This window comes from Erigeron canadensis, chromosome 1, assembly GCF_010389155.1.
Source record: "Erigeron canadensis isolate Cc75 chromosome 1, C_canadensis_v1, whole genome shotgun sequence".
NCBI classification, from domain to species: domain Eukaryota; kingdom Viridiplantae; phylum Streptophyta; class Magnoliopsida; order Asterales; family Asteraceae; genus Erigeron; species Erigeron canadensis.
In genome coordinates, this window is record NC_057761.1 from 43,389,375 (window position 1) to 43,456,718 (window position 67,344).

General features: G+C 31.7%; 6 protein-coding genes and 1 long non-coding RNA gene across 8 annotated transcripts; 3 read left to right on the forward strand and 4 right to left on the reverse strand.

Annotated features, from left to right (window-relative positions):
* Positions 1–8,614: 8,614 nt before the first annotated feature.
* Positions 8,615–10,450, forward strand: LOC122608048 (F-box protein At1g67340-like). Its single transcript, XM_043781133.1, has 3 exons — positions 8,615–9,025; positions 9,136–9,298; positions 9,447–10,450. Exons 1-3 carry the CDS (start codon positions 8,778–8,780, stop codon positions 10,182–10,184), a joined length of 1,149 nt encoding a protein of 382 aa, XP_043637068.1. The 5' UTR covers positions 8,615–8,777; the 3' UTR covers positions 10,185–10,450.
* Positions 10,451–24,417: 13,967 nt separating this feature from the next.
* On the forward strand, positions 24,418–26,509 carry LOC122586556. The gene is made up of 3 exons (XR_006322087.1): positions 24,418–24,663; positions 25,893–25,972; positions 26,468–26,509. It is a non-coding gene; the product is annotated as an uncharacterized LOC122586556 (long non-coding RNA).
* A 3,387-nt stretch (positions 26,510–29,896) lies between these two features.
* LOC122605026 lies at positions 29,897–33,917 on the forward strand. 2 transcript variants are annotated; one of them, XM_043777905.1, is made up of 3 exons: positions 29,897–29,996; positions 31,399–31,703; positions 32,909–32,997. In XM_043777905.1, the coding sequence occupies exon 2, from the start codon at positions 31,413–31,415 to the stop codon at positions 31,698–31,700; it is 288 nt and encodes a 95-aa protein (XP_043633840.1). In that variant the 5' UTR covers positions 29,897–29,996; positions 31,399–31,412; the 3' UTR covers positions 31,701–31,703; positions 32,909–32,997. The 2 variants fall into 2 exon arrangements, with proteins under 2 accessions (XP_043633840.1, XP_043633832.1); XM_043777897.1 differs by lacking the exon at positions 32,909–32,997 and adding an exon at positions 33,679–33,917 and having other exon boundaries at positions 29,898–29,996.
* Positions 33,918–34,480: 563 nt separating this feature from the next.
* Positions 34,481–37,082, reverse strand: LOC122605018. Its single transcript, XM_043777885.1, has 3 exons — positions 36,993–37,082; positions 36,679–36,894; positions 34,481–35,822 (listed from the first exon to the last, which is right to left on the reverse strand). The coding sequence occupies exons 1-3, from the start codon at positions 37,005–37,007 to the stop codon at positions 34,590–34,592; spliced, it is 1,464 nt and encodes a 487-aa protein (XP_043633820.1). The 5' UTR covers positions 37,008–37,082; the 3' UTR covers positions 34,481–34,589.
* A 4,165-nt stretch (positions 37,083–41,247) lies between these two features.
* LOC122592959 lies at positions 41,248–44,551 on the reverse strand. Its single transcript, XM_043765296.1, has 3 exons — positions 44,424–44,551; positions 42,985–43,141; positions 41,248–42,349 (listed from the first exon to the last, which is right to left on the reverse strand). The coding sequence occupies exons 1-3, from the start codon at positions 44,549–44,551 to the stop codon at positions 41,420–41,422; spliced, it is 1,215 nt and encodes a 404-aa protein (XP_043621231.1). The 3' UTR covers positions 41,248–41,419.
* A 1,439-nt stretch (positions 44,552–45,990) lies between these two features.
* Positions 45,991–52,405, reverse strand: LOC122584910 (meiosis-specific protein ASY1). Its single transcript, XM_043756985.1, has 22 exons — positions 52,379–52,405; positions 52,210–52,266; positions 50,360–50,456; positions 50,196–50,264; positions 50,011–50,103; positions 49,661–49,784; positions 49,463–49,532; positions 49,304–49,345; positions 48,867–48,995; positions 48,686–48,778; positions 48,535–48,574; positions 48,403–48,444; positions 48,193–48,317; positions 48,081–48,093; positions 47,906–47,982; positions 47,715–47,819; positions 47,381–47,531; positions 47,226–47,302; positions 47,083–47,134; positions 46,822–46,988; positions 46,332–46,469; positions 45,991–46,239 (listed from the first exon to the last, which is right to left on the reverse strand). Exons 1-22 carry the CDS (start codon positions 52,379–52,381, stop codon positions 46,192–46,194), a joined length of 1,812 nt encoding a protein of 603 aa, XP_043612920.1. The 5' UTR covers positions 52,382–52,405; the 3' UTR covers positions 45,991–46,191.
* A 5,468-nt stretch (positions 52,406–57,873) lies between these two features.
* LOC122592970 lies at positions 57,874–59,251 on the reverse strand. Its single transcript, XM_043765307.1, has 3 exons — positions 59,149–59,251; positions 58,626–58,942; positions 57,874–58,464 (listed from the first exon to the last, which is right to left on the reverse strand). The coding sequence occupies exons 1-3, from the start codon at positions 59,249–59,251 to the stop codon at positions 57,874–57,876; spliced, it is 1,011 nt and encodes a 336-aa protein (XP_043621242.1).
* Between the last annotated feature and the right edge of the window lie 8,093 nt (positions 59,252–67,344).

Here is a 67,344-nt window from a genome sequence, read left to right on the forward strand (position 1 = left end):
ATACATTATTCTCTTGTCAAGAACTAACGAAATTTGTGTAGCAGTCATTTAAACAATGATTGTTCAGACAACTTTTAGTCTAACCACTACTATGAACAAGGCAATTTGCGACCAAAGCATATGTGTGGAAAAACATCATTAGCTACCTATTCATCTGAAGTTAACAAAGTTATGGGAAACTCACAGATTTTCTCACTGGCAAAAGGCTGTTTTTTTTTTTTTTTTTTTTTTTAATGTTTTGAGAAGCATAGATTCGATCGTATAAATATTTTGTACTGAATTTCCCCGGGTAAAATTAACGATTTGATATTTACTTCATATTAAAAAGAGTAATATATAACCTTGTATATATTGTCATTGACATTCTTCTATAAATAATTATAATGATAATATATAGTAAAGATAACAACAATTCAGGAATATTCAGAAACATGGTATGAAAATAATGGACGGCTCTAAGTCATCAGGGGAATATGAATATAAGCCGTGGGTAGAATTAAGATAACATAAACTTTGTTAATTGGATTACGTTTAATAAAAAAGGTAATATCATTATTTTTATCTTACTATTTTATCAAAGTTTAATTTGAGGGCCCAAAGTGCAACATATATAGATCTACACGTACGTATAGTCGAATAGTAGTCTTCCGCTAGAGAGATGCCACAACAAATATAATAGTTCACTACTATTTCTATTTTCTACGTCATTTCATAATGAAATCTACCTCATCCTTCTAGTTGTTAGTACTTGTTTGGCACCTTTTCAAGATTCAGGATGCTAAGACCATCATATCATAACGCCGGCGTTTAAACGTCTTTTACATATCTAGTTTCTTGCACGCCCCGTTAAGACAATATTAAGCAGCGTGATATAGCTATCTGCTATCGTAATGACGTGACATCTTTTTCTGTCTGATAATATAATATGAGCCATTGAGAATAATAATGCTCTAACACGACTAATTGGTGTGCCTAAAGTTGTGTCTAATTGTAGGATAATGACATGTGGAAAAATCAGGGGCAATATTAGGAAGGAGAATCAGTGCATTCCACATGTCAAATTCTAAGGTTTTAGGCATATCTTTAGGCACACCAATTAGGTTGATTAATCATTTTCCTTCAAATTAATATATATCCCTACATTATATAAATCTCACTTCAAAATTTGTTAGTTATTGTCTATGTGGCATGCTTAAAAATGCAAGAAAGCCCAAAAATCATCTAAATATTGCTCCTTGGAAGGTCTACGGATTAGTTATTTTATAAGAAGTTCAAATTTTTGAAAACGGATTAGTTATGCTTTATACAAGTTCAAATTTTCGAAAATTTGAATATGTAACCGTTCGTGTATTACTTGTGGCGGTTACTTCCTTGGAAGGTCTACGGATTAACTACTTTTATAAGAAGTTCAAATTTTCGAAAATATATTAGTTATGCTTTCAAGAAGTTCAAATTTTGAAAAATTTGAATATGTAACCGTTCGTGTATTGCTTGTGGCGGTTACTTCCTTGCATGTCTATGTCTATATAAGGCCACTTCCATTCAGTTTTAAGGCATTTTAAAACGTAAACACATAACAGATCAATTTTAGCATGGCTTCACTAAACCATGTTTCAATTAGAAATTTGCGTCCAAATAATAAGCCATGTACGATAACGGTTAGAATTTGCGGCTATGGAAGCAACCTCTATACGGAGATGTTAATAACATAGGTAGTATTGAGATGATCCTGATGGACGAACATGTAAGTATTCATTGTTTGTGAATTTTTCTTTTTGATTAGATTACTTTTTAACATAACTTTCTTTCGAATTTATAACTAGCTTTTTAACATTCTAATGTATAAACATTTTCATTTTGACAGTTTGATAAAGTGGTTGTTGTTGCAACAATCGGTTTTATTCCAACCGACCAATTATGGTATTCAATGGAATGTGTGAACTGTTCTCAAGAAGTTAAGTTGACCGATCTCTACATGGATGCAGTCGACATTATTGATGCTTTAAGGGACAACAAAATGTGGATTTGTTGTTCATGTAACAAGGAAGGAGTTCTTATCAATCCTAGGTATATATTTATATTTCATATTAAAACTCTATAATCATTAAATTGTGTGGTAAAATTGTGTCTCTTTTTTATTTGGTAGGTTTAATGTGCAAGTTAGGATTGTAGATGCCACTGGTGCTATTGGAGTTGAAATGAATGATCAACAAATTTCAAATCTTATACAAAGAACAGCCTATCAAATTTGTGATGAAAATTATGAGGTATATATGGTTTATTTTAGTGCTAAATAAGACTTTTCTATGCATTTTAAGTCATTAATTTTTTTTAAAATGGTCATTAGTTGTAATAGGAGTACATTTACTTCGCTACATGCATACTTGAACTGGTGTTAAAGAAATTATTTAAGGTTATAGTGCATCCACGTGGGTCTATATATCAAAGTGGGGGAAAATTCATAATACCTATCACATCCAGGTAACCAACATAATCCTTCTTATATGCACCTACTATGGGCAATCCATTTTATAATTTCTCTCCAGCGTGCAATGTACGCGTTTTAAGCCCTCGTGTATCATTAATAAATCCCAGGGTATATCTAGCATTCTTCTTCTTTAAATTAATCAACTCATAAGAATATTTTTATTATGTCCAACTCAGTTATATTTATTCATTGATACAATCTTAAAATAAAGTTTAAGAAAAATTATTTAGGGTTGTCCGTGCATCGCACGGGGTCTAAACACTAGTATATATATATATATATTAATTTGCTCACACATAATTCTTCTTGTCATAGTTTTCGAATAACTACCGATCTACTTTCATTCAATAAAATCAAAAAGATATATATACATACTATAATTCAAAAAACAATTGGAATATCACATTTTAATCTTAAATACGACTACTTATAAAAGTTGTATTATTGATACTGATCGAAGTTTATTGGCAAAATTAGTTTTCAATTAAAAAAAATGAAGATAAAATGAAAGGTAATCAATTAACCCATCATCACATTTATTGAAAAAAAGATGACAACTTGTGTAAATTCGTTTTTACATATCTGATTCGAGTAACTGTCATAGAGTTAGGATTGTGTGTTTTAGTTGGAGATTCACGAGATAACAGTTTACTACCTATATCAATGGACACGTTCATGCATATCAACTTTGTGATCCCAAAAAAATAACCTTTGTGATCAAAATTATTGTGATAGTCAAATACTACTAATATTATAATTAGTTAATGAAAATACAGATATTATAGTTTTTAGGTGAGAGTGTTTTTGCTTTATATCCAAAATACATTTGATCATCTTCTATAAATATATATAAAATATAAACTTTAATTCATAAAAAGTATGGATCATTAGATAAAGTTTAATTTTTAAATAGAGTCATTAAATCAAATGATGATGCCATATACCTTATTTACTTTTTTTAGATTTAGTTTTATTTTAAAATTTTAAATTATTATTATTTCCTTATTTAAATTTGTAGACATTAACAATTAATGTTTTTATTAATATAATTATGGAAACTAATATTTTTATATCTTACATCATTGTTTATCTTTATAATTATTTTTTAATTTTTTACAATAATTTTTTTTTTTTTAATGGAATATGTTTTTATTAAATTATATTTATATATATGATTATTATCATATAACGAATAAAATTTGGTTATAAGATTTTTGTATAAAATTTTTATTATATAACGTTTTTATTATACCAATGTTTTGAAAACCGAAATAGATGTCAAACTAACCTTTTAATTAAAAAAAAATAAAGAAAAAATATGGAGTTAATATTAAGCTATCACAATTATATATCTAAAAAATAATTGTATAAAATTGCAATGTTATTATGCATAATTTTAGGTTAGATTGACACAACATGTGATATATAGATTGATAATTAAATTGCTTAGTAATTTTAGGTTATAACTAAATTATTCAAGCAAAACATTAAAGCACAAGTACAATGACAATGCAAACATATTCGCATGAATGAAAGACATCCAAATAAATGAAAACTTTACTTAGCGAGACTTCTAATAGATGATTTATCCATTTTTCAACTATCTGGCCACTATCAAACGGAATCTAAATGACCACTATTGTAACTTCATGTTTTTTAGTGACTTAATTCTTACCTGGATAAATATTTGTCAACTTATGATATTATAAAAATTTAAAAATCCCATTAATTATGTATGTTTCCCGCATATTACACGGGTAATAATCTATATAGTAAAAATTTGTGACAAAAATATATATTCAATTAAAAATATAATGGGATTATGACTTCTGAGTGTAACTAACTATGACAAAATGTTTATGTTATGTAACGATCTCGTAAATTGTTTATTTTATGTAATTAACTACTAAAATTGTCCGAACAATGTAATGAGTGACTTGCTAAAAAGGTTACAGGTAACCATTTAATTTTTATTAATTTTAAAAATCAAACATAGCTCTCACTTATTCATATAATCTTACATGGAGCATTGACTCACTTATTTGTAATGAATTATTTTCTATAATGGAATAGATACAAATTTTTATGTATCATCATTTCCACTACTAGAAAACTTGTTCTCCGGCAACCGACTGCCGGAAATTGAGTTCACCAGAATATTGCGATAGTGGTGGCCGACGGGTTTTAGGGGGCCGGTGGTGAGATGGTGCGATGTAGTTTAACTCCCTGGAAAACAATAAAAGGCCATTTTACGCTTGTTTCAACTTCCTGCGATCCTACTGACACTTCTGACCACCAAATCAATTTGTATGATGAAAATGATTTCAGATCCAAAAAATAGATAAGGTTATCAACGTATGGAACTATTGTTTCTCGTTTGGGTAATAAAAGTGAAAAAGCTACGAACATCTCATCTTCAGTTCAATCTATTTTGTTGTTGGCTTTGTCGAAGATCCTGAAAATCTCGTCAGAAATGTGAATGCCGTCAACGTAGATGAGTCACCAGGGTCACATAAGTAATTTTTTCCAAATCAGCAGCCTGTTTGATTAAATGGGTGACTCGGCGGTGCCACATAAGCATTATGACCTTTTTAGCCGGTAACTTACATTACTTAGACATATTTTATAGGTTGATTACATTGCATAAACATTTTACGAGATCCTTACATAACATAAACATTTGGTCATAGTTAGTTGCATTCACAGGTAATAATCTCAAATAGTTAGTTGCATTCACAGGTAATAATCTCAAATATAATAGATGCTCCAAAATGACTAGATATTACTCGTACCTAGCTTGTAAGTGACTTATTTCTTTTAAGAGAGAAGTATTGAGCATAACAAACACAAAAACAAAAACAAAAATAGAAACATAAATAATTGATATCGGTGTCTGAAGGAAGTACTGAAAAGGACAAATCCAAACCACATGCGAATTTGTTAGCATTTTCTGGGCTTTAGCTTGAAAGTTATTAGGATTTAATACATGGAATTGTAGTTCTTGGTTGCCTAATTGGTGTTTTAATTAGTTAATTTGTTAACATATATTTGATACTATAAATATCGGCATGTGCTTTCGATTCTCCATTTCCAAATTAATTATTATTGTAAGTGATATAAACGCTTTAAGTCGTTGTAAAATGAAAACATGTCGATATAAACAAGTTTGATAACGGCTAAATTGATTTTATGTATATCGTGAACTGGCCGGGTTCATTCACCCTACAAACACGTTTGATTCAATCTAGAATTCTATTAAAATTGAGAGACAGGAGAGTTTCGTTTTACTCATCGGGTCATTTAGATAAAAAACAACCACTATGAACAAATATATTTGCTCAAATTTTGGACTACTTATCATTAAGTTCAATCATATAGAATGAGATTCCCCTCTACTACATATTAATATATATTGTATATGGTCAATGGAATTTAGAAGTGGCAAGCACCATTGTTGTTGTCCAGCAATGTTGTCAAATGTGCCGCTCTATCTTTAGATACCATTCAACCTTATATAAATCAAGAAGTTAAGTATTTGGTTGAATTGTTTTTAGCCTCTTAAGCCTCAAAACAACATGGGGAATATGACAATAATAATCAAATTTGACTTGCTTTTATATTATTTTTTGTTTGATTATTTATGTATTTATTACTATATATTGTGTATAGCCAATAACATGTTCTTTTTGTGAAGATCATAACCATAGACTTTTCCTTATATTTTCTCCATTTTTTTATTTTGTGAACAAAATAGACTTTTCGTTCTTACTCTATACACTTCTAGAGATGTTACGTTTTATTATCACTGTTGAAAGTTTCTCTTTTTGACCTTTGGTAATGAGCATTAAATGAGGCTATTCGCTTAATTCACAATCGTCGTTTCGTCCACTCAAATCGCCCATAACACATGTATAGATGATATGGTGGCTCTTTATGAATAAAAAGTCTATGTAGAAGATGAATTGCATGTGTGAAACTCTGTTTCTCCCACGTAAAAGTGTAGATTGCTTTGTCAATGTTTTTTTCTATTAAGATTTTATTATACCATTACTACTGGAGCCACTTTAAGTATCCCTGTTGTTACATACCGGCTAAATGTTTAAAAAGAAAAAAAAAAATCTTTGTAAATAATTAACTTGCATCGTACAACTTGAATTATTGCAATAATTATTTTACAAAAATTATCTTTTACTATTAACATATTCAACCAGTCAAAGATTTTGGAGTTTTATCGCCAGACAACGTTATAAGCATAGTTGTCGATTCGTAAATCTTGACTCGACTCGAAATCTGATTTTTCGACTCATGACTCAAAACGTGACTCGAATCGTAGAGTCAGGATATCTGAAAATGTATATTTTTATAATTATGTACAAGTATTTATTGTAGAAATATTGTAACTTATTAATATATCAAGCTAAAAATAGAAGTAACTATTAAAATAAAATCAAATTTAAAAGCATATAAAAGAGTTATGTTTATAAAAAAAATTTTAAAAAAAAACTTTAAAAATTATTGTGACTCGTGACTCGGAACATGATTCGGACCGACTCACACCATAAAACACGAGTCATGTTATGAGTCTGGAGTAAATCGAGTCGCCACGTTTTCCCTTTGTTTTGACTCGACTCGTATGACTTTTACAAATTACAACTATGGTTATAAGGTCGAGGAAAAAATTACTTTACAAGATTAGGAGGCTTTTAAGCATTTACCCTTTTTTATTAGAACTGACACATTTAAATGCGTGTATTTTTGTAATAACACGTCTCACATTATAGGAACAGTTTGCCTTATGAGGAAACATATTTTTATAGACAATATATTGTTCCTTTTTAAAAATCATTTGACGTTATTAAAGTGAATGAGTAATATACATTTATTCATATTCTTAAAATACTTTTTGAAAAATCTGTCAATTTAAACGCAATATGTTAAAAAAAAAACCATTAAAGAAGCACTAGAGGCCAAGACAAAAGTAGAAAGTACAATTACAAAGCCTAAAAAGACATCATGCAATAACAATCTAAACTCTTCTTAGGATTTGAAGTGATTGTAAAAAAAAAAAAGTCGTGTCAATTACCAAACGAGACCGGGGGAAAATTCTTACTCACAAAAGCCGAACCACCGATTTTTACTCAACCATGTGTTTTTAATACAAACTCATATAAATCCCAAGGCACACGCATCAATAAACAACAAGCTCCATAGACGCGATTATAAGAAAAGAAGAGGGTTTTGGAACCACTCATTCCGCGACACACACATATCATGACACCTGCTTGTGACCCACAAGAATGAATGAGAGACAATGAGATCGAACAAGACATATATTCTTTGAGAACCCGAAGAGAAGACCCGTTCATTTTTTATGTTTTCAAATCGTCCAAAACATAGAAAAGATGATAGCCTTGATACACATTGTCTAGGAATCAATATTTACACGGATTTTAAATACGAATCTGGACAAACGTCCTTTTTTTTAATAACAACAATTGTTAAATAGCCATGAATCTCCTCACATTATATTTAGAAAACCGTCGGTGTATCGGTTGTGAACCATTTGGTACAAATATTCTTTTACATCTACACCTTAAGCAAAACTTGAAAACAAAAGTTACGTTTTCAAGATTACAAAATGAAAATTATAATAAGAGTGTGAAACGGTTTGTAGTCACATGGACATTAAACAAAATAAACTTTTAGGATTCTTACCAAAAAAATAATCGTTTATAGCCAAACTTGTACGTATAAAAAGACAAAGCGTACAATACATAAGGACGACGGACAAACGGATCTAGTCAGCGCTGTTTGACCATCTTTTTAACTTATAATTCACCTTTCTTTGTACAAACAGATAAGGACAAACAATAACAAACCATGGTAGTAAAGCAGTTCAAAAAGGTAAATAACCATGCCAGTAAAAACTAAAGGGCAATATGGTAAAACTACAGTTGTTTTTTTTTGTACAAACAAATACGTTAGTATATTTTAATCTTCAAAATCTTTTATAAAATAATGTTCGGCGGCGTCGTTTTTGTTGTTGTGTTTCATTGCATCTCGATAAGGTCTCTCTCTCTAGCTTGCTATGCTATATATATAAGGCCTAAGTTTTTTCATTTTCTTTCATTCATTATTCTCTAAGAAACTATACATACAAACATTTCTGAATCTATATATGTCTATTTAATTAGTCATTAACTTATAACCCACTTATATATATAACCAACCCACACACACACATATTTCATTTCATTTCATTTAGAGAGAGATAAAGAGAAAAAAGGAAATGAGAACAAGAAGCATGATGTGCTGTGATAAAAGAAGAAGAGGAGAAAGAGAGAGTAATTTTGTAAGTGAGAGAATGTCACACAGCCGGAAAAGAGCAAAGTCATCGGCCGGAACGCCGGTGACAACCACCGTTTCCGGCCAGTGTGATTTCCTTGACAGACTCCCAGACGACATCGTTTTGTTCATTCTTTCCAAACTTTGCTCCACTGCCTCTTGTCCTTCAGATTTCATCAGCGTTTTGTCAACGTAATAATTCAACCATCCATCCATTTTGAAACTAACTAACTTTTTTTTTTATATATATAATTTTTTTTCCAAAAGATCTTGTAACTGATGGATGATATGTATTGTAACAGATGCAAGAGATTAAACGTGTTAGGCGTGCACTCCCTCGTGTTAGCAAAAGCATCTCCCAAAACCTTCTCTGTAAAGGCCAAAAACTGGTCGGAATCTTCTCACCGGTTTTTAAAACAGTGCTCCGATGCCGGAAATGTTGAGGCCTGTTACACTCTTGGCATGGTCAGTTTAATTAATCTCCCTGTACTCCTCTTTTTCTTCTTTCTCAAACATATACATACATAAATATATATATATACATATATATTTAATTTATATATAGCTCTGTAAGCAGTCTTTAATTTTGATTTTTTTTTAAATCAAATTACAGATTCGGTTTTACTGTCTGGAAAACCGAGGCAGCGGAGCGTCACTGATGGCAAAAGCAGCGATTAACTCACACGCGCCGGCTTTGTACTCACTAGCGGTGATTCAGTTCAACGGAAGTGGAGGTACAAAGAATGACAAGGACTTGAGAGCCGGTGTCGCGTTATGTGCACGCTCTTCATTCTTAGGCCATATCGACGCGCTCCGTGAGCTAGGACATTGTCTCCAAGACGGATACGGAGTCCGACAAAACATAACGGAAGGACGACGGTTTTTAGTACAAGCAAACGCGCGTGAGCTAGCTGCAGTGTTGTCGACAACACCGTCGTCTTTGATATCCGGAAACTGGCTGACGTGGAATCCGTTACCACACTTACGTCATGGCAACGTGGTGGGCCCTGGATGTCCTTTGTTGAGTGATTTTGGGTGTAATGTTCCGTCGCCGGAACCACATCCGGCGAACCGGTTTTTATCTGATTGGTTTGCTGGAAAGGAGCTTGGACCGGGTTTAAGGCTGTGTTCACATGCCGGGTGTGGTAGACCGGAAACCAGACAGCATGAATTTAGGAGATGTTCGGTTTGTGGGAATGTGAATTATTGTTCTCGCGCGTGTCAAGCACTCGACTGGAAGATGCGTCATAAGATGGAATGTACACAGGCTGAAAGATGGGTGGATGATGGTGAAGGTGAACATAACGGAGGAAATGTTAATGAAGATAACGGAATGATTGTTGAGAGTTAAAAAGATCAACGTTAGTAACGTCAACGGTGTGGACTGAAGAAGCAAATTTTTGTTTGTTTGGGGGTAGAAATGGAATTTCCAAAAATTATGCTTTCTTTTGACGTTGGCCGGAATATGAAGCTAGTAGTAGTAAGGAAAAGTTAATTAATCCACTTTCTTTTTTTTTTTTCTTTTTTCTAAGGGTAGCAAATTTTGTACAATATATCTATGGCTGCCTCTTAAAAAAATTAAATGAAATATTCATTAAGTAGTTTTAAAGAGTAAAATACTAATTCGAATTAACGTTATAATTATTTGAATTTATGAAGGTCAACATGATAAGTCTGTTATTAATTACCGTCTTAAGCGAGTGAAATTAATCCTTTATCATTTTCTTTACTTCTCTGATCTCTCACACAATATTACCTATTCAAATTACTTAGCTCCTAACAACATTTCCTTTTTATTTTTCCTAAATTACTAAAAATATTTAAACTGGAAAGGCCAAATGAGAAATTTTAGATTGACGGACAACTCTTAAGCCATTGTATTTTTAACCCAAGTAATCAGTCTGGATCAATCTCGAGTAATCATCAAGCTAGTGGAATTACGAACCGATTGGAACCGATCTATTTTTGGCAAAAGTCATCTTTTAGGTTTATCGGGGGGAAAAGAAATTACGGTTAGGGAATTATTACTATTGTAACCTTGTGAAGTAAAATATGTTTTTGCTAGAATCATCATTATCACGATGTTTTTTAATCTAAAATGTCTAAGAATGACACTAGAATTATCATTCTGCAATGTTTATTTATCATAAACAAGTGAAATTAGGCTATGGGAAGTGATAAATTTACAACAATGATTAGTAATCTATAACAAATGTACATAAAGGTTTACAACTGCGTAAAACATATATTATTGTTTATGATAATAATTGTTGTGGATATATCATTCCCGTCTAAAAAGTTGCAAAAGCAAATCACATCACTTTCTCCATATATATATATATATAGGTTTTAGGTAAAATAAAACAAGTATTAATGTAAAACAAATAAAACAATAGGTCTTTCTACAGTGATAATCACCGTGCATCATAAAAATCATAGTACATCAATTGTTTCGTGAATCTTCGTGCATCAATTTAACCATGATCTAAGGGTCAAGATCTTGTCCTATTTATTTTACTTTAATACTTGTTTTACAATATCCAACCTATATATATATATATATTAATCTAGTTTATGTTGTAACACAAAACAGATGTGTGAAAATGTAACCATTTTGGATGAATTTTTGGTGAGTTTCCACGTGATTGACCTATTTGATTAGCGGTTGAGTTATTTGTTTTACATGATTGGCATGTTGTTGATCAAAATTAAAATCCGATTGAGTCTTTTTGTATGTGGGTTGAAATTGGTGTATGAAAGCGTTTGTTTTTATAGATAAAGGATATCTATGGGGACAACTAATAAAAACCAAAAAAGGACGACTAATTAGTTAGTCTAATTCATAAATAGTGGTGGATTTGTGACTAATTTGGTACAAAAGCGCATTGCTTAATGAAATACGTAAGCAAATATATAAATTTGGGGTTTTGCTAACTTACTAGTAGTTAAATGACATAAAAGTATGTAATTTATTTTATATCTCAATGCGTTATATATTATTGACAATTCCAAGTATTGAGTGTTTGTTTTCTTACATTAAATACTGAGCAGAAAAAACGAGTAATGGTATTTACAATTACTATTGTATTGATTAAGTTAATGCAATCGATTTTTTTGTTAAATTGAAAACAAATATTTGTAATTGATAAGTTAATTAAGTTTTTTTCCTATAAATTTATAAACAAATAGGATATAAGTTATGTTTGGTTGATATCTTTTTCTTTTATTAAAGTAACGTAACTACTTTAAATTAGTACGGAGTATATATCTATATAAAAATTTATACTTTATATATCAATAGTTCGTTCCCTTCTAAATTATATTGTAAAAATGCAACTAATTTATACACGTTAATGATAGTTTTTGGTATCGGCATTAGCAATACCCATGTACCAAGTTAATTTATACATCTTGAAGGATACCATAATCATGTACTCATCTTCTTATGTTTTTTCTGATTATTACATATAATAAAACTCAATTGAATGTTGAAGCTAATGTCAAAAACCTTAATTAATCGTGGCCCTAGTGAAAGCTAGTATAACCTAAATATCAAATTTAGGCAACACTCTTTTTAGTTATACATTAGTTTGATGTTTTAAAGTTAAGTAGAGTGTCATCCAATCTTTCTTGGATTTAATTCGAGAAGAGTCTTTATCGGGCCAAATCAATTGTCTTGCTCAGTCTTGCATTAGGTATTGTACCTTATACCTAAAAAACTTGTACCACGATTAATGAGATGGGGAATACATTGTGATAAAGAAGAGGAAATCCATGCCCCCCAATAATAAATAGATATACGAATTGTGGGTCGTGGTTTGTTTCTCTTCTCTTGTTATATATAATATCATCATCGGTTGGTCAAGAGAACATATGCCATTAAATTTCATGATTACTTTTGTCATCGGTTCCCATTTTCTGTTGTGTTCGATGTGACAAATATGTTGTCTCCTTCCAACTCCAATTATATTTTGAGCTGAGTTCATAATTTACAATTAGACCAAGTATTATTGTTATACTAGTTATTATCAAGAAATAGTCACTACCGTTAAGTAAAAATATATACTCGTACTATTTACATCTTATATCTCATAATCACTTATTACAAGAGTAAGTGTGACTCTTGCTTTCATTATAGTTATTATGCGTTCCTTCAGAAATAAATAGAAGACTTGTTGCACAGCAACACAAAGGGGATGTTAGTGTGTAAAATTGATTTTTAAATTAAAGTATGAAAATCATTTTTGTAGACTTCCATATGCGTACAATGAATATATTCGATATAAGAGGTATTTAATTAGTATCAGACATTTGGTTTGTTGATTGTAGAAAAAGAGATTTAATAAAGCAAATATCAATGACATTTTATGGAAAAAAATCATATATGATTAATAACTTATAGCATCTTTGTTTTTATCACCAAGAGGTAATCCTTTTCTGATCACAAAACCAGCAATTTGTTTGCTTGTGTTTTTGTTTTTTTTTCTTGCTTTAAGGCTTACAGAATACAGACCCTATACCCGAACAGCTATCTAATTATTAATCTAATGTACCGTATACAAAAACGGATTAGTGTATTACGGAAAATAACAAAAGTAGATAATTTGATATTTGTACGAACAATTTTAAAATATTTGATATTGAAAGAATTAATGTATTAATATCAGCACTACAACAAAAATATCATTTATTCACACTTACTTTAAAGAAGTGTGGAAAAATTTCTTAATTTGTTCACACTTAAAAATGTTTAAAAAGTATTCATATTTAAAAGTGTGAAAAAATTTGAAAAATCATAAATTTTTTACATTTATATATGTGAGGAAAAAAAATTCACACTTTCAAGTATGTAAAACTATATCAATTGTTCACACCTAAAAGTGTAAGGAATAATTTGTAACACCAAATTTTTTCACACAATGAAAGTGTGGAGAAATTAGGTGTTACAATTTCACTTTCACACTTTTAAGTGTGAATATATTTGACATTTGTTCACACTTTTAGGTGTGAATTTTTTCTTTCCACATATATAGGTGTGAAAAAATTATAATTTTTCAAAAATTTTCACACTTTTATGTGTGTATTTTTTAAATATTTTTAAGCATTAATAAATTAAGAAATTTCTTCACACTTCCTCTAGTAAGTGTGAATAAATGAAATTTTTTTTGTAGTGCAGATTTTTAGACGGAATTAATTAATCATCTATTTCATTAATTCTAAATAAAACTACACCTTAATTAGAGTAAGTCACGAAAATGAAGAGCTGATATACTGTATGTATATTCCCGGTTGCCCAAAGTCGAAGCTGGTGATAACTTTAAACCTATTTGGGAAATCGAAAACAGATCAAACTAACTTCTTGTTTAATAAAACACATTTAAACTGAATTTGCTAATTTGGATGAAGTAACATGCCGCAATCATATGCTTATTGACTTTGAAATATCTTCGAGCTAGACAAAAAGTTTGAACTTGTGTCATATATGTCACTTTCATATCCGATATGAAATCTAAGGTTGATACTTCTAAACTCATATACATGAACAAGTGTTAATAAATCTATCTTTACATACAAGTTTTATCATGATTAAACTTTGAAACTCTACATGTAGTCCATCTTCAACTTGTGGATGGAAATTTGTTAATAAAATGGATGTTGTAAATAAAACAAAGATTATTTAGTTGTAAGGCAACTTCTTTTTTGGTTCTTTTTATGTGTGTGAAAAGTAAAGGAGGGTGGTTATGGGTAGTAAAAGGAATCCTAGGTCATTGATTTATCATTACCACCATTCTATCACTTCATTCCATGATACACATCTCTTTTTCTCCTTGTTTTGGCTTTTTTAAGTTGGTCATAAAGGCTAACCATTAAGGATTTGACCAACACATCAAGCATGGACAACCAAACCACACCATTATAGGTTGTCATTTACCAATATAATAACTTGTAAAATGATGATTAAAACAGAATCAAATCTCTCTCTATACCTCTAGCTCTAACCATGGTTGTGATTGTATATTTGTTCTCAAAAAATGTTTGGAGTTAGATAAAATCTAACATGTGAAGAATATTGATCAAAAACACAAACTTGTGAAATTTGGTAAATTTGTCAAATTTATTCATTTAACTTAAAATTCTAAAAACACATCCAAAAGTTATCGTAATTTCAAAAAGAAATATGATATCAGAAACAAATTGAAAAGAAGGAAATCACAAGTGATGGTGGGATATTGATGAGCAAATGCTTCTTTATTTTCACTTTATTACCAATTTGAAAAAGAAAAAAAATATATAGTTAGTGGAGGAGAATTTTGTTGTTGCTATAGTTGTATGTGCTTTATGCTCCAAGGGAACCCATTAGAGAATTTCTTTTTGGGAAAAACGATGGTGAGATAATCCCACATCAAAAGGCATCCATCCATGGGTAAAAGATTACCTTTTCTTCAAAAGCCCGAAAAATGGATACTCAAATTGATTGCGATTTTTGTTACTTGTTTACTAGCATAATTTTGTAATTCAATATTTACTAATGATATATAACGTGTAAAAGTTATATATTCATTGTTAAGAATACCTAAACTATTGTCAATAAAATTTGTGTGATTAATTTAAAGTTAGCACACATAAGTGTTATCTATCTTTAATTTATATATATACGTGCATAGAAAAACAATTACATAAATCCATACATGTTTGCCGAGTGTTTATGACAAAGACTAAAACTAACAACACATAAGTTGATGGAAAATCATACGTATTACAAAGCCCACACCCTTGGATACATATCGTCTATCTAGTAACATGTTACAATATACAATTATTAGATTTAGGTAAAAAATATAAGAGTGATTTATACATCTTTAAGGTAGAGAAGAAACGAAATAGGTGATGAAATGGTCCAACACCATTTCAATTAAAGGCAAATTAAATTCTTTGTGTTGTGCATATGCTATTCCATCCACTATGGTAGAAAATGTAAGGCACCACCAATAAGTCCACTATTCACACAAAACACACACATTATTTCGTGTCTCAAAGCATAATGGTTTTTTTGTTTTTTTTTTCCTAGGAAATGTCATTTCGTTGTAGAGGAATCATGTCTAGCTATTTAGGTTGCCAAATATGGATTCTAAAGTTTCAATGCAAAAAAAACTTGGTTCTTAGATCATATCTCACGTAAGTATGTGATCAGATCAATGTATTGTGCTCAGAATTAAGATCGTTGCTCCCATCGCTTTTTCACCTTTTTTTTTACTATATTTTATAGGTATTTTTATTATTATTTTAATTCATTTATAACATATTTTTTCCCATCTTTTATAAACATCAAATTTAACAAATCTTACTAGAAAGATGATGAAAAATGGATGCATATAGCTAAGAAAAACATGATAACGATCAGAGGCAGTACTAGAAAAAAAATTCAGAGAGGACAAAATTAAAAAATCCGTGAAATATAAATATAAAAGGGGTCAAAATGTTAAAACCCTATAAGAAATTTTTTAAAATCGATTAAAAATTTAAAAATACATTACAAAATCTAAATTTTAAAGGGGACAATTGCCCCCTTTGCCCCCACGTGATACCGCCCATGAAAACGATGATTATTGCGCGCATTGATTTGTACCCAAAACAAAGGGTATAAAAGTAGGAGCTAAGACACAACAATACATGTTGTAAAAAACATAAGTTAATTTGTGGTTTTAAAAGACTAACAAGTTCTAAGTTCGATCAAGGGTCGGGTACCATGTGTGTGTAAAATATTTTGAAAATCCATTGAGTATTTGAGTTTATAGGTCAGTAAAAAAGATACACAATATACACAAACTATAAAATACAAGACGTTTAAAGCCTTCAATCCTAGTTGTAATCTTAAACATCGTGAATATAATCAACCATTCAAAAAAATTATAATAAAAAGAAAAAAGAAGGTTGTGTAAGTTTGGGCATATGAAGAATTCTAGCTTTGAAAGATAAAAGTCATATAACTTATTTGTCATCTAGGATTGGCTAGAAGATGCTAGGGAATTTGTGAAAGATAAAATCCTTTAATTAATCACATGATGTTATAGAATCTAGTAGTAGATGTTAGTTATATGTCCCTCAATCTTGACCTTTTTCACCAATATTGTCAATATAATCAATAACTCAACAGTAATAAACAATAATATTCACATAACTTACACAGTCGATATATGATAGCTAAACTGTTTTACCCTATATATGTACGGCATTACTACTACATTTAGCTTATACTAATATTGCTACTGTACATTTAGCTTTTAATTACTAAATATCACTACTACATTTAGCTTTTATTAAATATTCCTTAATGAGAATTTTAAGTAGATGGTCAATTACCAACAAAAAAATGGTATATTATTTTTCAAGATAAAAATGAAAATCAAACATTTTAAATTAATGAAATAAATATCTTCAGCAACGCAACAATTATACAGGTCTTGGGTTCAACAATGATATATATAGATCTAAAACTAAACTTAATCGTCTATGTACACATTGAAATTTTTTTGGTTTATCTACATCTTTGATTTCTATACATGACCTAATCAAATTTCTGTAGCAAATTAAACTGATTCACTAACGATTATGTTTACTTGATTGTGAAATTTGTTTTCCGCATCAAAACATCCAATCACCAATCACCATTATTGATATGGGCATTCCACCCGCACACATAATAGGTCTCGATTCATGCATCTTTCTCTATGTCGATGTATATGAAATTAATTAGTATTAGTTAATTTAACATTGATGTGATTATCGTTTCCCTTTAAATCAAACGATGACTTAATCTAGACTTTCGATCTATCTCCTAAAAAAACCTCCTTAAACACACAAATAATTAAATCCAGTAATTTAATTGTAAAGAAAAAACAAGCAATCCACATTGAGTATGGTGACTTCTAGTTCTCTTTTGTTTGACTATTAACAATTGTATGATATGAAATCCCATGTATTATAATACTTTTTGGATCAAAGTGAATATATTTTCTCCGAAATTTTAACTATTCAGCACATATCTGTTGAGATTTTATGACTAGTAACGTTGTTCTATATATGTTTTCTACCGATGTTAGCTATTTTATGTTTTTTATATAAATATTATTAATTGTTAATGACAAGTCAGTATAGACTATTGATATTCTAGATCTTTTGCCCTTAATTTGTTTGTATGAAAATCGTTTTAGTACATGTACGGGATCATGTGATACGATTTTTTTTCAATTTTATATATAATAAGTGAAACTTAGAACAAAATAAAAAACAATTTATAAACTATCAAGTATACTAGACAAAAATGATACCACTAAACCGTTGTTTCATATCTATTTGTCTGACTTTTAAGACATGAAATAAATTAATTATTATATGTAAATTCGTTTATGCATTTGTAGTTCATCGATAACAAACCTTCTTCACCATGAATTACTTATTCTATATAATATTTGAGTTATAATAACAATATCAACAATGATGATGATAGTAATAACAAGAAAAATAAGACTAATTTTAACAATAAGCAATATTTAATGGAGATTAGGATGGTAAGGAAAAAAAGCACAATATAAGGTATAATGTTTATAAGTAATAAAATTAATATAACAATTAAAATGATTTTTATCTGGTAATAAATTTATAACGTAACAATTTATTGATAATTATAAAGTGATCTCATTAATATGATTTGCAAGATATGTTAGATGTCAAGAATTGTATGTGATAGTCAATGCATTAAAAATTATATCTAATGAAATATTTATAGGTGATCATATATATTAGACATGATCCAATTTCTTCTCGTTTATGTTAACTTACGATCATTGACATATAAATACGACGATGGCAAGGAATGCTAAGCTATCATCAATCAACCTAGACCAACAAGCACATCACCCATAAACATTAAACAAGCATGTGATGTGTTTACAAAATCGTTTCGCATTAAATATAATGCTTTTTCCGTGCAGCACGTTTTCGACGAGACCTTTCAAAGTTTTGAGATTATGACACTAAAAATGTGACAACCGAAACACATGCAAATGTATAACCTATTATAGATGATATCATTGCTAAGGTATGTACTGATGGAGTCAGGACAACATGAATTGGAGCAAGGAATGACGTGGGCCAATTAATGGATATGTTTGAGAAGTAGTCCTTGTATAAGTGGGCTATATAATCCATTTTGGGCCAAATTACAAGATTTAAACAATCTCATGAAAAAAGTTTTTTTCTTTTTTCTTTTTCATTGTTCCATAAACTTTTTAAAACGTGATATTTAAAACTCAGAAGACTCAAAATTTCCAAAACCCATTTTGACCCAAAATTCTAATAGCCCAGACATAAATTTAACAGTCAGTCTTACTAAAAAGTTCATATCACCGTACGTGTTCGGTAATGAATGGTGTTGCTCATGAATTATTTTACTTTTCGGCTCGTTTAATTTATAGAGTCAAGGTTATTAAATGGTTGAACGAGATGAATTATTTTTTTAAAAGATCACAAATAATCTAACATATATATTAAAAAAGAAACCTTAATTTAGAAATAAAAAAATCTAGACCTTTGGATGAAATTCAATATTTAATTAAAATCCTTAGATCAAATTGCTTATGTCATTTGCCTTTTATAAATTTAATTTAATTTAATTCAATATATTTACTTAGATATAAAAAAAAAAAAACCGAATGTAACAATTATAAAAAAGGAGTAGAATCTTTTATTGTTTAGGTGCATATTTTATATATTTTTTTCTAATCATATTATTTATTTATTAAACAATTATTTTTAATTTTATTTTTGATTTCATATTTGTTTTTCTTCTAAATCTTCTTATAGATTAATACTATTAATAAAAATACGCTTTCTTGATTTATTAACAAATAATGATTGTTTCAAAAAACTATGTCGATCCATCTTATAACTTTTTTAATATTTGATTTTCTAATAAGTATTAGTAATTATATTTCCAGTTGCTTAATTTGTGTCAAGTAATTCTTACAAATAATTAATAACAAAGTAGTTTTGTATTGGATTATGGTTTAAATTAACCTTATGTTACGAAGTATAACTATACACTTGATGATATATGATTAAGGTTGAAAAACAGGGTTGTTATTGTTTAGAGCTAAGTGCGCCGAAATAGCTCATAGGAGATATTGTGACAAAAAGTCTTTATCGTGATATGAAAAATGTATGAATATTATACATCAACTACACATTAGCATAATAAAGATTACATATTTGCTTCCATATCACTATATACAATATCATGGCAGATCAACTTGTATTCGATAATGGCTGACATCGATGCCTTCAAGGAATCTTAGAATATTTGGGTTAAAATTGTCTTGGCTTCAATGAAGAAGATTACATGCTCGTGGATCATAGGCATAAAATCAGTTTCTACAAAACCACTACTATTTGCATATCTAACTATTTTATGGATATCGTGAATCCTTATAAGTTTTAAACTATACGTAGTTAACTACCTCCATGCATTTGACCAACTGTTTTAGCTTTCAATTCACTATATGTTATAATCTTTAAAAATATAATCATTTGTAATATTACATAAAACTAAAAAACACTTGTCAGGTGGATGAGAAATCGTTGTCAAACTTTAGTCTTTAAAATTATATTTATACTATGGTTGATTTATGAATAAACAACCAGTTTATTTCATTGTTCTTATTTTATTTATTAATTGTCATTTCTAAATAGTTTTTAAGTATTTATTATAGCATTTTGCTAGTTTTTTACACGTATAAATGTAATTTTTTATACGTTTTTCCGCGTTTCATGCGGGTTATAATCTAGTTAAATTATATAATGAAAACTATCGACTATATAATTATTAGAGGGTTGACAACCCACTTTTCATTTCCTTTTTCACCACTCACTTTTAACCAATCACAACATGTCACCTCAACTACACCACTCACTCATCACTCATTCAAATTTTGTTGGCATCCGACCACTCACTTCACCACTCATTTTACAATTTTCATTTTATTTAAACATTGAATTCTCATTAAATTAAAAATATTACATAATAAATAAAATTAAAACATACATAATACTTAAAAACCATTACGAAAACATTACATAATTAATAAAAACATAACTAACATAATAATTTTAACATACATAAATACTAACACTCGGAATAGTCCGAGTCCACAGTACTATCGTCGTCGTTATGATGAATGTAGCGGTATGTTTCAGGTGACCCGGCAACGTCGCTAGGTGGAGGAGATAAGTACTCCACCCCCGGGTCAGAGTAGTAAGGTACATCCTCACCATCACCGACACTGCCTTGCCAGAACACCCCGTGGTCAAGCATGGTGGTCAAAGTCGTAGAGGCGGTGGTAAGCTGAAAAATAACTTGATTAAACAAATCCATCTTCTCATGAAAATACACGAGATATTGACTTTCGTTGCGGTTAAGAACCCTATTGGGAGCCGCCAATCGGTCGATCTGGGCTTGGTAAGCCGCCTTGTTTTCAGACACGCTCTAAATGACGTTATTTACTCCAGTGCGGTGGTTGGAGACTTGGATCGCCATTTTAACATCACGAAGATTCATTGGACTGTTAGCCATGAAGAAAGTAGATTGTGGTAAAATGAGATTTGTATTTAGGAGAAAGTATTTAAAATTAGAGAGTTGTGTGTGTAAATATGTAGTATGTAGTATATATAGAAAAGGTGAAAAGGTAAAAAAAAAAAAACAAAACCCCCGGCTAAAACATTCAAAATCCAACCGTTGGGACACACAAATACATGCATCATTTGAGTGGTCAAGTGCGTGGTCACACCATGCAGTTTCATGCCACGACGCGTGGTCGTGTATTGGCGGCGGTGTTGAGTGGTGGTGTCATGCCCATAATCCATCCACCATCCATCCGTTGCCATCCCTTTGGTAACCTAAAATGAAATGTTGAATCGGTAGGAAAGGTTAAGGATAAAAAGAATATTAGTGGTCCAAAAACTTTGGACTTTATAGAGAGGCTAAATTTATATACATAAACAATATATATAAACAAACAGTCAAATAGTTAAGTACGTGTATATAACTTTAGCATTACTGAAAATAAATTCTTTTGCACATATCACTAGCTTAACCACCATTAATTTATATCACATCTGCACAATAACTTCTTGCATCATGTTTGACAAATTTATTGCCTAATCTATCTATATCTATGTATATATCTATAAACTTCTATAAAGTATATTGGTTTTTATCTTTGAAAATTAATCACTTTAAGCATTTTTTTTTCTTCCTAAAATACCCATAGCTATTTAAACATAAAACCATTTTATATCCTCCTTTCTCCGTTCTCTCTAATCATAACACTTTCATCGACCTTCTATCACCTCAACCGTCGCTCTCCTTCTCCACCGGCTCCCTCGATCTCCACCACTGTCCTTCATCCACCGCCGCCTCAACGCGCGTGTTATATGCTCGTTTTTCATAAACGATATTGATTTTCATTAAATCCAACAACGATATATTTAAACTTTCTATTTCTATTTCTATATATTTCTCCTAAAACTTCTCCATTCTCTACACACAATCTTTGCTCCTTAAATTTCATAGGACCGTTTGTTTGATTATTAAGTATATTCTATCTATTGTGTGATATATCAAAATTTTCAATCATTATGGTGTTATTATTTTTATTTTTGCATTTGATACTTTTATTAGACAAACATATGAGTATTGTTTCACAAATTTATCTATCTTGCATGCATTTTAAATATTTATTTATTTTTATGTTGGATTAATGAACTTTTTTGGCTACCTAGTGGACATAGTTGTCAAACTCGTACGAGTCACGAGTCGAGTCAAAATCAAGTGAAAACGAGGCGACTCGGTGGATGACTCCTTTTGCTCCAGAATAGTAGCATGACTCGTGTTTTGTTTTACGAGTCGGTACGAGTCATACTCCGAGTCACGAGTCGAGACACGAGTCACAAAAATATTTTTTTTTATTTTTAGTTTTTTTTTTAAATTTTTTTTTAACATAAATCATTTATATGCTTTTAAGTTTGATTTTATTTTAATAATGTTTATTATTTTTAACATAATATATCAATAAAGTACTATATTTCTACAATAAAAACCTATATATAATCGTAAAATTATATATTATCAAATATTATAACTCTTACGATTCGAGTCATGTTTCGATTCACGAGTTGAAAAATCAAATTTCGAGTCGAGTTAAAAATACCGAGTCGATAACTATGGTAGTGGATATCATCTCATTTCGTGTCTATTTTTGATCCCGCAATATCTCTACTGAACGTGGGTACGAAAACTTAATGATAACATTAAATATTTTCTTTCATATAACGTATGTAATTGGAAACAAACTATCTCCACATGCGAGATATATATTGACTTTTGTGGCATGAATTGAAATTTATGTACTTTATTTTATGATGTAATAAAGCCGTAAGAGAAATGTGTAACTATATTTAAACTAGAGTAAATTACAAAAAACGTCCTCGTGGTTTGATCAATTTATTGTTAACCATCACTCGTCGAAAGTTTTTTCGCTAACCATCTCTACAGTGCTAGAGATGTTATGAATACAATCCCGTCTCAAGCTAAAATGACAAAGTATGCCCCTCTAAATTAATTTTACTTTAGTTTAAGACTAAATAGTACTTTTATTACTTAATTATGAGTTTTAATATGGGGGGAAAAAAACTACGATCATTTCTCCTCAAGCTAAAATCACAATTATGCCCTTCTAAAAAACCTACCATCATTTTATTGCAAAACATTTCTCGTCGGAAGTTTTTTGTGGCATTTTGTTTACTTAGAAATCTATACATTGAAAAGTTTTAGATGAATGTTTGAATCGATTAAAGAACACTCTAAAAATAATCACATAAATACCCGGTAGAAATTGAAATGACTCGCTATCATTGAATAACTCAAATAGAAAAAACATTATATATTTTTTTTAACGCATAAAGTAAGGAGCTTCAGATAATCGGCTTTACTCATGAATACCGTACATTGATTTATATTTGGCTATTATTGACATTATAGAAATCAAAATTTTGATTTTGATTTTAACATTTTACAATACCACTCATAAATATGATGTAACATTCGTGATTTTTGACTTGTAAAGTAAAGTGACTAAACGAGATTATATGTAATTTGAATTCGCAATTTAGTGAAATTTAGCTAAATTGACCCGTTGACGTGGCGTGTGCTTGATTTAATTTATTCTTAATTGATTAAATGACTTAAATGCATTTGACGATCTTATGACGTGTATTATACTACACGAGAATTTATTACGGCACTAAGTCGATATATTACGTAACATGACGTTTAAATCAACTAGAAGTGTAATTGGGTGATCCATGGGTCGACCCATGACCCGTCGAGTTTTATAGATTCCGATAGAGTCACCGCTCGCTTTTGCTTTTGACAAGATGCCCTAGTCCTTTTGGACTAAAACCCGGAATTTAGGTATTTGAGATCCCCGAAGTTTCCAAACCACCCATTTGACCCACCCTCATTCAACCACCAATCCAACCCTTCCACTTTTCATCCATTCATTCACTCCTACATCTCTCTCTCACTAAATGCACCAACATCTCATCTCTCTATCTCTCTAAATTCTTGAGTTAATTTAATGATATCCCAACTAAATTTGAAATAAATTCATCATCTTTATCACCATTTGATCATCATATCCAAAGATCATAAGTCAAAATGCAAGAAATCATATTTAAAGCTTAAATTTTGGATTTAAGGCTTCTTGAAGGTTTTGGTAAGTTAAGTTGGCTCAATACTATCATTTCATGTTTATAAACTTATTTTTAATAATATACAAGCATTGTTGAGCCAAAAATCGAGTCAAAATATTAAATGGGTCGAATTAGGGTTTTTATGGGCAAAGTGGGTCAAAAACCGGGTTTTAGCTCATTAGACGTTATGAATCGAATTTATAGAGTGGGTTATGTCTAAAATTGTGTTTTTAAGCTAAAACAACCCATCTCTGGTCAGATTTCGGGTTAAAAACCCACGAAGCCCGAATTAGGGTTTTTATGAATAATATTTAGGTCAAATGAAATTAAATGCAAATTCTTGATCTTGAATCGAATTGTAAAAAGGGAGTTATGTTTGTTCTGGTTCACCTCGACTGTCAACACATAAAACATGCTTTAATTCCGTCCCAAGTCGATCCCTTAGCTTGAATTTGGAGTCTGTAGCAAGAAAGTCAAGTTTGACTTAAAAGTCAAACATTTGTTCTTCATGAATTTTGCCCAGAAAATATGCTCCCCTTTGAACCAGCGTATCTTACGCCCTACACACCGTAATCTACGCCCTAGATGCCCTGTTGGGCGTAACCTACGTCCATCTTGCCGTAGCTTACGGCTGTCCCCAAGTGCCATTTGGAGCTTACGCCCCAAACCCACTGTCTACGCCCCATTTACGCCTCCCAGACGGCAAAACATCGACTTATAGGGCACCGTACCTTACGCCTGTTGACTGTCTTCCCCGCCGTAGCCTACGCTACCACCACCGTATCTTACGGTGGTGTGTATCTCTTGAATTCCAGTTTTGTTGAATCTGCTTCTTGGACTCATGAATCTGTTTGGACTTTTACTTAAACCTTCTTGTAAATCTGTTACATGTCGAGTAGGAGTGCCAATCATACTTGGAGGTTGGAGTCGACTGAAATGTATTTTTGGAGGTTGACTTATGAGATGGTGATGTGAATATATAGATATACATAAATTAATGTGGTCTGATGAAGCATTCTTCTCGACCTCCCACGTGTATTATGCAAGTCTATTAGTGTGTACAAGTTGTGATGTCAAAACCAAGTTTTTATTTAATAAATATAAATGTGAAAGCAATCAGATTTATAAACAAATATATATAAATAACATATAGATATATATAAATAATAATGACTATGTATTGTTTTCAGGGAGTATGTGAATAAATATACACACTTATATTAACACGTGTATTATATAAATGTAATGATAGGTCGTTGACTTTGAAGGTTCGTGACATAGTAACTCGACGAGTACTTACAACTTAATTATAACTTGACGATATAAGGCAAGGTGAGTTTCGTAACCCTTACGTTTACATTATTTGGGGTGAAAAGTGTACTTGGTCGTTTAAACGTTTGTCGGTTGATGTACTTTGTTATGATATGAAACGAGACGTTAGCTATCCACTTGTTTATGTGTGATACGTGTTAATGGACGTTTATGTGTGATGAAGGTCGTTATTGTATATTATGTAAGACGTTATATAATATATATATATATATATATGGACGTGGACGTGGACGGTGGATTGACGAATCCACACCCGGTATAGTCATTACCGTGGATACGGGTTGTTTAACCTAGATATGGACGATTATTGGACTATGACATGGACTTGTGTTGACTTGTGATAATGTGGGACCCTTTTAGGGTATTACTTGGACGTGAATAGGTATTCTAATCCTTGTATATCGTTAATGGTCGTTATCCCGACACACTTGATTTTTATTAATTAAACCTACGAACTCACCAACGTATGTTGACCCGTTTTAGTACACTTTTCAGGTGAACAGGTGAATCAAAGACGTGTTGGATGATGATTGATTGTTTGCATGCTAGTATTGGACTTGGACTTTATCATGGATCCGTGATTTATAGTTCCCGCTTATGGGTTATGCTTAGGATCATAGGCCATCTTTTGTGCTATCTTTTGTAAACGTTTGATGGTCATGCTCCTTATGCATTTTTGTATGATCTCGGGATTGTAATTGAATGATTGTATGGATTTCCAATCCTATTAAATGCATCTAGACTTGCTCTACTTAATTTCCATGTCGTGTTGTGCTTAGTACGTAACCCTCATGATTCCGCTTTGTTGGGGTGTTACATATGACACATAATCCTCGTTGAAAATAATACTCGTATAAAATAATACATCAATTCATTCTTACACTAGTATTCATTAATTGTCACCCATTTAACGTGACCAGATGAAAGTTCAAACGTCCATTTAATATAACGAGAGTTGGTGTCCGTGCTTTAGAGCGGTTTAACATTGATTATAATACAAAACAGTGGAAGAGGAAATGATAGACTGTGTGTTAAATCTTGGTAGGGTGTTTTTCTGATTATGTTTAGAGATATAAAATTAGAGGTAATGTGTGAATTAGGTGCAATATAGAGATATTAAAAAGATTGCTGAAGGAGTTCTATATTGTTTTATAAAGGATTATATATATACGAGAGCAAGTACCCGCGCGTTGCGGAGGTGAGATGATGGGGGTGATAGGTCATAGAGCGTGATAGCCAAATGCCTTAGCCGTACGGGCTCCGCCCTCGGATTTAAAAATTCGTCGAATGACATCTCTAATGAAAGAGCATGAAATTTTAAGAACACCCATATAATTTTTATAATTTATCGATGTACGATTTTTGAGATAAAATATTTTGAATGAATTGGATGAATAAATGATTTATGGAGGAGAGAGAAAACAAATGATTGGTTGAGATTTGAGGAGAGAGAAAGGGTGTTAGGTAAATATAGAACTGAAATATGGGCATTTTGGGAAAGTAAATGTTGAAACTTAAAATGTAAACAGGGGAGATCTGCTTTATAATATACGAAAGCAAGTACCCGCGCGTTGCGGCGATAAAATGATGAGGGTGATAGGTCATAAAAGGTTATATGTCATAGAGTGTCATAGTTAAATGCCTTAGTCGTATGTGCTCCACACTCGGATTTAAAAATTCATCGAAAGTATATTGAATGACATCTCTAATGAAAGAGCATGAAATTTTAAGAACACCCATATAATTTTTATAATTTATCGATGTACGGTTTTTGAGATAAAAGATTTTGAAAGAATTGGATGAATAAAATGATTTATGAAGGAGAGAGAAAGTTGTATGCATTGATGTATGGTACATTATGCGTTAATATGTGTATATTGTTGAATTGAATGTTGAAAGTTGAAAAGTGAATTTGCTTTATAATATAATATAGATATAGATATAATATATATATATACTAGATATTTTACCCCGCGCGATGCGCGGCTAGTTAAAAAGGTTATTTTATGCATTAATAAATAACTATTCTATAGGTTTATTATGTTGAAATTGATTATGTTGTAGTTAATGGTTAATTCCTGGATTACTTTGGTCATCTTTTATCTTTTCGGACATGTCAATATCACATTCACTAAACTTACTATAGTGATTACATACCAACATTTAACCTAAGATATTTTGATATCATCAACAAATCAAACGTAAATCAATAATGTAGCATGATATCTATATATTCATCAAACGAAATAATGGAGAAAAAACTAAACATGACAAAAATTTAGTCATATAAAATACACATAAATACAATACGAATAAGTAAAAAACTAATAAGATAAATAAAAGAAAATCATTATAGTTTTTGTTTTCAGTTTTGCTGAAAAAATGGAAAAAACCTTATGTAGTGACGGGAAAAAATAATCCTAAACACAATTAGGAAATAAAGTATTTTATCTCCAACAATCAAGAAATTCATTCGTAAAACTCAAAATAACTACTATTATCATTATAAAATAGACATTTTTTTGTGGCTAGAATAACCAATTTTGGTTAAGGTTTCGGCCAAGAGAACGAAGGAGAAACAACAAAATTGTTTGGTTGTGTATGACCTAATAATATTTTTAAATAAATTTTAAAATTTGATATAGTCTTCAAAGTTGTATATATTTTAATAAATAATATCATTTATGTCAAATATCATTGCCAAATTAATAGATGTATTGGACGTCTTCTTATATCTTAATATGGGTTTTGAGTTTTTTTTTTAATTTTGTGTATATAGTTTTGATTTAATATTTTATGTTATATTTAATAAAATAAATTACATTGGTTTGAGAATAAATAGAGGTTATAAGATAAATATTGTAAAAAAAGTATGGAGATGCCACGTAGGATACAATCCTATGTTGCAATGTTTAAAGCTAGCTTTAGGTTGAAAGAGGGGTTTAAAAGGCTAGGATTTTTACTGTTTTAATATATATATATATATATATATATATATATATATATATTATATAGATTGGTATACGGCAGAAGAATAACTTTATAAACTAAAAACCAATTGATAAATACTTCATGATTATGATAAATTAACAACGAAGAAAACTGTGAAAAATAATATATGTATAGATAAATTATTAAGAATAACTTTATAAATTAAAAACTAATTGAAAAATACTTCATGATTATGATAAATTAATAACGAAGAAAACTGTGAAACATAATATATGTATAGATAGATTATTATAAAGGGCTATGTAATTTGAGGTGTACGTGTTGAACGTAATATATATAGTTTGATTATGAAGTGTATATAGTAAATAGAAAATGTAAAAAAAAAAAAAAAAAAGGTAATAAAATATCATGGATTATGAGTCATGAATTATGAAGTGTTTATAGTTAAATTAAAAAAGTTAAAAAATGTCATGCAATTTTAGTCGTGATTTTTTATATATGTTTGATTTATATAAATATAAATTATATATATATATATGCTTTTTCTATATGCCATATTTAAAATATATGTATAATTATATTATATTATTTAATGAATATCTATTAGTGTGAAAAAAATATGCAGGTGTCACGTAGGATAAATCTTATGTGGCACGTTTAGAAATAATTTTAATTTGAGATGAATGACTTTAAAAAGTCAGGATAACTATTGTTTTATTATGTATGTATATATATATATATATATAGATAGATATAGATATTTAATAAAATTAATTGATTTTTAACTAGCGGTCGTTAACTACTTTCAAAGCAACATGTATTTTTGAAATAAATGAAAAAGAAAGAATTATTTACCTCAAAAAAAAAAAAAAAAAAAAGTCACAAATGGGCTGAATAAGAAAAAAAAAAAAAGTTGGCCAGTTTAATAACCCAAATCCATCGACCCATTCACGGCCCAAAAATAAATAAGAGTAGTAGTAGCTTTTTTCAACAAAAATCAAGTAACTGTAACGGAGGGTCCAAAATACAACATATCTTCACTTGCCGAAATTCTCGCTGTATTTCCGATCAGGTATCATATAGTATAATATATAAAATTATGTATTTGATTAATGTTTTTAAATTTTTTTTTTTCTTTTAAGTAGTGTGTGCGTATTATGTGAAAACTGATAAGGTATTGATTTAATGATTTATAAAGCCTAGGGTTTGAATATTTGAGCTATTGATATTAATTTTTTCTTCGATTAATTGAATTGATTGATTTCTGATTAGTGTGTGTGTGTGTGTGTATGCATATATCATAGATGTGTTGTAGATTAAAATTGTGTTTGATGATCGCTGTTAATATTGAAACTAGATGTGAACTCCCGGGTTAAAATGCAGCGTAACTTCTTTTTTAGTCGGCGGTCTAGATCGCAGAGAATTAGAGATAATGAAAATGTGTGTGTGTGTGGTGAAAGTGAAAATGTGAAATTTGGGTGATTAAAAATGAAAGGCGAGAATAAAAAACGTTGAATCACGGAGTATTAGTTTAGGGGATGTTTTGCTTATTTATGTGCTTTAAAAAAAGGTGCTTACTTTTCCACTAAAGTAAGCAAATAAGCAGTTTATGATTAAGCGTTTGTTATTGCTTATCTGTTTAAAAAGCTACAATTGCATATGTGATCATAGAACCTGTAGCCAAAGGTGATCAGTTAAACAATAAATAGATAAGCAGAAAAATAAGCAATGTCAAACACTTGAAAAATGGATGGTGGAACTTGTTTGAGAAAATGAAGGGTGGAGATTAGTTTGGGCAAAACATATCAGATATAGTCAAACGTTAAAAAATGACGAGCCTTGTAACTAATAGATAGTATATAGATGTATATGATTTCATCTTATATCAGTATGCAGACGTTTGGATCTAATACAGTTTTGCTACTATTTGCTGCCTTGTGAGAATCTCACTGTATAACATCTTACAATCTGTATATTTGTATTACTTGGAATTCATTTCATATCAAATGGCTTCATGTCATATTTCTCTCTATGATGTCCATTTCAGTTGCTGAAACTTTGTCCTTTTGTGTTTTGGAAGAATTGTTGTTTAATGTCTAGTTGTATCATTTGCTAAATGAGATTTTGAGAATGTTGTGCTGCCGGTGTGTTTTTTAAGATGCCATTTTTTTATTTCACTTTAAAACATATAGTTTCTGGTTTTAGGACACTTATTGGCCATTGTACACAAGTTTTAGTTAGTGCATGTACTTGTGTTTATGCTCATGACATCATATTATTGCTCATATGATGTTATGTGAATTCGCATGTTTTTTTTGTTTTATGTTGGAGGTTTGTGGAACCATAAAGATAGATACTTTTTCTGTGAAATGTGGTGCTATCTCTGATCTATGTAGATTGTTTAACACTGCATCGACTTCCAAAGATGGCATTTTTATGATACGTTCCACATTTGTGTATATCTTTTTTTGTAGTCAAGAGCATAGAGATGTCTTTCATTATGGAGTTTGCTGAGAATTTAATCTTGAGAATGATGGAGGATCCGGCTGAAAGGGATCGTAAATTCAGAGAGCATACATATCATATGAAGGAACGTTGTGCAAAAACAAAGGAGATGTGGAGTTACCCAATTCGTCCTTATGGTTTCTGGACATTTGACCGCCACAATGCTCAGATTTTCTGGGATGCTCAGATTAGCCAAGTTGAAGGTCGTAGGGATCCTTATGATGATCTTCTTCAGGAACACCACACCAACTCATCCTCTTCCTCCAAATAAATCGTAAGTTTCTTTTCCACATGCTATTTAATGAAACTGTTAGCTGTAACGTTATGTGTTTTGTGCTACACTGAATCTGTAATGGTTTGTTGCTTAAATCTTCGACTTTAGACTTCCACGTGTACTTTTCTAACTTTTCGATTTGTCAGTTATGTCATACTTGAATACTCTAATTGTATGAAACATGAAGATGTAAATATGATCTAGATGTGTAGATGGAAATGGGGTGTGTTTTTCATGAAATGACTTCTCTAGTCTATCTTAACTAATAGTTTTTTTAAAATGGAGTAGATCCTCTTCTAAGTTTGCATAAGATTACTTTAATCTATTATGTGGAGAAAGTGCGATTCAGCTGAGGTGAGACGAGAGGCGACTTTGAGAACGCCTCTTATACATGGAGGTGAGGCATTTACAGAAAGCGAGTATGAGGCGTCGCCTCAGGGCGCTTTTCATGGAGGTGAGAACTGAGGAGGTGATGCCTTTAGTTGTTTTACATATTGGTTTCGTTTTGTGAGCCTAAATCAGGTTTATATATTTATAAGCCCACATCACCTTTTAATAGCTCATTCATTTTCTATCACTAAAAAGCCCAAACCTTTTCACCCCAAAATCAACACCCACCCTCAGCCGCTTTCCCTAACAAAAAAGAAAGAACTGTTGGTTTTTTTTCCTGTTTCTTTTCTGATTTCCTCCATGGTTGTCAATCTTTTCTTCTCTCTTCTACATGGCTGATTTCCTCCATCAGTCCATCTACGCTTCTGTTTTTTCAAAACATCTCAGCTTCGGTTTTTGGTATTGAATTGTTAGATGTTAAGTAGTAATGTGTTTGCATAAAAGGGCGTCTCTTATATGTGAGGCGGTCGCCTCCACCTAGTCTACAGGGACCTTGTTGCCTCCAGGCACATCATACATATTTAAACAAGAGAGAAATTGTTATTCGGTATCACTAGAAAATAGACAGTGTGGCCTTTACTCTAGATACAGGCGTATAGAATATTGGGAGAAAATTTAGGACTCAGGGATGGCTTTAAGAGAAGGAAAGAGAGGGACCGGACCACATTAGGAACAGCTTAGTGGGACTAAGTCTGTTGCAAGTTGAGATGCCACTGTTTAAAGCTAACTTACTTGAATTACATGTTTCTTGTTGATGTTGATTGCAAGCTGCAACATTATTTATCCTATATTAATATATTGTCATGATTTTTCAGATGGTATTTTGAACACATTATCTTTTCGATAGTGTTAACTGTTGTCTGTCATCATATCTCTTCATTTCAAACAGTTGGATAATGTAACATTTTTATCATGGTATGTATCAGTTAAACCTCAAAAATTTGTGGGTGGCGTGCTTGGATGTTTGTGGAGTCATATAAATCTGCAAATGGGTGGGTTACAACAAACAGTTTATGAAATTTTATCTGTGGTCTAGGGACAAACTAAATTCTGTTTGGGTGTTTTAAGCTATTTAAATCAAACAGGCTGAAAATCTTAGGTTGTTTTAAATGCTTTTAACATGTTAAGTCACTCGGGTAGAAAAAGTGTTAGTATATTAATATTATCATACTACTGTATTGATGCTAAATGCTTACAATTAAGATGGCCCAGCCCATTTCTATTAAAAGTATATGTTTGAGTGTTTGACCCATTACCAACCTACCTGACCTACCCATTGCTACTTCTAGTTTGAGGTTTTGAGTTCAGTATTGACTTTTCAACCAGTCTTATAACAGAATCTCTTGCCATTGTCCTGGATCAAAGTTCTATCCTAATAGTTTCAAACTGAAAACAAGATTCTAATAGACCCATAGTTATATATATATGGTTGATTGTCAATTGTCTAAAAGCTCTCGTAAACACTTAAATATGTATGAAAATCAATATTTTGCAAATGATTGCCGCAAGTAGGCTGTTTACATCATTAAATATCATTATAATGGAAACTAACTCCTTGAATTGCGTCTAAACGTGTTTTACACAGGGCGGCTTTGCTGTATTTGGCTACAACTAGAGTTGAAGCAGCATCTGTTATTGAAACTTTAGGAGTGTGAAGCCTTGATGTGAAGGTTGTTTCTTATGGAATTTAAACGAACACTTTTGTTAAATACACCTCTCTTTGTTGTTTCTCAGTTGTATCAAAGACCATTTTGAGCTAAGTCGAACTCTGTAAATGTGATGTCATTGTGTGTCGTATTAAATAAAGAAAGTATTCTGTATCAAGTGATTCTGGAAGAAAAATCATCTGTATCATCTCAACCGTTCTTAGAACTGATGAAAAATAACTCTTCTCATCAGTTTGAACTGAGTTCTTACCTCAGCATTCCAAAGGACACTATCTCTGCATCACTGTAGTATTGAAATGTGAAACCTTCAAAATCTTGATATTTAAGAGACTTGTATTGGGGTAATGCTTTGTATTGATGTTTGTGTTGACGCCAAAAGTTGGACTATGATGCATGATGCACATACACCATACACTGCTACACGACATAAAAACAATACTCAACTAAGCAATTTTGATTTGATGTTCAACTAGGACAAGAAGCCTGAGATTACATATTACATTGCTCAAAAACCTTGATAAAAATATGATTCTAGTTCTTATGAGCTCAAGCTCAGCAGGTTTGCGGCTCCAGTAGACTAGTACAACCCAAAGCATTACTGGAAATTTTTTTTTTTTTTTTTTTTTTTTCTAGTTTTAGGCTATACAGGAATACAGAGTAGAAATAGAATCATATTAGTACGGGTATAATATAAGCTTTAGCTGTATAAATAGGCAAGTATGAACTATATAGGTTTATTATGTTATTATATTTAGGAAATTAAAATTTCAATGTTACACGCTTACATATAAGTTCTACAAACATACGAGTCCGAGTTCGCTGTTATTGTTCATCCTAGTACATTACCAAGTCCAACAGTTGACAAAACATCTTGTCTAGTCTTCACTAACGTGTATGCAGTCTTCATTTCTTGAATTGGAATTGTTGGCAAATAACCCGATATACCATAACCATTTTTATCCAAGTATGCAACCAAATTATTGTACATCTGACAAAGCTTCTCGGCCACTGGGAGAATATATTTTGATAATTTGCTTATCAGCGGGTATGTGTTGAGTTTATACCAAAGTTCGGCTATTACTGGTATGCCCGCAGTCTTAAATGTCAAGTAAGCGGATTGTAACTTTGCCTTTGCAGCTGCTTCTTGAGCTGCAGGTGGCAAAGTATCCATTGCACTCTTCACCAAGTTGTATGAAGTCTTTGTTTCCTCGATTGGAATCACTGGCAAATAGCCAGCTATACTATAATCGTTTGTATCCATGTACGTAAGCAACTTATTGTACAGCTGACAAAGCTTCTCAAGCAATGGGAGCAAAGCTTGTGATACTACATGTAACAGTGGGTATGTGTTGACTTTATACCAAAACTCAACTATTATTGGTATGGCCACAAGCTTAAATGTCATGTAAGCAGACTGTATAGTTGCTTTTGTAGCTGTTTCTTGAGATGATTGTATATAGCTTTGGGCTGTTGAGTTTACTGCATCTAGTATAACGTTTCTGCTTTGTATAGAAGAAGGGGTTTGAACCATTCGATTGGCAAAGAGTGTTGAGCCGGGGATTAGTGATTGTGCTGCATTGCCCACTAATGGGATACCTCCTATAACAGACTTTGTTGCGTCTAGTGCTTCATTGGCCACGTCTGAACCCTTTTCTAAGACCGGGTTCTGGAGTAAGGATGTGCTGGCGTCGAGAGTATTTTGGAGTATGGATGTGGTGGTGTCTAGAGTGTTTTGGAGTGCAGATTGGGCTGCATCAACTAGAGGTGCGGACGGGGGGGATGATACTGATTGGCTGCTGGCAGGTTCCTTTTCATCAAGGAGTGCTGATTTTATGGCGGAGACGATTTTTTGGAGACATTTGGTGGCTTCTAGAACCTTTTGGAGGAGATATATGGTGATTTCTAAAACTTTTTGTTGGATAAAAATGGTGACGGTGATAGGAGGTGTCACGATGGACAGCACGGTGACCAGGAAGTTCTGGACTATCGGTGTATATTTATTGATGAGAGACTCTATATCTTCGACAAAGGTTATGGCAGATTCTGGCGCATACTTGTCAAACTGTTGCAATGAAAATGCATGAGTGTTGCACAACCAAAAAGTCATGGGCCAACTTGACCCAACCCGTTATTTAGTTCAACTCTTATTCCTTACATATTGTTACCTATAGATATATATAGATGTAGTTTAACAATTACCATTCTAGTAGTAAAAATTTATAAGTTGTTGGAAGGATTGTGCAAGTAAATCATAAGTTGGTTAAGTGTTGATCAAGTCCTAAACCCAATAAACAAGACAATCAGATAAAAGTGTCGCAACTATATATCTTGTTTCATTTTTAGGATCTACCACTGCATATATAAAGTAGTGATGTTCATACAACAAAAATTAGTCATTCATCTACAACAAATATATGAGCTTTAGTGTATAGTGTACAAATATATAATGCAGATGTTGTTGTAGATGACTAACTAGTATTGTAGCAATATAATTCAATCACTTAGAAAAAAATTATTCAATAAGTCATTTATAAACGGTTGTATGCCTTTTCTTTGTTTAAAGTTTAAACATGTTTATAGCCTTATATTTAGTACGAGTATATGTTTTACGTAACCCTATTGGTTTAACAGCTATAATTAAAGAAGTACTATTAACCAGAGGCGATACCAGAAAAAAAATTCCAAAAGGGGCAAACTTAGAAAACTTATGAAAAATAAATCAAAAATGGGGCAAAATTTTAAAAACTTATAAATTTTTTTAAAAAATTTATGAAAAATTTAAAAATACATGACAAAATTTTAATTTGGAAGGCGGCATTGAGCCCCCTTTAGTGCTTCCCCTGCTATCAACTACAAGTATTAACTTTCATATTACTCAAGGGAACCTTGGTATACATGTGTAACATAACTGCATGTACCTTGTCATCAACAAACACAAAAATCTCTTCGAGCATGTCCTTGAGTATCTCATATACCGGTTTCACGACTAAGCCAACTACATTTTCAACAGATTCAATCGTTGTTTTTGGGATGCAAGAGTTTTCTTTTGCGAAATCATACACATTCGACAATAAAACCACAAGTTTCACCACAATATCCTTCAAAAAGCCAAAGTGTTTCAGCTTCGTGTTGCTCTGCATCATGAAAATCGTAAGTATTTTTAACTAATATTAGCGTAAACTTCGACAATAAAGCAACAGAGATTAGATCGTCACTGACATAATATACTGACCTCATTTGAAGCCATTGTTTGGAGAGAGTTAGTAAATGAGCTAGAAAGTAGAAACCAAAATGAAATGAATGGAAATTAACTAAATAATACACATGATATATATGATTTAGCTCTACTGTCATATGTATATATACTTTTGTCTCATTGGGAGACCACCAAGGTAGCGTTGTGGTTACATTATCTTTTAACTCGCCCCATTGAAACATCATATTAGCAATATATTAAATCACTTTTACCATTAAATCTCATATTAAATATTTAGTTCATTGGTATCGCATTATTATTTATTATTAAATATATAAAACAACATTACATTAAGTTAAAAAACACATTTCATCAACAGTAAAATATAAATAATATATAATGATAAATTTATACATACTATAAAGGTAATTTGCAACTTATATCTAAATAACTTAGAACTTTATGGCTAAAAATGAAAACTAAAGTATGTAATACAACTTATTATGTCAATTATCAAATATATAAATTCAAAATTAAACAAAAACAAAATATGTAGCAATAATAAAAATAATTTATAAGTTATATATAAAAACAAAGAACAAAATAATAACTGTATTAATGCAAATCTCTGATGAGGGTGAAGCAATATAGTGTCTTGCTTTAAATGTTATATGAACGTAAGACATAACGATGATGAAAATTATTACATATTAATGAAGATAATTGTATTAATGCAAATAAGGACACTTTGATTGTTTTATTTGTTTTACTTTAATAGTTATTTTATTTTAACCTAAACCATATTTTAAGCCGACCTAAATACCTAATATATATAGACCTAAATACCTAATATATATATATATGTTATGGTAAATTATATTTTGTTATAAAATAGATAAAGACAAGGTTTAGACAGTTGCATGAATCATGTTAAAGATCTACAATTACATTGAATTAACGGCATTTGCATAATGACAAAAAATAAAGGCTACAATCGCTAATCTATACTATTTAATAAAATAAGCTATTTTTTTTTTCCTTTAAACTTTCTGTAATTGAAAAATCAAAAATATTTTTCTCATTTACTCATTTAAACATCTCCATATAATATAAATATAATATATTTAATGAAATAATTTACAGTATAGATTCTCCAACACTTCAAAAAAACTACAATACCACCTTTAACATCAATTACTTTTACATTCACCACCATTGTCGCCCCCATCATCGTCCCCAATGCCATCCCCACTGCCGCCCCCACCACCGTCTCCGCATCACTACCCCACCGCCGCCGCATTGTGCGGACATAAGTTTAATATTATTTGATGTAGTGATAAATTTCTTACTTGTAATTAAGTTGATCAAGATTCAATACATATTCTCACCAATAGTTGATGGTTCCGTGCAATAATCATGTGTAGTCCAAGCGCATTAGGATTTTAATGTGGTGTTAATTTTTGGTGGTGATTTTCTCTGGAGTTGGAGTTGGAAATGGGGGCTTAGGCTACCTAGCCTACTTGTAACTAGTGGAGTAGGGGGTATGAGTATAGTTCATTGTGGCATAATTCGATGGTGGTAAAAAAAAAAAATAATTATGAAACTTCCATTGCTTTTATTTATTAGAGTTAAATGCATTTTTGGTCCCCGTGGTTTGTATGTTTTTGCAGGTTCAGGACCTTTTCAGGTTTCATTGCATTTTTGGTCCCTATTTCGGAAACTTTTTGCAAATTTGGTACAACTTAACGGTGGTTGTTAAATGAAGCTGTTAAGTGCCGTTATAATTAAAAATGGTGTTTAATTGTAAATTTCTAAAAGTGTAACGGGTATTGGTGTTAATACATGTGATTGTTTTGTAAAAATTTATAAAAATTCACGAGCTCTATAAATGAATGTTTTGTAATTTAACTCGCTAAATGTAAGAAACAATAGCAGCCAGAATGTTCAACAGTTCGCCAGAAAATTCAAAACGCGCCGGAGAAACGAAATTCACGATTTATCCCTTCTTTCTTCGAGTAAAAACTCGAAATTGATATCAATCCACTCAGAATTCCACCGCGCACAAACCCAGACCAAAATGGACTTTAGAAACCGTCGTTAGAAAATATGGCAATTTGTCGAGAAAACTTAAATTTGCGATTTTTCCTTTGTTTTTACGAATTAAAACACGAAACCGGTACCAAAATGCTCAGGTTTGCATTCCGCACAAACCCTAGCCTATTATTCGGTCAAAAAACTTTGCCGAAAAATTCACCAGAAAGGTAACTGTCAACGAATCTCTTTGAATCGGAAAACTTAAAATATGAATATGGCCGGAATCGAATCGCGAACAAAACCTGATGTTTTTCAGATCAATTTGGCAAATCGCGAAAACGGAATCATAGAGGAAAGTTTGCAGGAAAAAAAAAAATTTCATTTTTTTTAATAAAAGAAATAGATATAAAAGCAATAAAAGGAATAAATTGTGTTAAATAGGACAAACTTTTTGATTAACACTATTGACAAAAATACCCCTTACACTTTTAAAAATTTACAGTTAAACACCATTTTTAATTTTAATAACACTTAACGGTTTCATTTAACAACCACCATTAATTTATACCAATTTTGCAAAATGTTTTCGAAATAGGGACCAAAAATGCAATGACACTTGAAAAAGTCTTGAACCTGCCAAACCATAAGGACCAAAAATGCAATGACACTTGAAAAAGTCTTGAACCTGCCAAACCATAAGGACCAAAAATGCAATTAACTCTATTTATTAAAAAATTTTGTTTCATTTTAAATTTAAATCTTTTAAATTGTAATTCCTTTAACATATTTTAATTCCTTGGGAAAATAAACCATATTCAGAACTCGCGGATTTGTAGAAATTTTATTTAGGAATCAAGATTTTGGTGTCCAAGAATATAAGTGCCTTTCTATGACTTATAGAACTCTGCACAAATTGACTTCGGGCCCTTGTTTCTTTTTGGTTGTTCAGCCCACCGTAAGAGAAATTATGTAAAAGAATTTTCATTGGCATATCTATAAACATGGATAATTAATTAACACACACGAAATAGAGGCCCTTGCCCTTTGAATTTTGAGACCTGTATATAAGTGTATAGTGTACCTTAGCACATCCTAATCTCCGGGCCTGCTTTAACTCAAATAGAATAGTTGATATTTTTTTTTTTTAACCACATGCTATTCAAAAGAGAAAAACAACCATGAACCAAAAGGAGTTGCTACTTATAATAATATTCAAAAGTATATTATTCTCTACCATTATTATATCTGAAACTCTTAAAGACGATTAACTAGTCTCCTTTTTATAAACTTGATTCAAAAATGATGTCATCTGTGAATTCAAGCAAACTATTTACTAATTAAACATATAGATTACTTGATTCAAAAATGATGTCATCTGGTGAATTCAAGCAAAAAGGTCATTTCCTAGTTATCATTATCATTATTTATCCCTAACATGTGACACAAACATCCAAATGTTGGATATTTTAGTGTAATTGGATTAACATGACATTTTAGTCATAATAGTACGTCATATAAGTTTGGTGGTGCGGAGTGCATGCTTATACAAATTTATTATGATCTTAGGGGAGAACGGGGTCCGGGGGAAGCGCCCCCGGAAGCGGGGTCCAAGAGGCGGCAGCCCCTGGCTGGGGACTGGGGTCGAGCTGAGAGACTGATTTTACTCAAACACAAAAACAAACAAAAACTTCTTAATCACTTATTGTATCCGGTTGAATAATTTGGGGTGAACCACCGAATTGATTCAATCTGAAAGACCAGAAGCTACGCGAAAATTTTCATTGGATCTCAGTTGTTCTTAACAGCGATGGCTATTCATTTAAGCGTATCGTGCCTTCGGTGATTGTTTAATATCCGTTTTATTCGCTATTGACCGCATATCCCCAACATTGTAGCCTTAACCAACTTCTCCTTCTTATGATGAATTGAAAGTTTCATTTGTCTCATCAGTTTGAATCCAGTCCTGAATGTTCTCAACCATCCCAGGAACATATATTGATCATGCCGGTTGTCAGTATATAGCATATACATTTCAAATCATGAAACCCCTCAATGTTTTGACATAATCAATAGACTTTTTACTAGCCTGGTTTACTTCTTATATTACTCATAAAGCCCGATAAGAATGCCAGTCAAGTCTTATGAGCTGCTAAAACTCGGCTCATTAGTTTTTCTAGTACAAGCCAAACCATAACTAGAAATTCGATTTTTTGTACACTTTCAAACTACTCGTATTATATATAGTACCGATTGAGCGGAAACAAGTTTATCAGTACTATACATTTAAGCTATGGATGTATAATTAACTAATTAGGCAAGTATGAATGAGATAGGTTGTCTAGGTTATTAAAGCACAATTTGATAAATTTAACTTAAATATTGTCACATACATATGTATATGATAATGCACATAAGTAGCCTAGTTACTGTTATGTATCATTCATTCCTGGTAAGTTACCAGCAGCTGACAAACCATCCATTGTAGTCTTCACCACCTTGTATGCGGCTTTCATTTCATCGATTGGCACTGATGGTAAATAACCAGATAAGCTATAGCCCTTTCTGTCCATGTATGTGAGCAACTTATTGTACCACTTAGAAAAACACTCGGCCACTGGGAGAAAAAGTTCGGATAATATATGTAACAATGGGTATGCGTTGACTTTATACCAAAACTCAGCTATTACTGGTATGCCCACCAGCTTAAATGAAATGTAAGCAGATTGTAATGCTGCTTTCATACCTGAAACTTGAGTTATCTTTATTAAGCTTTGGGCTGTTGAGTTAACAGCTCTGAGTACAGGGCTCTTGTTGACTAAAGCATTTGTTTTGTTGACTATTTGATTGGTCAAAACTTTTGGATTTGTGATTGCAGATTGTGCTACATTGCCCACTAAAGGGATACCTCCTAGTATAGACTTGGTTGAGTCTAGTGTTTTTTTTGCCAAGTCTGGACCTTTCTGGAAGTAGGAGTCATGGAGTACGGATTTTGTGGTATCGAGACTGTTTTGGAGGAAGGATTGGGCTGTGTTAACTAATGGTGCAGATTGGAGGGCTGATTGAGCGGTGGTGAAACCGTTTTGAAGGAGAGCTTGGGATTTGTTGAGTACGGGTGGTGACGCTTTGATGGTAGTAAGGAGTATTTGGAGGAGATATATGGTGGTTGCTAGTATCTTTTGGAAGAGATATCTGGTGCTTTTTAGAACTTTTTGGAAGAGAGAAACTGCGGCGGTGACAAGAGGTGTAATAATGGATTGTGCAGTAGTAAGGAGTTTGTGGGCTAATGGTGTAGCTTTATCGATAAGAGACTCAAATTCCGCGACAAGAACTATGAAGAATGTTGGCGTGTACTTGTCAAACTGTTGTAATAAAAATGCATTAGTTTCACAAATAAAAAGTTATGGGCCAAAAGACAGAATTACTGGTTTTGACCAGTTATTCAGTTCGATTCGCATGTCTGTACATTCTGTCACCTACAGATGTGGTTTTATCAAATACTGTTTTAGTGTCGAGTCTATAGCTGAAACTATTGTGTTAAGTAATCAGTTGGTTTGTTTTGATCAAATCCCAATCAAGGAACAAAACAGCAAGATAAATGGTTGCGACTATCTGCTTCAACTTCTAAATTTGCTGCTGGACAAATAAGGTGAAAACAGCCACTTTATAGATCAATCATTCACTTCACTTGGATCAATTGAGACACCAACTAAAGAACCTTTACATTCCACTAGTAATGAAACATAAATAGCTTTCAAATCTTGATATAAGACAGAACTGCGAGAATGGGCCAACTTGTTGTGTTTACTTTAAACCAATCAAATGTGTCTAAAATCATTCAAAATCATATATCTATTCTTAGTTTGATGAGGTTTTGTATTTTGGTTTAAAAGCTCAACTATTGAGTTTAAAAAATGATTTTTTATACTTATACTACTTACATACATAGGTCATTCTAATGCTTGTATTTTTAGTATTAGCATTTATATGCATGTACCTTGTTATCAACAAACACAAGAATGCGTTTGAGTGAGTCCATAAGCTTCTCATACACCGGTGTCACGGCTACAACAACTGTGTTTTCAGCTGAAACAATCCTTGTTTTGAGGATGCCAGAGTTTTGTTTTGCAAAATCATATAAATTTCTCAATAAAACAATCAATTTCACCACAATTTCTTTTAAAAACCCGAAGTATTTCAGCTTCGTCATGCTTTGCTACAAAATCTGTGTCTTCAACAGATGGAACTTACCGAGTATGATTTAAGATGATATATAGTTGTACGGGTAGTAAACTTCAATAGCGAACCAAGTGAGATTATTTCATCACTGAGATAATATACTGACCTCCTTTGAATCCATTGTTTAAAGAGAATTTGTGAATGAGCTAGAAAAATGGAAATTGTGGAAAATTGTGGATCAGAAAAATTAAGTACATATGATAATATGATATGGTATATGGTTTAGCTCTACTATCATATTTACAAACATTAGTCTCAACGAGACAAAAACCCGCCATAAACTATAATTTGTAAGGTTCATTTAAATATTGCTAGGTTAAATATCATTCAAGTGTCTAACATATTGATTTATCTACTAATCTACTATAATTAGATATTACTCGTAGAATCTTAACTTAATACATATATGGGCTATTAAGTTTTTAATTAGTGTTGGATATTGAAAATTGTACCTTCTAAAATGATTTATCCTTCTTTAAAATTTAGCCTAAACATCTTCCTAATAACTTTAGATGGTGACATGTGGATATCATTAATTTTCTTTCTTAATCTCACCTCTAATTTTTTTCACATGTCCTCGTCTAAAGTTAAGAGGATTTTTAGGTTATTATATTGAGGGTATTAATAATTTCCCACTTCTATTATATCAAATGTCTACCATTGTATTTTATTAATAAAATATCATTATTTAATACTTAATTGAGTTAGCATTTGAACAAAAATGAATAAATATATTTGAGGGCAGTTAGTTCAAAGGAATACAACTTTTCCACTTATCCAAAAGAAACCATACTTTATAATTGTCAAGCTTTTTTATTTTTTAAATGACACATAGACACAAGTGTCTTAACCATGCATCGGCTACCATAGAATAACATCTCTAATTATAAGTAAAAAGTTAAATTGGGGGCTATATATGTAGTTAGGCCGGAGGAAGTGGTCACCAAATTGATGATCTTCCTCAATTTGCCACATCACCTTTATCTAATAGTAATAACTTTTCAAACTCAAAATTCTCGAATTTTTTCCAAACTTCACCAATTTGATGCCAATTGGGTTACCAAATTTGAACTTTGTCAATTTTCTTCGCCCAATAGATAAAGATTCACCTCTTTCTCACCCCTCTCTCTCTCTCGGGTAAACTTTGCCAATTTCCTTCACCTATTTCCTTCACCAAATGGCTGGCAACGGTGTTACTTGACTTCACCGATTAGCGCCGAGTCTTTGCCGACCGCCATTCCCTTCGCCTCTACTTCTGTTTCTTGAATTGTACTCCGTATATAGTCATTTTCTTGGACAGCATTTGTGTAAGAAATAGAGTCCATTCAAAATAAATGTAGGATATATCATTCTTATATGCACAAGGCGCTTGCAAATATAGATTTGTCAATTCATAACCTTAGGGGTGAGCAAAGAAACCGTTGACCCGTGCCCGACCCCGAACCGACCCGCCCGAAGCCCAAACAGGCAGGGTCACGGGTCACGCATTTGTGGTTTTCGCGGGTCACGGGTCACACGGGTCGGTCCGGGCCGAGTCGGGTGAAGGCAAAAACCGAAAAAAGTAAAGGAAACCCGTGACCCGCTCGTACCCGACCCGACCCGACCCGGACCTTCACGGGCCGGGTCACGGTTTCGATTTTCATGCATTCGCGGGTCGCGGGTCAGGCCATTTGCACATCCCTACATAACCTTCCCAAAGAGAAAGATGGCACTGTCCTGCATATATCATTATCAATTTACCATATCAGAAAGTGTAAATATTTTGGATCGCATAATAATATATGCATCCTCTTGCATATTATATATATGGCTCAGGTTTGCAGATGCTATATATTAGGGGTGAGTATGGATCGGTTTGGTTCGGTTTTTGCCTAAAACCGAAACCAAAACCGATCCATTCGGTTTTTAGAAAACCAAAATCATTGGATTCAGTTTTTGTTCGGTTCGGTTTCTCGGTTTTCCGGTTCGGTTTGGATCGGTTTCGGGTTTTTTTTGGTTTTTTTAATAAATTTTGTTTTTTAAGTTTTTTTAAATATTATGTTATAAATTTAACTTTCAATTGTTAAGAAAAAAATATGATATAAAAATTCAAATACAGAGAAGCTTTTTATTAAGTAATTATATTTTTTAGGTGTTAAAATTTGTATAACTTTTATAAAACGAATTGTTTTTACTGCACGTTTTTATTAAAAATATACAATTTGTATAGATTTGTACAATAAAAAGATTAAATTATTAATATATTTATAAAATATAAGTAATAAATATAAATGTAATATGATATAAAAATAAAATAAATTAAAATATATTTAGTTCGGTTCGGTTCGGTTTTGATCGGTTTTTTGGCATATGAAACCGAAAACCGAACCGATCCGTTCGGTTTTTAGAAAACGAAAACCAAACCAATGGATTTCGTTCGGTTTTTGGTTTTTTCGGTTTGGTTTTGTCGGTTTTTTTCGGTTTTTGGTTTTGCGGTTCGGTTTTTGCTCTCCCCTACTATATATATCTCCACAAATATTACTAAAAAATCTACATAACTTATTATTAAGACAGGCATTATATTATATTGATTTCTTAATTAACTCTACTATTATATATGAGAGATTATTAACCAAAGGGAATATATAACGAAAAGGCATCCTCTTAAAATCAAACTTTATTATGAAATGATGTCATCTCTCCACTCAAGCAAATTTTTTGACATTTGAGATCTATTGGTGTTTTATGTTAACCATCTCGTAATACATCCAAAATGAACACATAATAACAAATGAAACGACTGTCATAATAAACCTTTATATGCGAATATGTAATATATCCATTACATCGATCAAGCTTAACTAAAGTAAAATAAGTAAAGGCTATGCTCACTTATACATCTCTCTAGTATATTCCAATAAATTGACAAAGTGGAAAAGACAACTAATAATCTCACGATGTCATCATATATTTTCACTCTAACACTTCACTGAGATCTCTGGCGTTTCATGTACTGGAGAATAGGCTCCTTCACCTGAAAATAAGAAATTGTTTGTTTTCAAATAAGGCAGTAAGATCAGAATTGTAGATTGTCGTACTGATGACTAACAGGATAAATGTATATACCGTGCTAGTTTTGCGGCAACGTTTGTCAACGCTGGACCGGCCACTACAAACAATAGTATCCATTATATCATCCTGATTGACATTTCCAGCCCTACCCTTCTCATCCCATACTGCGTGGCTCTCAATCGAAGCTATTGGCTGCAAAACATATATTTCAACAAACATAGGAAAATTCATTACAGACATATAGCATTGCAGAATGCACGGATTGGGTAATGGGTCAAATGAGTTTGAGTTGGGACATGTCATCTTTAGCATGGGCCAAAACAGGCTGAATTGGGTAGGGTTTACCCACCTACACTTCCTTTCATTTTTATGTCTTAATGAATAAGTAATGCATTAACTATGGATAAAAACCAAATTCTTATAGTACTAAAATATTTGACCCGTTCACTTTGCTGAGCCAAATATAAAATACAGATCAAATCAACCCATTGATAAATGTATTGAAATCAAACTCTACTGACTCTATAAGAGAAGTAACATGAACCTGATTGCTTGTTGGGGTGCTGTGTCCATTCTCTCTTAACTTGGACATTGTAGCCTCGCTACTGTTGGAACCATTTTGATGCAAATCAGATTTACCCTTAGTGCGTGTGAGATCTGATCCAATGGAATGGACTGCACCGCATGTGGATGTGTCCCTACGGTTGGTCCCTGGTCAAGTTTTCCAATAAGCCAGGTCATTACAATTTTACAAAGTATACTGGTAACAAAAGATAATGTGATTATAGCTTCTTATTTTGTGCACCTGTTTGGTTCTCCAGATAGTTGGATTTATTATTTGTTTCATTTGTGTCCACCTAATCAAATTGAAAACAAATGTATAAGCAGAATAGACTTGAAAAGTCGATAGAGAATAGCTAAAAGACAAAAAGGTTATTTGTAAAGTACCATAGGATCCATGTCCAAGACTTTCCGCACTTCAGCAAGTTTCTTCTTGGTTGCATCAGAATGAACCACACGCTTTCCTGTATACTTATACATGTTACCAGAATGATATTACAGTGAACGGTATCCAAATCTGAAGATTTAATATGGAAATTTACCTAGCTTACGGTTGCTCGTTGATTCAATATATCCCTCTTTGGTCATTTTGTCCATTAACTTGCGCACAGTAGTTTGGTTGGCCTCTCCACCAAGCTTGCTTTGAAGTGTAGAAGCAGTGATGTAGTTTAACGGAAGAGCATGATAAAGTGCCTGAAATTATATGAGTTACATATCAGTGACATCCTTGTTGAGCATTACAGTTTTATTGAATCAGTTAAACAGTATAGAAACATTGCATCTACTGATTCAAACAGGAAATGGTACAAAGAATAAAAAAGTCAGATATCTTGACAAGAAAAGTCAACTAAAAATAGATGTTAAAGAAGAGCTCACCTTCATGTACATATGACCGTCGAGATAGGCAGATGGACTTTTCTTGTTGACTACAAACCGGCCATCAGTTTCTTCTTTCACAGCATCAAATTCATATTCCATCTTCTATAACATTGAAAGTTAGAGATCTAGCATATTCAGATTATGATCAGAAGGGTTTTAAAAATTGATGTATAAGTATAAAAGATGACCTTCAGCCTACTGATGTTGAAATTGTCCTTTCCATCTTTTGTGAGAATGCCTTCACCAACAAGCTTGTCCATAATTTCTGAAAACCCAATTATGAAATATAGAATGTCAAACTCATTTTTATATGTAAGATTTTTAACTTAGCTTTGTGATTGGCTTATCAATTTCTCTGGTTACCTTCAATCAAAACCTGCAGTTATAATAGAGAACATTATCTGATTGTTGCAAAACTGAAAAGAATGAAGAAAAAAACATTTGCATTTAATATTGTCAATTAAAGAAAAAGTACCACTGAGATGTCAGGGAAATTTGAGAGGGCATCAGTGACATCAACACTTTCTAGATGATATCCATTGATCCAATCCCTCACACGGTTTAGTTGCTGTTCATCTTCAGCAGGATCCTGAGTATCTTCTGTGTATTTGACATGACATAATCAAATCATACAGCAAATTTCTCTGTATAGATAGTGTATAACAAGATTGAGTTTAGTTAGCACCTTCATCAACCATGGCTTCGTCTTGTTTCTCTTTTTGCTTATCTGAAAACAATGATGTGATTATCTACAGTCTTCAATTCTAAAGAAGTTGAAATAAGTAGCATCAACAAAAAAATATCAGCATTTATTTACCTGCTGGTGCCACTATGTAGTCATCATCAGACATGCTATCCTGAAATCGATCGTAAAAGTTACCATACAGTATAAAGCTTCTAAAATGATATATATATATATATACAATACTGATACTCGAGATGAAATAACACTAAATGGGGTAATATACCTCGCTATCAGCTTCACTGTCCTCATCTCTATGCATTGAATCTGCTTCCAAACTCACGTTATCGTCCTCACAAGGATCAAGCACACTTTTAACCTGTAATGATCAAGGGAATTACAAATTAATTAAAAGTGAACCATAAAATCTAGTTTGTCATTGCACTTGTCAAATCGTCATTTCTTACTTTCAGAGATAACACAAAATGCTTGCTGTTGACATTGCCAACCTCCATTCTCAAAGGATTTTTGGTCCAAGCAGTGTGAGATTCTTCATCTGTGCAGCCTCTGAAGAATGGGGGCTCGTAATCAGCAGGCTACAAGGTAGAAACATATATTGCATATTATTATAACTTTATTATATCAAGACAAGAGGTAAAAGATACACTTAACATCATATGATAAAAGTTCCATACTTTTTCCAGTGAAGGATAACAATAACGATTGATGTCTGAAGTATTAGCTACATGTGAGTGGATATTAACAGAAGTTTAAGAGATAGGTTACTCCATTTTTATGGACAAATGAACACATTAGAGCATTTACAAAAAAATTCAACAGTTCATACAAAATTTATGGTAATTTGTTGTTTCTGAAAAGAATATGCACGTTATCAAAATCATACCGTGACATCATCATAGTAGAGGAGTTTCATCAAAATGGTGCGCTGTAACAATAGACAAAAGAGAAGTTTTAAAAAGAAACTATGTACAAGATATAATTGGAAACTTAGAGTAACTGGCTCATTGCATCAAAAAAAATGCCTCAACCATAAGGACATTACCTCTTCAGGCATCTTATCTAGAGTTCTCATCAGTTGAATCAGTGTACGGACCATTTTGCAAGCAGAACTCCTGAAGTACAAAGTTGTAAGTAGAGACAGTGCTAGAAATTTATCTTTAGTGTTAGGAATCAAATTAGTGAATTACAGGCCCAAAAACCATATACAAAGCTAAAATAATTCATATGGGAATAGTAGTACTTCATCTGAGTTGGGGTAATCTCTGTCATGGAGTTACACTTAAATGTTTCCCCTTGCTTTTTGTTTCCAATTCGATTGATATTCATAGAAACCTCTTGACTGTCAGAAGAGTAGCTGAAAGAAACTGCAGGAAAAAATATTTCTTAGTAAAGAAAAGTGGTACCAAGAGAAATTTCAAAAAAGATGTGTGCATCGTCACTTCTATGTAGAATATAGGATCTTTCTTATCTTTCTACTAACAGGAATTTGTATAACAGACAACAAATTCCTATCCAGCAAGAAGACTAAAATAGTGACAAAAATTCCTATCACCTAAATCAGAAAAACAGAAATGGTGTTCGGAATCTTACAGGTGTATTCTTCGATCATTGGCCCTTCTACTGTCTCGCACACGCAGAACATTAGTGTCTTGAGATATTTCTTCTGCAAAGCATCATACACACCTGCCAGAAAACAAAATTCTGCTTATTACAAACAGAAATGATTAACAAAGAGGTTAAACTCAAAAGCACATAAGAATATTAGATCATATTGCCTTTCTCCATCCAGTCAATTAGTCTTCTAGACTCTGCATCCATTGGCATAAGCTTTTTGATCTTCATCTCTATTTGATGACACAATAAAAGCAAACCCATTCGATTAGGTCAAGCCTGTCAGCTACAGAAAAAGATTTTCACCAAAAAGACCATTGGAATCTACCTAAGGCTGGCACACCCTTGTCACTAAAGTAGTTATCTGGAAAGAGGCCTCTGATATAACTGATATTGAATATTGCTATGCGTAGCAGGTTCCTTGTCTATATTTAAGATAAAACATCGTGAGATACCAAAATTCATACACTGAATATATCAGCAGTAAATTAAGAGTTCCACATCAAGCCTTAAAGGCTTCAGCAATAATATGCAATCAAATTATTACACATATACTCTAACATCATTACTGACTTCTTTGATGGTGTAATTAACATATTGTTTAACTCAACCACAATACTTAAGCTGTAAAAACTAGTTACAATTACCATCACTTATTTCAATTTTGTCACAGATAATGTAGCATCATGTACTACTCGAAGCTTAACCATCTAAACTTTCGAACGTTCACTTGATCTTAAAACTCAAAATATATCTCTTATAAATAACTACAGGCTCCTGCTGATTACATGGAGCACCAGATTACATACTATATATATTTGAATGTAATCATCTGAAATAAGAGATGCATATAACATCTGCATTTACACTGCTACATCTGCCACAATTATAGTAACGAAAGAGAAAATCAAGTAAAAGTACAAATTATCTTAATCTGCTCTCAAGTACAAATCACATACTCTGCATCATGTAAGTTTCTAGTTACTAAATCTTATTAGATTAGGATATAGATGCTTACAGTATCCGTTTCTATACACTACTACGTTCCACGAACTTGACAAGCTAACTTAGAACAGTAATATGTGTAAAAAATCCTACTCGGCACTCAAATACTAATCACATACTCTGCATCATGAAATTGCTAATGATTAGTGTTAGCAGATTGGACTAAAGAAGCTTATAAGTTATAATGTCTGTATATATGCTCCTACATTGCACAGTTTTGCCCATGAATGTACTTATATACCTACCTTATCAATAACAGTAATGAGTGAAAATACAAAGAGTTAAACTGAATCTCATGCAGCAACTACAACTTGAGCTAAAAACGAAACTAACTCCTTGTAAATCTGACAGAAGGTTATCTTATATCTATTTCACTTTTTAGTTACCGATTTAATAACTATAACTACAACAAGTATCCTAACTTCGGTGACTACGATTTATTTTCATATCATAAGGCAGAGCATGCAGATTTCAACAACCTAGAATAGATATATCCGCCATGTAATATCAAATCTGATGTCAGTAAGTACAAGTTGAGCAATAAACTGGCACAAATCAGCCGTAACTGATCGTAAATCCAATAAGAGCTTACTTTGAATCTATTCCATAATCAGCATCCGATTTAACAAAATTATAAGTACAACGAGTATCAGATATTCAGAAATTCATCGACTAGAATTCATTTCAACATCATAAGGAAGAACAAGCAAATTTAATTTTATAGAAATAAAATTCAATATAGAACGGATATAGTCATATATTCACATGTAATATCAAATCTCATTTTAGTACAAGTTGAGCTAAATAGTGGCTCTAAATCATCAATAACTGATCGCAAATCCAATAACAGCTTATTTTCAACCTATTTCACTATTCGGAATCAGATCTGATAATAATTTCATGAAATTTATTTCTCATAGCATAAGGATGAACATGCGGTTTAATTAATAGAACAAAATTGGATAAACAATAGATATATTCAATATAATTAAAACTAAATCAAAAACATGCGTTTAAGCTTAATTTCAGTAGCGATAGGTATGAGATGCTAGAAATAATTATAAACATGAGTTTTTGATAACATAAATCAAAATATATATCAAAAAAAATGTATCTATAGAAACTGAATCACATCGAGTTAATATATACGCATAATAAGGAGTATATTATTACCAGAAGAAGAGAATCCTGTTCGGTGACCTCCGTTTCCTTCAATTTCTGAGCGACCACCTGAAAATAGAGATTAAAAAACTATCAAATTGTAGATAATTGAGTTATATATATATATATATATATATATATTTGTGTGTGTGTGTGTGTGAAATTATAAGTACGGATTTACCATTTTTTTTTAGAATTTGAGTAGAGGGAATTTGAAAATTTTGGTGAGTGAGAGAGAGAGAAATGAATGAAATGGCGGGGTGAAGACGACGTTGGGGTATTTATAATGTGATGGAATAGACTTAACCGTGGTTAGATGAAGGTTTAGTTGGGGTCAATGAAATTCATGCGGGAGATGTGGTTATTGAAACTTTGAAAACCTTGGAATAAGAGATGTGGTTATTGAAACTTTGAAAGCCTTAGGGTAGAACTCACAAATAAAAAAGAAGTTAAAAATTATTCTAGATCATATATTTTTTTCTCTTTTTTTTCTCTCTTCAATTAAATAATAAAATTCACCTAAATCATTCAAATGTTTTATCTCAGTAAATCGTTAGACGAAACAAAAAGCATGGGTAGTCTTAAAATTTCGTCTTCTTTCATTATAGATCCAATTCGATATACTTTTGACGACTTTTTAATTTTTATTTTTTTTCCTCTTGTACTTGTATACCTACACATGTGTAGGATCATTGTTTTCACATATAAATTAGTAAATGAACATATGTACATAACAATGAAGGTTAAGGGCGGAGCCCGTCAGTCCATGGCGGAGCCCGTCAGGTAGATCACCCATCACAGGTCACCCCCTATGACCAATCACCCTCTATGACCATATGACCTATCACCCTCAATGACCTATCACCCCCACTAGCTTTGGTTTATGAATTTCCTTAAGGGCGAAGCCCGTTCCGAATCATAATTTTTGTTAAACCTACACATGTGTAAGTTCAACCTACATGTGTAAGTTCAACCTACATGTGTGTAAGTTCAACCTACACATGTGTAAACTATGTGTAAGAACCAAAAATAAAACGAAAATTAAAGAGTCATCAAAAGTATATCGAATTAGATCTCTAATGAAAGAGGACAAAATTTTAAGAGTAACCATGTTTTTTGTTTCGTCTAACGATTTAAGGTTTATAAGATAAAACATTTTGCATGATTGGGTTAATTTTATTATTTTATTGAGGAAAGAGAAAAGTGGGAAAAATGAATGATCCAGATTTGTTATCGTATTCTTTTTTATTTGCAAGTTCTCAAAATAACTTACCCCACCAAACTATTTATTATTATTTTTATAAAGTAATTTTGATAATTAATGACTAATAAGTATTTTTATCTGGGCGTTGCACCGAGAGAAAAACAAATCTCTGTTGACAAAAATTTAAAAAAATTAAGCCAAAAAATAGAAACTGCGTGACAAAAGTTAGTTATGGTCAAAAGGAAAATAATTAAACTTTGGTAATAAAGTTTAGAAATCAAAAGTTATGTCGTAAAAGCAAATAAAAGAAAACTTTCGGAGCAGACTTAAAAAAACAAAGTTATGTGGAAAAAAGTACAAAAGTTAAGAAACTTATAATTGAAAACAAAGTTTGTCTGGCGAAAGGCGAAAGTTTAAAAAGTAAAAGTTATGTAGTAAAACTAAAAAAAAAAAAAATAAAGTTTTGATGGGAAAAATTTTATGTGACTAACCCATAAGTTTTTGATGGAAAAGTTTAAAAAGTAAAAGTTATGTAGTAAAACTTATATTTGTTTTACCTTAATACTTGTTTTATAATAACTAACCCATATATATATATATATAATATAATTGGAGATCAGTGTCAAGGATAATAAGTTCTTATATATAAAAAATGATTTTTGCTAAATACAGTTTTTTGGATTTTGTTTATGAACAATAAGACATCTCTTGTATAAATAAAACAAAATTGTTTCTAGAAGTTTTTTTCATATGTGTCATGCCAACATTTTTTCTTAAACTATTTTTTAAACATATATGATGTCATAATCATTTTTTATTTTGTTTTAATATATTTTTTATTAGGCCTTATGTCATCTTTTTTTTCCATTTTATTTGTCTAACCTTATTTTTTTTTAATTAATATGAAAAATGATCGACTTTATCTTAACTCTTTATTTTTAAATCTATATCTACTATTGATTTATCGTAGTTCTTTTATTTTTTTCATCACCTTAATCGGGTTTTATATATTAATGTTCATCTTTACAAGTATCTTGTTATCTCAATATCAAATTATAATGTATCAACAACAAATTACATACATATTTCTATATACTTCTTGGTTTTAACTTTTTAATTAAGTGGCCCGGGTTAACCCCGGGTTAATTAGCTAGTTGTATATAAAAATAACCATTGTTTGAAATTAATTTTTTTAATAGATAACAATCGAAATTCCTAACTATGTTACGCTAGAATGCTTCCTCACCCAATACCTTAGTAAGAAAAAAACCACAAATAGTTCGTTCAAAGACACGATAACATATTAAAAAAACATTGTCTTCTTAGACTCGAACTTGGTCTCTTCACATCCAGCCCCTAACTAAGGTACTTCTTTACCGTAGAGCTTTTAACCCGTCGATATTAATTTTAATCATGATATATACAGTAATACTTTACAATATTTTAATCTATATTTCCTTAGTTTCCTGCAGCATATTCATAGTTCCCGTATTATATATAACAACCAAATACATGCTCATGAGAAATTAAATGCCTTATTTTAATTACCGTTGATATTTTTAAATGTTTTTGTACATTGTTCAAATGCCTTATTTTAATTACCGTCAATTAAAGCATAAATCGTTTTTTATATATCCAATTAGATCAAGATTGGCTCAAGGTTTTTGATGAACGGGACTAAATTTTGAGGTTTCTTAAATTAAACCGTCAGAAAATAAAATTGTTTCTGAGGGAGGTTTTTCAAACGGACCATTTTTGGAAATCCTACAAATTTCTAACAAACTTTGTCGTCACTGAAACTCAACTTCTGGTAGTGAAAAGTTTCTAACAAAAGTTATATTTTTTTATTCGATTAGCAAAAATAAATTAAAAAAAGTCATAAATGACGGGTTAAAATTTTTTTATTCTGAATGACCAAATTAAACAACGAAACTTAGCAATATACTAGATATTAGATCCGTGTCTTATACATGTGACTTATAAAAGCTTATAAGTTCAAAATTGAAAATATAAGTAGATATAAGTGTTCAATTCAAATGCCAAGAATGGTAGGCCAATAGAAAGAAAACTAATGTAATAAAAAAACATTGGAAGTATATACCCTCTTTCATCAATTGAAAGACTTCTTTATAAAATGTATTTTATATTCTCATTTTTGTCACATAGTAATACCTTAAAGCCCCCTCTCGACTTGACTCGAGGACTGCAATGTACAATTGTTCGTGTGTGAAAAAGTCGGACTTTATAGATAGAAACCAATTTTAATAACATTGTAAAAAATAATTTTAGTTATTTGTTTTTTATTAAATAAATAAAAATATGTAAAAAACTAAACGATGACATCATCGAGAGTTAATTTGATGGAATCGAGCGATATGATTGATTAATAAGTTATAAGTTCAACTATCTTTTAGTATCTATTAATATAATATCTATTAATAATTAATAATAATAAAATACAATATAATATTAAAATAGTACAATTATTATTAAAATCTTAATATATTTACATTAAATTTAGTTTACTGTAAATTAATTAATTATTATATATATAGAGAGGTTGGTTATTGTAAAACAAGTATTAAAGTAAAACAAATAAGACAAGATCTTGACCTTTAGATCATGGTAAATTTGATGCACGAATATTCATGAAACACAAATGTATATTAATGCAAGATGATTTTAATGATGCACAGTAAAGAGAAACTTAATGTTTTATTTGTTTTACTTTAATAGTTGTTTTATTTTACCTAAAACTTATATATATATGTATATATATTTATGTTAGAACATATTATTGGATATATATTAGTTATTATTTTATTGGATAAATATTAGTTATTATTATTTTTATTTATATATTATATTAAAATTATTGGGTAAAAAATGTATATTTGTGATGGAAAACAAAAATGTATAAATTAAAGTCAAAATTGAAAACAAAAGTCAACATTAGGAAATCGAGAGTTGTGATTGATCGATAAATTATTAGAGCAACTGTGCTTTAGTATAATAAAAGAAAAGATATATAAAAAGAAAAATTAAATAACATAAAACACAATACAAATCAATTATTAGAATAAGTAGAAGATGAACCTCACGAACCTTATCATAAATATGGATTTGTAGTGCCCCACTTTTATTATTAATCCTAGTCCAATAGATAAAATTGGAGGCCTCAAGGGCTTTAGACAATTGTCTAGCCCAACAATATTATAGAGTTGACCTTTAACTAGAATATGTCATGCGTTAACATAATGAGTATCTTTAAACTCTGTTTTAAACTTAAAACGCATAATAAAGAGATAATGATTATTAGGCTTCTGCCAACCCTGTAGCTCTTTTTGCCTCTTCTTCAATGTTACATCAATTTTTTTCTCTTCTTAATCACCTATTCCTACTCACTATCAACCCTATCTCTTCTTTACATTTTCCTCATCTCTTCCTTCACTTTTATTTATCTATATTTTGATTAAAAAGTAGTTTTTTTGTTTACGATAGGCCGGGACCACCACCACCTCTTCCTCACCTGGCGAAGATGAAGATGGTGCTAACGCGGAAAGAGAAGAGGCGATGTCACGCCGAGCGTGGACACCGGCCTTAGTCAATTAGTTGTACTTTAAAAAAAAAAATTAAAAATATCTCATTTATGATAATTTAATATATGAAAGAAATATATCGTAAACAAATAAATTTAATATTTATAGAAAAGTTTTTAAAAAAAATGAAAGTTCTTTTGTTTATGTATGATAATAAGTTAATAACATCTCTTTCATTCTATGTAGTAACATTTTAATATAATGACCACGTAAAATTAAATATAGATAACACATGTTTTTTCCATGTAATAATAATAAAAATCTCAATAAACATATATCTTCTTATTATTACTAAATTAAATACGAGTATTAAATTACAAACTTTAAACTACAGTTAATATGTGTCAATCTAATAACGAACACTACATTCGGAATGAGGTTTATATCATAGTCAATTCCCATCTGTTTACCATAATTGTTTGTAATAAAAAGGACATACGGTTATAAAGTTATATTATCATCAAAATTCAAAAACATCTAAATTCGATTACCATTTTACCATTAAATCTTGCAGACTTTTAATATATATTGTGTGACAAATGTATTAGAGGTATTAGGGGGGAGAAGTGGTTACCATTCTTCCACCACCACTAACCACTAAAATTTTGCCACCTCATTTTACTCCAATCTTCCCCCATCTTCTCCAAATCACTGGCGACACTTTCCCCTCTCTTCCCCCATCTCCACCTCATCATTTATTTTTCATTTATTTTTAATAATATTTTATTTATTTTTCATTTATTTTTAATACTATATAAATTTAAAAACTATATAATAACAACATTAAACTTTCATTAAAAAGTAAAACAAATAACATTAAAATAGAAAAACACACATTTCCTACAAATTAAAAAAAAACGAAAAAAAAAACAACTAAAAGTTACATTTCCATCCGTACTTTTCGGCGATTTCACGTTTCTCTTGAAGAATGAGTTCGAGTTGATACGGATCGGTGATGTGGGCATGAGAGTCGGTAAAAAACTTCAAATTCCTTTGTCGAGACTTCGACTTCGAGGCATCGATTTGTGTAGCCCAGAAATCTTTCGCCAATTGATCCTTTTTGCGCTTAAGCACCAAATAATCACGCTTTTCGTGCGTGTAGGCGCTAATATCATGGGCTACAATATCATGAGAGGAGGAAGTCGTGGTTTGCTTTTTTCTTGACTTGGAGGAAGAAACAAAGGGAGGAGATGGGTCTTCGTTCATGTCGGAAAGGATGTTCTCATTGCTAGCCGAATCATACTCCGTCGACTTTCTTTTTGAAGAAGAACTAGCCGCCTTATTTATGATTCCCGCGGTCGCCAAAATATCGGCAAAACACTCTTGATCTTTCCATTTGTCGTGAGTATTCACGACCTTCCATGCTTCCATATGACCAAAATCTTTTTTGGTTCGCTTCTTGTACAATCTCATCGCCTCGTTTTGAATGTCCAAATCGTTGCACCCACTACCCTTGACTCGTTTCTACAAAAGACATATAAAGAGTATTACGTAAGTATATATATATTTTTTAAGTATTATGTAAGTATATATAAAAAGTATATACTAAAAAATATTACGTAAGTATATATAAATCAAAGTATATACTAAAAACTACTACGTAAGTATATATAAAAAGTAGTTACCACTTGGATGTGAATACCGTTGTAGAGACCCATAGCATCATTCATCGTTTTCCACTTTGGCAAAATACCATGGACGGTTCGTGTAGTGCCCCCCATTTGACTAACATAATGCTCGAGAACCCGCTTCCAAAAACCTTCCGCTTTTTGCTCATTCCCAAATTTTTTACATTCCGAAATTTGGATCCAAGCTTGAGCCAACGCAACCTCTTGTTCGTCATTCCAACTCTCACGTTTTTTCGGGCCTTCCTTTTTCTTTCCACGCGCGTCAACTTCTTGAACCTCCTCATATTCATCTTCGTCTTGGTCTTGATTAACATCTTGTATATATATAAAAGTAAACATATAAATATAATGTAAAAAATATATATAAAAGTAAACATATAAATAAAATGTGTATTTATATATATAAAAGTTAACATATAAATAAAATGTGTATTTATATAAATAGAATGTATATATATAAGTAAACATATAAATTTGTGCAAAAAGTATATAAAAAATACGAGGAAAAGTATATGTTTACCATTTGGTTCTTGAGTTTCGGGTCTAATGTCCTCGAGAATGTTGTCTTGGTCGAGCCCCCATGGCGTGAAGTTTCTAGCATCCTTTGGTGGAGGTGGAGCCATATTAAACGCGTAATTAGGAGAAGCGGGTTGTGGGATGTAAGAAGCAGAAGAAGATTGAGAAAATTGTTGAAAAATATTGTGAGATTGAGAGTATGGTTGATTTTGAATAGGTTGAGAGTATTGTTGATTTTGAATAGGTTGAGAGTATTGTTGATTTTGTATAGGTTGAGAGTATGGTTGATTTGAAGGAGGTTGAGAATATTGTTGATTAAGAATAGGTTGAGAAAAGTGTAGATTTGGAAGGGGTTGATTTTGAGTGGGTTGATTTGGGAGAGGTTGAGGGTAATTAAACAAACGATTTCGATTGTTTTTATGAAGGGGCTTTTTCTAGTTTTATTTGGATCCATTTTTATAAAAGTGGTGAAGAAATAAGAAGAGGTAGAAGAGAAATGGTAGAATGTTGTGTGTTTTGTGTTAAAAAATGTTGTATATATATAGTGAAAAAGATAAAGGTTAATAAAAACAATTTTAAAAACTTTTCATTTTTTTTAAAAAAATACAACGGTCGTGAGACCTATTAGTGGGGGGTCCCACGAGTTTGACCAGCCAATCACGTGTCTTCTCTTTCCTCTCTCTCTCCTCTTTCTTCTTTTCCCCGCAGTGGCTTCCTTCCCCCATATTCTTTCTCTCTCTCCTATGGTGAAACACCGGCGGCGGTGTGCCCGCCCGGCCCCGCGACCTCTTTCTAGTCAAGTTCCTTGTTTTTGCCGATATTTTGGATCAGGATTGTCGAGTTCCTTGTTCTAGTCAAGTTGTGATTCATGATCGTTTTTGTGTCGTGCATAAAATAAGAGAAGATAACGAAAACACCTTATTTTTAATTTGATGATGGAATTGCGATAATGGGTTATGATCGATTTCATTTATCTAATGAATAGAAAAATTGACTAATTGCAAATTAAGGTTGCTGAGTAGTTAAGCCGCAAATGAAAATTTAAAATGAAGCTTGGCTTAGGAGGGTGACAATTCTAGTTGGTTTTACGTTAATGGCATATTATTAATAAGTCATAACAAGTATGTAATTCATGTATGTCAGTTGTAGCAGGTCACAAAATAGGATGTTTTAAGTAGGTAATGTGGACGAGTAAATTAGTAGATTACTTATAGTTATGTTGTGCGTTATTATAGGTGTTGGACAAACGTACAATAGGAGTTCAAGTATGATCTATCCTTATCTTCATGTGGTAATAAGATAACTTACTTTTGACATTTGGGGACACAACAAAACTTAGTTTTAATAATTAATTAAACTCCTTTTTATGTTGTTTCAACTATCCCATGCATATGTTGGGTGTGGGATATATATGAGGTGTTTTTTGGGTGTTGTTAAAGCATGCTTGGGTATAAATGAGTTTAATGTTGTGTTGTTTATATATGTAGCTTGTTGATTGTGTGGTATATGATTTATGTGGACTTGTACACATAGTACACTAGACATGATTTAGGTTGCCATGTCACGTGCACGTTTAAGGGCCCTAAAATATTATGTAGATATTGGTGTGATATATATTTTTTAATATATCTTTTGGTGAAAGTCTCAAGCATTGGTGTAAGAGTTAAACTTAACCCACATGACGTCTATTTAGGCGGAGTGTGCTATGGCGTCACTTGGAACCCCGATCAGGTTCTCTTGTGAATACAACCTGGTGTTTAGAGTATTTCGGGTGTCGTGGTTGACCACCTGGTGTTAACAGAATACTCATGGATTTGGTTATGCCTATCCATAACGACATAGATGGACCACTGTAAGGTCTACTCATCAAGTCGGGTGTGGGGATCCATATTTGGCTATTAGTCGCCTCACACAACCCTTTTTACGTAGTTTATTATGGCATAACCTTTTGGTGATTTATGCAGTTTAAGCAGTTATGTGGATATTGGTGATTATGGAGGATTGCTAGGCACATTATAGGATTTGATATCCTTATTATGCAGTTTATGTTGTTTTGTTGTTGTGCCTTTATATATGCATGAGTTGATTTATTAAAGTGTTTTAATTGACAATCCTTTTATTTATACTAACCTGTTATCTTACTCAGCTTTAATAGTTGACACTTGTTTTGTGAAAATGTGTTGTGCCCTCAGGTTAGGCATTGATCAGTGGCTGGTAGCTTGCTTGTGAGATGGGTAGCTATTATTGGAGCTTTTGGACGTTGGCTTTAGTTATCCATAGTTGCACTATTTAAGTAGACTTATTTATTTAGTCCTTTTGGCTTTTATTACGTTGATTGTCTTTATTGAGGTTAATTGTGGATTTCATTTACATTATTGTGATGATACTAGTTGGTAACACCTTTTTAAGACATTCATTATGTTTTATTGGTTCCGTTAGAAATCAATTGGGATTTTTAAAAGTCGTTTCCGCATTTTATATATGTTGTTATGTTTAAAGTTGAAAATTTCTTGAAATCCACATTTTTATAAAGCAGGGTGTTACAAGTTGATGAAAGCATACATCTTAACATACAAGGGGGATCCTGGATATAAGTGACATCATTGGTCATACATAACATAACGCGTTTTGGGCGTATTGGCTGTGGATGAGAGAAAAACTCCATAGTTAAGCGTGCTCGGGCGACACCAATGCCAAATGGGTGACTCTTCTGGGAAGTTTGCCCGAGCAACCAAAAACAAAGCCGTGAGCCTGCGGACAATATTGTGTTGTGGTAAGGCGGGGTGTTACAATGTTTTACAGAACACAAGGGCTTAAAACCCGTGCGTTGTACTAATTGATTTCATGGAAGATTTATTGTTTTTCTAATTGTTTTAAAAACTTAAATTATAGACGGTAGATAATGAACCCATTTTATTTTACATAGCGATAGAATTGTCTTAAAAACATATCTATGATGGTTATTGAAAATGAAAAATGTAGTTGGAAACATATATCTCATCATATAGCCATGTAGTAGAATGGATTATTTGGTAACCATCCATTTCCATAGCTGTGCAGGTTGTGAGGACAGTCGAGCCATGGCCTGTAATCTATACATATATATTACGTATCATTTTTGAAATATTTTGAATCATTACTTCTTACATTATAATCAATCATATCCGTGATATATTTTGCAAACAACTACTCTTTGGTAACTAACAAATATGCATATTGTGTCATTTTTTATTAATGGTGGAAATAGAAAACAAAGAAGTAAGCAATATTATAATATATATTATAATATATAGTCGTGGTATTTAAAAATTACATGTTATTAAACATTAATTAAAAAATATGTAAGAATATATGTACCTCACTTTAATGAATTTGACTTATATGAGTCTCAATTTTGTAAAATCATTGGATTTTTGGATACAAAAGTTAAGCACCATCGACTTGATGCTATATATGATGAATTTATTTACTTATTTTTTAAATATTAGTGTTATAAGGGAATATATATTGCAAAATAGACAGGCAACAACCTAACTTATCCAGACAAAATGCATTACCCAACTCAATTGTCATTCTATAAAACTGCACTCAATAAATCTATAAATAAGATGACTTCTATCCCCAACTGTCATTCAAATAACTTACTAAGAACCATGATTTATTTGAAAGACATTGAAAAGTGGTTGCTGCACCTAGTTATTTTGAAATTAACTCACTAAAAATACCATAAAGTCAAAAACCTTCTCCTTTAGTAACATACATATAGAGATTGATATTACCTTTTAGGACCATGACCCACTTCGTTTAACAATTTGGTGGCCATCAAATAACTAAACATCAAAAGAATTAACCAATAAAAAGGATTAAATATTCCAATTCAAAAATTGGTCATAATCATTTAGATAAATAAGATCAGGGGAGAAGATCAAAAAGATTAATAACAATCAAATTATAGAAAACGTACCTCATATAGAAGATAAATGGAAAAATTCAATTAAATTTCCATATAATGTTTCTATCCAAAAATTGGTCATAACCAAATAATTTAATAATAAATCAAAATAAAATACAAACATGAAGTAATAATGTTTGATTATTTCAATCTTAAAAAAACAAAAAAATAGTAACATATTAAATGAAAATTAATTAGATATGCAATTATATAGATTTCAATTGTTTTTAAGGAATTGTTTGGAAAGACATAGAGAAGCACACCATATTTAAATTAGAACTCAAATTAATAAGATCTGGGTTTCTGGAGATTTTATATCCAAAGTCATACCGCCCGTTCTCTTTGGCTGCCTACCGTAGCATATTTGTATATAAAATCGAAGTAAAACATAAAGGGTAGTTTAACAAAGGACACCATAATTTTGATCATTAACATTTACTTTTGAATTGCTTTAACATCTTATGTACTATATGCCTTCTCACCCTTATTAACATCAAAAAATTAAGATCATAAACTTTTCATATGCCCACCATTTAACATCAATAAATCCTTTATACAACATCAATAATCCACATTAAGAAAATTTAATATCATTGTAAAAGAAGATGAGAATGTCAATTATGAAGACATCAATAATTTATTACTCATGCAATATCTACTTGTAAATCATACATTTAGAGTTATAACATCAATTATGAAAAAGATTATTTTAGTTTTAGAATTGCCTTATAACCTAACTTTTATATTATATAAGAATTGTTAATCATGTGTTTTCGTTGACCTGATATTTGCAGTTAAGTTAAAATTTATGATCCGAATTCGAGTTTATGTCCTATAGTTATCCGTGTTTGGTCGGGTATAACCCGTATAACACTAGTTAAGTAGTTATCATTTAAATTATAAAATCTGTAACCACAAATATTTAGGAACAGGAAATCATAACCAAGAGGTAATAGTGCGGGTTCAAGGTGATTTATTTATGTGTGGGTGTCGAACCATAGAAAAAAAATAAAAAGATAGAAGAAAAGATGAAGTTGGATAATCTGAATAATTATTTAAGTTGACCTCCATTTTATTTAAAGGTACTAAATGGGTGCCCGCATGTTGAAGCGATACCATTTAAAAAGCGAAGCGATGGTTAAATGTAGCAGTATCACATGCGATAAGGCGAAAATCTTAATAAAACAAAATGTACGAACGATATATTAACTATTACAACTTCAAACAACATAATTCCACTAATACTTTTTACCTGACTATAGTAAAGTACATGCACATTGCGCTTGTGGCGTTTGTTTTTCGTTCTGTTTATGTAAGGAACGAAAATGAATAACATAGTTGTGTGACGAATGATAACAAAACAAACATGAAAAGTGATTGTAAGAGAAATTCTTGGCTAGTGGGTTTTTCCAGTATGGGTTTCATCTGGAATTGAAGTTGGGCATATGAAGAGACATGCCGCTAAGCCCAATTTTACCGTTAAAAAAAAAAGAGTAACTACCAAGTTCTTTTTCTTAACTTCTATCTACCACGCGTACACCGAGAGTAACATCTAAATAACTTCTAAAGTCACACTTGATGATAACATGTTTTTATTCAAAATAAAAAGTCCTTCTTGCTCGAACTTGACTTGTCCCCTTCACTTGGTAGATGCTATGACATTCGAACTGTTATAATAAGAACCCTTTAAGTATATGAGCATTTATAAAGTTAATAAGATATTAACAAAAAAAAATAAAAGTTGGCAGGAGTATCAACAAAAAAGAATAATAAGGGGGAGAGGTGTAGTCGGCTAGTTTTATCGGTAAAAACCATCGGCAAGCATCAGCTAATCGGCTACACTATAGCATCTCCATCGGCTTGTATTGGCAAGTTTAATCGGCTAGTATTGGCTATATATATCGGCATGTTTTGGCCGATCCTTGTGAACATTGGGAGCGTATAGTTTTGTGACCGTTTTTTTTTCGGTTATTGTGCTCGCCGGAAACCTAAATTTTTTTTTGGGGGGTTTCGATTTTGAGGCTCGATCTACGTTTTTCTTGGCTTCTATTGCCGGAATACGTGCTGATAAAACTTTCCGATGCTCCTAACGTGATATATCGCCCCTCCGGTGAGATCCGAAACCCCTTTTTGGGGTTTGCGGTCGTCGCCGACCAAAAATGTTCACTTTTACGGCCAAAACCTTGTTTGGCTTTGACAGGGGTGTAGTTGGCTATGTTCTTACTTGTTCCTTCGGTTTTCCCGCGATCCCTTTTTGGGGTTTTCGGTTTTCCGATGTGCTTCCTGTTGGTTCTTCCTGTGGTCCTGCATGTTGCATCGGTTTTCCGGCGAGCCCTTTCTTGGGTTTTCCGGTGAGCCCTTTGCTGCTGCTGCTGTTGCTACGGCGGCATGTGGTTTTCTGGCGATCCCTTTCTAGGTTCTTGGTTAAATGATGTTGCTCTGCTACTGCGGGATGTTTTCCGGCGAGCCCTTTTTGGGTTTCCAGTTAGACTTCTTGCTTATATACGTATATTTATGTATATTTATTATTTACATTGCCTTATTTTTCCTTGGTAGTGTTACCGGTAGCGTTGCCGGATTTTTTCCTTGGCGGCGTTGCCGGATTTTGTTCCATTAAAGCAATAGGTAGCCAGAAAAAGTAGTTCGTAGCCGATGATGATATCGTTGAACAGTTTTTTAGGTTGCCGGAAAAAATGGGCGATGATGATACAAATGTTCGTAAAAATGGGACTCGGATGATCCGGGGCGTATCTTAGCGAGGTAAACCCTTCGGGTTAGCAGCCAATGCGTCTCCGACTTCCAAAATTCCCGACCCCCAAATTCTGAGCCCAAGTTTTATTTTTTACAAAAAACGGTCACTTTTTTTAGTTTACATGATGAACAATGCAGTCAAAAAACTTTTTTTAGTTTTCCGGCAATTTAAGGATTAGTATAATTTCCGGTTACATGTATTTAGTTTTGAAATTGACAAATTGGTTACTTTTCGTATACTATACCGCATGTTTTGACTAATTTTTTGCAACGACACGTGGCGATATATGATTCGCCGATAGCTTGTCAAACTTGTCAATTAGCCAATTTAATGGCACTACATCTCTCCCCCTAAGAGATCAACAATAAAAAATAAATTAAATTAAATTAAATAAAAAGAAGACGTTATAAAATGCACTATAAAGTCTTTTGGGTCAAGTCATACTAAGAAATTCCTGGTTGGCCTTGACCTTTTTGACCCACTGCCAAAGTGCCAAGAGTACTCATTTGCATTATGATAAAAAATTATGTCAGGAAGCTAACTTGAAGAATTTATTACATGAAAGCACTAAAATGGATTACATAATTTGAGATCTTATGAAAGGCAAAATGTAAGATACACGTAATATCAGAAATCAAACTTACATATTAATTGATTTAACTCCATACTCGTTATCTATCTTTTCTTAAGTTCTTTGAGATTAATCATTGGAAGACTAATGTGCTTTTCTTTTTGTACACGGTTGCCCAATAAACTAGAATATTGATGTGTATCAACCACAATAACTTATAAATTTTGTACATGGTACACCAAAACGACCTGCTATACCCGGTTACACTTTATTGAGCTGACGTGACAACTTAGCTTGTCATGACGTGGCAACTTACATGTTAAACGTACTTTTTCTTTTGAACATGGTTGCCCAATTTAATTGTTTTATTGATGTATATTACCCACAAACTTGTAAAATGCTAGTCTTTTATAAAACAAATTACCCTCCCCTTTTCAACTTTTCTACCTTTAAAATATCTATCTTTTATTCATTAATTTAATTATTTCTATATAATATACTTATAATAATCTTAATTAAATTATTTACAACATACATCTTTTGAGCCTTAAAATAACCATCATCACCTGTCGCTGTCACCGCCAACACCGCCGCATTGTGTGGATACCCTTCTCGTAAATAATAAATTTAGTTCATGAAAATCAATGACATAAAGTTTTTTATAATCTACATCTACATCAACGTTATATATAACAAAGTTTTAAATTCTTTTATGGAGAATCGATTACTTTTAGATAAATCCAAACTTTTGGTTACAACCTTTAGATCAAAACTAGATTATTTAGACCCATATCCAACACTGGACACAGGACTTACGATATTATCAATATTAAAGTTTCATACATTTAAGTCATAAAAGCTTATAATTTTAAAGATATATGGTTCCAAATGTTTATACTTTGCAAGTTGTAGTACAATAATCACA

Excerpts from the sequence above, each read along its gene's own strand:
- LOC122608048 (XM_043781133.1), top strand. The coding sequence starts at position 8,778 with ATGAGAACAAGAAGCATGATGTGCTGTGATAAAAGAAGAAGAGGAGAA. Across the intron at positions 9,026-9,135 it reads TTCATCAGCGTTTTGTCAAC|ATGCAAGAGATTAAACGTGT; the intron begins GTAATAATTCAA and ends GTATTGTAACAG. Across the intron at positions 9,299-9,446 it reads CCTGTTACACTCTTGGCATG|ATTCGGTTTTACTGTCTGGA; the intron begins GTCAGTTTAATT and ends ATCAAATTACAG.
- LOC122605026 (XM_043777905.1), top strand. The coding sequence starts at position 31,413 with ATGTCTTTCATTATGGAGTTTGCTGAGAATTTAATCTTGAGAATGATG.
- LOC122605018 (XM_043777885.1), bottom strand. Across the intron at positions 35,823-36,678 it reads TTGTGTTTGTTGATGACAAG|TTTGACAAGTATGCGCCAGA; the intron begins GTACATGCAGTT and ends TCATTGCAACAG.
- LOC122592959 (XM_043765296.1), bottom strand. The coding sequence starts at position 44,551 with ATGGACTCTATTTCTTACACAAATGCTGTCCAAGAAAATGACTATATA. Across the intron at positions 43,142-44,423 it reads GCGCTAATCGGTGAAGTCAA|TTTATTGAGAAATTTATATG; the intron begins GTAACACCGTTG and ends GAAATTGATTGT. Across the intron at positions 42,350-42,984 it reads TTGTGTTTGTTGATAACAAG|TTTGACAAGTACACGCCAAC; the intron begins GTACATGCATAT and ends TTATTACAACAG.
- LOC122584910 (XM_043756985.1), bottom strand. Across the intron at positions 47,135-47,225 it reads TCTTGGACATGGATCCTATG|GTGGACACAAATGAAACAAA; the intron begins GTACTTTACAAA and ends CAATTTGATTAG. Across the intron at positions 46,989-47,082 it reads CTATCTGGAGAACCAAACAG|GGACCAACCGTAGGGACACA; the intron begins GTGCACAAAATA and ends AAACTTGACCAG.
- LOC122592970 (XM_043765307.1), bottom strand. The coding sequence starts at position 59,251 with ATGGCTCCACCTCCACCAAAGGATGCTAGAAACTTCACGCCATGGGGG. Across the intron at positions 58,943-59,148 it reads CGAAACTCAAGAACCAAATG|ATGTTAATCAAGACCAAGAC; the intron begins GTAAACATATAC and ends TATATATACAAG. Across the intron at positions 58,465-58,625 it reads ACGGTATTCACATCCAAGTG|AAACGAGTCAAGGGTAGTGG; the intron begins GTAACTACTTTT and ends TGTCTTTTGTAG.